Source organism: Gordionus sp. m RMFG-2023, chromosome 3 (assembly GCF_954871325.1).
Source record: "Gordionus sp. m RMFG-2023 chromosome 3, tfGorSpeb1-WG-v2, whole genome shotgun sequence".
Taxonomy (NCBI): domain Eukaryota; kingdom Metazoa; phylum Nematomorpha; class Gordioida; order Chordodea; family Parachordodidae; genus Gordionus; species Gordionus sp. m RMFG-2023.
The window spans coordinates 4,842,893-4,906,503 of NC_088777.1; the positions used below are offsets into that span (position 1 = coordinate 4,842,893).

Here is a 63,611-nt window from a genome sequence, read left to right on the forward strand (position 1 = left end):
TTTAAGCTACTTATTATAAAAAAAAATTTAGAAACAAATGAAACAATTTTTTTTCCTTATAATGTAAATGTATAATAAATAATATATAAAAATCAACATTTATAAATATAAAAATATAGTTAGTTTAGATTATAAAAAAATAAGCAATATAAATAAATATTTAATTTATTTTAATTTGTTGCATTTTAATAATAATATCATTTCAATATTATCATCCCCAAGTCTAGAGCGATGATCAGAAAGTATAAGCTTTGCTTTACTAAATAATCTCTCGACACTAGCACTTAAGGGCAAGGGGGTATTTAATTTTATATATAAATTTTTAATATATAAAAAATTATCAAAAATATTCATTTCAATATTTTTTGATTGAAAAAAAAGATCAATTGGATTTTCTATTAAATCATCTTTAATTTCAAAAAAATTATTTGAGGATGTCTTCGTGGTAGATACTCGGCAATCTATGTTTGTTTGAGTAAGATTATTCAGCTTCGCCATTAGCCTATCGCGTTGATGTTTGGCATCATCGGAATTTATATATGGCCAGTTTAGTTTAAACTTTGGATGAACCATTGTCGCTAAGACATTGTCATCATTGTATAAGTTTGGGAATCTAAAAGTTACAAAAATAGAATATTTTAAATATATCTTAATCATAAAATTTTATAAATTTAGAGCATCTTTCATCACTTTGAAGTTGTCGGCTATTTTATTCATGTGTATGGCGACATAAAACTGTTGTGCCAGGGGATAAAGTTTTAATCATCATAGTAAATGATGGATTATCAACCAAGGACAATGGTGACTGTGTCAATAATAAAATCAACAATTACTTTATCAGCCAATTTTTGTGAAATATTGGCATGTTTATTATCAGTTAATTTGGTTTGGGTAGTATTTGTCTTTTTGAATGAAGATTCTCCTATACCAATTTTTTTTTATATGTTTCTCTATTTCCTTATAGCAATTGGCATGAACTGTCTAATAAAATAAATAATATTATAATGTAAAAATAACAATTTACCTTTAGGTGTTTCTTCAGGTTATAGCTACTCGATTGATTTGATTATATATTTTTTTTACATTTTAAGCACAGGAATTTGAATCCAGATTTTGTTTTAATATTTATTTTAAAAATTTTTTCAAATCTAGGGAATGGGAAATCGTTATTAGAGCTATTAAGTACATTTTCTTCCATTGAATCTTCCATGTCTGAATTACTTTCAAGGATTTGGATATCCATGGGCGATGCCATTTTAGATTAGATTGAAAATTGAAAATATATTTAAATTTCAAAATTAAATTATAAATTATAAAAATTATAATTAATGATATATTTATTTTCATGTTTATACTTATATTCATAATATTTTTTTAAAGTAGCGAAGTAGCGCGCTACTTAGCTACTTTTAAAAAAAGTAGCGCGCTAAAAAATTAAATAATTTTAAAAAAAGTAGCGGCTATTAGCTAAAGCTACCAAAAAGATAGTGCGCTAAGTAGCGCGCTACTTTAACAATTCTGGTTATTTTTAACCAGTCTTTGTCCAAATCAGTGATTCTTTTAAAATTTTACACTTCCGTTATATATTTAACAAACAAACTATTGGCTTAGACGATATGATATGACAATGCTCTACTTTTTCCTTCACATATTCAATAAATAAAAAAATTATTTTTTAAAAAACTTTTTATAATTAAATTTATTTTGTAAGGATATTTATTCTAAATGTGAATTAGATATCAAAAAATATGGCCTAAAGGGATCTATTAAAATAAGATAATACGCTATACCATTTCCTATTTTAACTTAAGAAAAGGACTGTGGAGAATATAATCAGGGGCTTGTATACATATCTATAAATGATATCAACCCTCTCAAAACTTTTAACCACCTACCAAATAAAAATAATTAAAAAAAGAAAATACAATTCATCCCTTTCCAATTTTATTCAAATAATGATAATTATTTCATAACTAACTATCCCCCCTCTAATTTCAATGATGCTCCTCTAATGAGTTCGCAGTTCAAGTTACGATGGAAAAAAATTTGCTTGAATTAATTTTGTTATATTATAGCTCTAAAATTCCTTAAGGTTCATAATTATTTAAATATTGGCATTTTGTTAACTTTTTTAAATATACTATATTCTCATTTGATTTGATAACAATGTAATTGAGCTTAGGTGGCTTCATGTCATGAATAATAAAAATAAAACTAAAATTAAAATACATCATTTTTATTGGTTATATTTTTTTAAAAAATATTTTTATTTACCCGCGAAGAGTGGCATTAAAAATTAAAAAATCTCGCTGAATAATTATAAATCTAAATTTTTTTATGAAAACTAGATTTAAGAAATTTACGTAAGAAATGTATATGAGATGTCTTACCTTTTCACTTATTACAAAGAACTTATAGGAATTTTGAGTTATTTTTTCTAAAACATCCACCAATAATTTTAAAATCATTCTTCGCTAGGCTTTATTTAAATTGTATGCGGTTTTAGATGAAATAATTAAAATGCTAATGTAATTATAAACGATTTATTATTAATTATGGAGAATATGGTAAGAATAACTATTATCAGCTTGGATTTTACAGTTTATAAAATCGTTTTTAAATAAGTGTTCTGAACAGTGGCGTAGACAAAGGGGAAGAGCTAAACCTCCCTCACTGGGAAATATGATTAATGACAACTTTCTTGTAAATTGATAAAACTCCTTCCATAGTCTAAAGAAAATTCTAATTTAAAAAACAACATAAAAAAATCTTACAAATCTAGGAATAAACAATACCATCATTTTATTTTATAATCCATTTTCACAATTTTTTTTACAAATTATAATTATAAAACGGAACGCTTCTCAAAGAGGTTAAGCGCACTTAATATTACGTTATTAAACAATAGCTCAACCTATTCACTTTATGAAAATAATTAGCTATCCTAATTGTTTTAAATTTTACCATAACCAATCCTTCTCATTTTGATATAACATTTTCCAAAGTTGCCGCAAGTTATGTCATCTGTCGGAAAAGTTTCCAAGCTTAATTTTCTTTTGGCTAAAATATCGAGTATCTTTAAATCCTCATATTTTGAAATAGGAAAAAAGTTGATTTTATAAATAAATATAGTAATATTTTTTTAAGATATTTCATTTAATTTTTTTTATTATAATTGCTTTCTATAGATTCTTTGTTTAATCTTATAATGTTTCAAATTTTTGAAATTATAATACTTTTTGGTTCATACTTAAAGGTTTGCTATTGTCTATTTCGCTTATTAAAACTAGTTTTTGTTTATTGACTGGAAAAACTGATTGATGTAATACTAAGTAATAATCTGGCATTTCATATAGTAGAGCTTACCCAAAAATATTTGTTTGTTTTCGCATGTTGTTAATCTTGGCAATTTTATCTTATTTTGTCATTAAAAACTATCTACCAAATGAATTGAAGAATCAATGTAATAATTATTGATTTAAGTTCCAGATTTATTGCTTCCAGAAATTTGGTTGATTTTACGCTTTAATGGGTGATATAGATTTTATTTTTCTTATAGCACGGTTGCCTTTTTGTGTGTGAAAAAAATGACTGAAGAATTAATAAATATTAGCGCAAACCAGCTATTTCCCATTCTATCAATAATGCCTGAATTAAGCAATTTTTCTTATTTTGCTAATAAACTTTTTATTTATACTGTCTAAACGAATTAAATTATAATTAATAAGGAACATCGATAAAATTTTCGGAATAAATTATTTCAGTCGCTTAAATCATAGATTTGCCAAACTAATAGTTTTTTTCCCTTTACTAGCTATTATACTCGTTTAAGTACTCAATTGGTACTAATAAAGCAAGAAATATTGATATAATTTACAATTAGTTCGTAGAACTATACAGTCGCCAATTTTAACGGCGATGATATTAAGTATATAAATCCTGTCTATGCCACTGTTCTGATACACAAGTTGAAGCGATAAAGAAATTGCTCAGAATTATCAAATTATTATGGTAATTATAGATATAAATATCTTAAACATGATATTTAAAGAAGTTCGAATATTTTGAAAGAATTAAATAAAAATGTAAATATAAGCCTTCCTGATATTGGAATATCTTTATTTTCTTGATTTGGAACATTTTCTATTTATTTTCAAAAAATCCTAATTTATTTTAATTCCATTTTATTAGAAAAAATGAGTAAAAGTGCTTAGAAATTGAGAAGGAGCGTTTAGCGGTGTTTTCATAAAAACGCCTGATTTAAATTGAACTGGTATTAATTTATAAAATGATGAAAACTATTATACGTTTTTTTAATTTTTATATTGTTTAGTTAGACTTGTGAAATCAGCAAAAATAAAAAACTAAAATAACTGAAGATCTAATGATTTATTTCCATAATTTATTCTTCATAAATATTACAATGTAATCCAATAGAATATTTTGAATTTTTTTTTTGATAATCATAACTTTGCAGTTATTTCTATTTATTAAAATGCGAAAAGAAGAAAAAGGAGAGGTCAAAATATTCAAATAAATTAGTTACTATTATATCAGAAAGTTATATCGATGTGCATTATCTAAAAATTATAATTAGGAGGCATTAATTATCAGTAAAATCTTCTATAATTTTTAAAAATAATCTGAGAAAATCAATAAAAAATTCTTAGCTTTCTATATAATTTTTTATCTAGATTGGAAAAAAGGTATATCAGAAAATTTTCTTATGACATAAAGCACACGGGGGGGGGGGGGGGGGTTAACTTATTCTGGTAAAAACTTAACCCAAAATGTCCCCTCCATACTTACAACCATGAGTGAGTGAGACCAGAAAGAGTAATGTATTTTGTATCACATCAGATAAATGTTACATGCTTATTAAATAAACAATACGTAATAAAATATTCTAAAACATTCGCGTTTATGATTTAAGAAACTTCGGTTGGTAAATTGATATTGAATATATCAATTTCACTTAAAATGAATTCGTAATTTTCGAAGTCATGCGCTCGCGCACATACATTCGCGGTAGAAAATTCGCTATAAAGAGTTGGCGATTAAAGTTTTGCTATAAGTTTCGCTAAAATTTATTCGCTCTAAAGTATTCGCGGTTTAGGTTTCGCGGAAATAAATTCGCGATAATGAGTTCGCGATCAGTTTCGCTAAAATGTATTCGCTATAAAGTATTCGCGGTTAAAGTTTCGCAGAAATAAATTCGCTATAACGAGTTCGCGATCAAAGTTTCACTATAAAGTATTCGCGGTTAAGGTTTTGCGGAAATAAATTCGCTATAACGAGTTCGCGATCAAAGTTTCGCTATAATGTATTCGCTATAAAGTATTCGCGGTCAAGGGTTCGCTGAAATAAATTCGCGATAATAAGTTCGCGATATTGTCTTCGCTATAAAAGTTTCGCTGAATTGACCTGATACGAAAACATTCTCTATATACGACATTCTCTATAAATGACATCTCTATAATTGTTTTCTCTATAAAAAATTCTCTGTAAAATACATTCTCTATAAAATAATTCTCTATAAAATAATTCTCTATAAAATAATTCTCTATAAAATAATTCTCTGTTATCGACATTCTCTATAATTGTTTTATCTGTAAAAGTTTCACTATAATTGTTTTCTCTGTAATGGTAAGATAGACGCAATAATAATTATTTTACATATTATTTATTTCTGTTTATAATTAATTCTTTTCATTGGGGTACTCTGCTCAGGACTTTAGCCACGGAGGGAAGGGGAGAGGGGGAGCTGCCCCTTTTTTCAAAAAAAATATTTTTGGCCCCCAGAAAAAATCTTTGGCCCCCATAAATTTTATTTTTCCGGCCCCCCAAATTTAAAAATAAATTTTGTAATTGATTATTTTTATATTTTTAAAATAAATTTTAAATATTTATTTAAAAAAACATGTCTTGTTTCTAAATTTCTTCCTATCCTGTTTTATTTTTATCCAATAATAAATCATCATTCATTCATATTTTATCATTTTTATGTGTGTTTGTGTATAACATTATATAGGCTCTTATTTATAACGTTTAAATTGTACTTATTTCAATGATAATTATTTTATTTATTATGGTTCAATCACAATATTATTATCTGGTCTCTGATATAGATCTGGGTGCAAATCATAAAAAATGGGGATTTTCTGAAGCTAATCAAGTGATAACTCAAGGCTTAATATATATATATCAAATCTAAGGAAAGATTGATACCGATTCGTAAATATCTATTAAAATAAAAAAGGTTCTTATTAAATTTATATAAAATTTGGTAATATTGTGCAGTGTTGCTAAACACAAAATTATATTATATAAGCCCGATATAACCAGTTATTTAAAACAGCGGTGAATATTTTCGCATTATTAAGAAAATAGTGAGATAACAACAATTTTGGTAAGCCAACTAATTAACCGTGATCTTTACGATCTTAAATCAAGATTTCATGATATTTCTTAACATACAGGAGCAACCTTTTCGTGGGACTGGTTCAACAAAAATTACGGATGCAACAAATGTAGAAAACATAATTTATTCTTTCTGGACTATTTATAGCAATGTTTTCATACACCACCCAAAAAGATCCTGAATCAAATAAAATTACGAAATTTATATACAAAAATACGCGATACACATCACCCAGATTCAAAACGAAGTAATATCTATTATGGTAGATATGGTACTTGGATTATATTTCAGATAAATATAACAAAAGATAGATGCCTTTTTTTTTGTCTTAAAGCTGATGTGACAAAAGATGCATCAGGTTGTGAAAACCTGAGCATAATTAATTACATTTTTTTCTGGAGAAGTCCAGAAAAATTTCTCCAGAAATTTAATAGGGATTATTAATTTACAGTGTCTTTCTGTTGAAAGCATTACTAATTGCATTTTAAAGCAACTTAATGAGTTAAATATTAATTCAACGAATATGATAAACCAGGCATATGATGGTGGGTGCAAACGTTATGTCTGGCCGAAATGGAGGAGTGCAAACCTTACTTCAAAAAAGAATTAATAAAAAAGTTCCTTATACATTGCTACAACCACATGTTGCATCTTGTGGTTTAAAATTGGTATAATAATATTGTTATCATTTCTAATTTTTTTTAATTTACTCAATGCAATGCATAATTTTTTAGGCGGTTTAACGTATCCTTTAAATATGCAGACCATACTCTTAAGAGAAACGGGTCATTTAGAAACATCTCGCATCATTTATGTTAATTTTGAGGCTATTGGTGAAATATTAGTTTACTTTTCTAATAGAACTCTTAATTCAGAGGTTTCCACTTAAGATTCTGTCGAAGCCTCTGGTTATTTATCTCAATATATAAATTACGTTATATTAGCCATTATAATTTATGAGATATTAATAACAATAAAACCACTATATAAGTATCTACAATCAGTAGGTACTTATCAAGTGGATGCTAAAAATTGTATTGATTTTACTATAAATATATTTTAAAAATATAAGAAGCAATAATTCTATTGAATTGATTAGAATAAAGGCTGAAAAACTTTTAGCAAAATTTAATCACACTCCCCAGTCCCCACAAATCATCAAGGATACGTAAAACGCCTATAAATTTTCAACATTTTTTAGTCGAGACCAAATTATAATTTGATTGTGAGAAAGACTCCAATTGGAATTCTTTAAAAAGGAATTATTGATTACTTTGTTGATAATTTATTAGATAGATTTTCACAAGATGATTATAATCTTTTATCAAGTTTTAATGCATTGTTCCCCTATGATAGTGATTATTTTATATCGGACAAAATGGCCCGATTAAAATAATTATTAAACTTAAATATGGAAATTTTACATCATGAAATGAAAATAGCTAAAGGATTATTAGCTGCAGAAGTTAAAGAAACACATAATTTCGAAAATATCCTAAATATTATGTATAAAAAAAATATCATCATGCATTTAGATAATTGTATAAATGCTACTCAGCAGCCATTATCTTCTTGTGTGGCTTCTTTCCCTATAATAAAGAGAGTTGTATCGAGCATGAGGGTCGATGAAAGATCAAAGTAAGCAAAATTTAGTATTGATGGATGAAAAATAATTAACACAAAATTTATTCTTTAATTCATTTATGTTAAAATTTAAAAATAAAAATCGTCGTATTAAATTATAGTATTATTTTGTATGTTCATATTATAGTATTATTTTGTATTCATATAACATTAATAATTTTTTAATAAAAATAGCAAAAATTTTTTATGAATGCTTAATTATTTGTTTTATTTAAAAAAAATAGTGGCACCCCTAAGTAAGCAGCTGGCCTCCCTAACTGAAAATTCCTGGCTACGGCTCTGCTTCTTAGAGCAGGATTTGTAGGGGTCATTGTAAAAAATCATTTATCGTATTTTTAAATATGAGACTCGATGTCTCTGGTTGTAGCTATGTTTCTAATAATATAGCAGCAGTAGCACAAAAGTTAGTCAAATTGATTTTTGGCATCTTTAGAAAATATGATATTAAAATAAGATAGATTAGTTGCGGTGAAATTGAAAACAAGCATAATATAAATATTTTTATCATCATGAAGTGCCCTTTTTCCATTAGAAATAGAAAAGATCAAAGATCGATCTCGTACAAATTTTAGAGACTTTGTTGGGAAACAATTTTCATATAATTTATAATTGTTTAAATGTAAAAGTATTAAAAATTATAAATTTTTACGATTTTTTTACCCATTTTTTAAAAAGAAAATAGAAGTGAACCAGATTTTATATCAATTTCCAAAATTTTTTGTAAGAACAAGTTATATTTATTAATTATATTATAATATAAATTTTAGGTTTTAATAATGTACTCCATTATAGATTTAGAAGATGATATATCTACTTCTATTGATGTGTACGATGAGAATCTTTTACCATTTCATAATTTACGTAAGTATTTTACTTTATGTAAAACGGATGGAGTAACCATACAATGATCTATGCAAAATGCTCTTTATGCAAAAACAAAATATCTTCTTCAAAGATTTTCAGTTCAAACCTAAAGAGGCATTTAGAATTATATAATTTTTATTATTTGTGAACAGTGTCTACATGGCCGGGGGGGTAGGAGACAAATGCCTCCAAAAAATATTGGCATTTTGGGGGGTAGGTATTAATTTTGGGGGGTAGATATTGATTTTTGGGGGGTAGGCATTTGTTTTTGGGGGGTAGGTATTGATTTTTGGAGGGTAATTTTTGACTTGTATTATTATTTTTAAATCCAATAATCGATATGATTATCGTTGATTTTCTGAAAAATGTCAATTAAAGAAAAGATATCTGTCAATTTATAAATATTATACACTATATTTATTTTTTTAAATTTTTAGAAAATTCATTTACATAATGGGATTTAGATTTTCACAGTATCAATTTTAAATTATCAATATATATTTTTTTATAATAAGGACCTTTTGAATAAAGAATCCCTTTTATGATAAGATAATCCTACTCAATTAACAATATAAAGAAACATTTTTGGATTTTAAAAAGGTAATTTTTTAAGCATATAATTGCATTTTCCTTAATTTGATGATAGATAAATAAATATAATAAAGAATGAAGCTATTTTTATTTAATCTTAATATGTATACTTAATAAGTTATCTGGGTTTTGAACCATGGCAATTATTTTTGCTAATAATTTTTTAAATAATCATTTTCAATGGGGTAAATATTACCACATTTTTGTGAGGCAATCAGGTTGGACCCATAATTGATTTCTATTTATGATAAATGATTCTTTGAGGTAAGTGTAAATTATATACAAAATTATAAGTGAGAGGTGAAAACCATTGTGTGATAAAAAATTTGTTAAAAGAATTGATAAATTTTTTATTTCATTATTAGATAAATTTTATATAACATCAAATTTTCCATAATATATTTGGCCTTTTTTCTAAATATTTATAGAAATCTTGGGAGAATGAACAGATAATCTATTCCTCTCATTTGATTATTGATTTAAGAAAAGATTTCAATTAAATGAATTGACAAAGTGATTCCATATACTGAAATATTGTTTATTTTTGTTAACAATAAATTAAATTTTTGGATATGGCTTGGGAATAATCTTTGAAACCTATGATGTGGTTTGGGTTTGGATTTCCATTAAACATGAACTGGGCCTGAAAATTATTTTTACTTATGACCTAGGCTGGATGAAGAAATCAATGCCAGTGAAGGTCTCTAATTTCAATGATTAAAATATATCATTTCTCAGACTTTATTTGAAGATAAATGAATGGGCAAATCACAAATATGCCTGTTTTCAATTATTTGCAAAATTTATTAGGATTGTTAATTTAAAGAAACTATGATTTCAAAGCATCATACATTTCTAAAAATTGTTGGACACTAAGAAATAAAGAAATCAATTGTGAAGTGTATAATGGAGGAAATATTGATCCATGATTGTTTTGGCATAAATAACAAAAAATATTATATTTTTTGTGACCATGCATTAAGCTTACATATAATATAATAGGAATCTTTTAAGAAAACATTATCAAAAATATAAGTTAATAGCTGATAGTCCATTATGAATGACTGGTAATCAGAATTTTCTTCTTTATTCAATGATGGGTGCATAATAAATTTCCTTTATATGATGATGATTGAATCAGTAAATTTTTCATTATTTTTATAAAATATGTTAATAGAGTGTATATTTATGAATTTTAATTTAAAAACAATAAGGGTCTAGAATATATTTTTTTGATTATAAATTACAAATACAAATGAATAAGAATTTATTTTAAAAGATTTTAATATATTTTTTAGATTAAAAATATAATACAAATGAATAAAAATTTATTGTGCACATATATTAAAATATCTAAATATATATTTCTTTATTATATTTTGTAAAACCACTGGAAAATTTTAAAATTACACCCTCATTTAAACAAATATAAATTTAATTTCTGAATCACACCTCATAAGATAGGAGAATTTTAAGATTCAGCCATCCACCGTCAAATAAAGGATAAAATTATGATTCTCCATCATTCTTGATGGCCATCAGTGAGTAAAAAAATATTATCTAAATATTTATTTCATTTTTATTCTAGATGCCAAGTAACAAAACAATATATAAAGTCAAATGTGACTATATTAATTGTAAAACTTCTAAAATAAGAAGTGACAAAATAAATAACCATTATAAACATAAACATCCTCATGTCAAGTTATCTGATATCAAATTTACAAAGATAGCTATCAAAAAGGATAATAATTGGGTATCCTTAAATAAAGATATTCCATTCAATATCACAAATGGGGTTGAAACCAAGTTACAAAAAAAATCAATAACATCTTACTTCCAAAAAGTAATTTTTTATATATATTATTTTAATTCATGACAATAAATATAAGTAAAAATAACCTTAAATTTTGTGAATTAGTAGAAACCAATTCTTCATCTATAATTTGAGCATAATACTTTTAATTTTTATTAAAGATAAGATTTTTAATATATAGGTACATTTTTATTATGCCCTTTATCAATTTTGAAGGAAATAAATTATAAGAATATTTAAATATTTCAACTTTTGTTAAAAAAAAATTTATATATTATAATTAAGAATAAAATAAGTCATTTGCCTAAAATTTTCACTACTCTTTATTTAATAATTAGCACAAATCTTTTATTGAAGATTCCCAAATTATATTATCTCATACAATGCCCAGTTCCAGTGATCTGCTGATTTTGAATAATGAGGTACTTAATTTAAATAAGATTTGTTTTATAATTTTGAAGGGAATAAATGAGGATATTCAGATATTTTCATGAACAAATTTTAATTAATCTTTATTTAATAATTAGCTCAAATCTTTTACTGAAGATTCCCAAATTATATTATCTCATACAATGCCCAGTTCCAGTGATCTGGTGATTTTGAATGATGAGGTACTTAATTTAAATAAGATTTGTTTGATAATTCTGAAGTGAATAAATTATGAAATATTTTCCACTTTTCTATATCTTAATTAAGAATAAAATTTTTATTAAAATTAAGATTTTCATAAGTAAACAAATTTTAACCACTCTTTATTTAATAATTAGCATGAATCTTTTATTGAAGATTCCCAAATTATATTATCTTCTCATACAATGCCCAGTTCCAGTGATCTGCTGATTTTGAATAATGAGGTACTTAATTTAAATAAGATTTCTTTTATAATTTTGAAGGGAATAAATGAGGATATTCAGATATTTTCATGAATAAACAAATTTTAATTATTCTTTATTTAATAAGTAGCACAAATCTTTTACTGAAGATTCCCAAATTATATTATCTCATACAATGCCCAGTTCCAGTGATCTGGTGATTTTGAATGATGAGGTACTTAATTTAAATAAGATTTGTTTGATAATTCTGAAGTGAATAAATTATGAAATATTTTCCACTTTTCTATATCTTAATTAAGAATAAAATTTTTATTAAAATTAAGATTTTCATAAGTAAACAAATTTTAACCACTCTTTATTTAATAATTAGCATGAATCTTTTATTGAAGATTCCCAAATTATATTATCTTCTCATACAATGCCCAGTTCCAGTGATCTGCTGATTTTGAATAATGAGGTACTTAATTTAAATAAGATTTCTTTTATAATTTTGAAGGGAATAAATGAGGATATTCAGATATTTTCATGAATAAACAAATTTTAATTATTCTTTATTTAATAATTAGCACAAATCTTTTACTGAAGATTCCCAAATTATATTATCTTCTCATACAATGCCCAGTTCCAGTGATCTGCTGATTTTGAATGATGAGGTATTTAATTTAAATAAAACTATACACTCTTTAATAATAATTAGCAAACACACAAAGTTATTGAAAATTCCCCAATTATATCTTTTTTTCATCCAATTATCAATCCCAATGCAAGCCAAAATATTTCAAACATTAAAGGCCCAAATATTATTCAATTATATAAAAAAAAGGAGCCTAATGACCCTTTTCATTTCATATTCTTTAGAATGACAAATATCTTGATTAATTTCATAATTTCCATAGGCCCATGTCAGCCATGTTCAAATATATTTCAATATCCTGTTACTCACAAAAGGTTTTTAAAAAATTTAATTTTTATTAATTTTTACGCATCCATTATTTCTACTTTTAAATAGGAGCATGAATATATCCTATTATAAAAAGGTTAATATTGATGGTTCCCTCAAACCAAGAAATTGGTTATCCTATAGCACCACTTTAGACAAAGTCTTTTGTCTTTATTGTCTTATGTTTGGTGGCCCTAAATCCAATACTTTTTGGACTCAACTTGGAGTAAATAATTGGAAAAATTTTAAGCGTGACTTAGAGAGACATGAGTCATCTTCTATTCATAAGGATTGTGAATACACCAACATGACTTGGCTTGCAAATAAGCGTATTCAAGATCATTTTCTATCAAATAGGCTTGATATAATAATGGAAAATCGTAATATAGTTCATAATATTATTGATGCCATTATATACCTTATAAAATGTAACATAGCCTTTTGGGGCACTAATTCGAATGAAGGTAATTTTATGTGCCTCATAAAATTAATGGCAAAAACGGTTCCAACTTTACGGGCATACATTGATAACAACGAAAAATTGAGGAGAAAAAAATCAGATAAAATTTCAAGACCTTATATAAATTTATTGTCATATGGCCATGTGAAAAAAATTATTGAAGTCATTAAGATAAAAATAATAAAATGTATTATTCAAAAAATTAAAGAGAATTGTGCCTATAGCATCATATTAGATGGAACATATGATGTGTCTAAAAAAGAATGCATTGCTTTACTTGTAAGATATATAGAAGATGATCCGCATCCACATCCTGTAGAAAGGATCATCCATGTTTTTACAACATCAGAAACCACCGGGGAAAATATAAAGAAACATGTTTTTTCTAAGTTCAAAGATCTTGGTCTTCCTCTTGATTATATGGTTGGGCAAAGTATGGATGGTGCAGGGAATATGAGAGGAGTATACAAAGGAATGCAGGCTTTAATATTGAAAGAGGCTCCAAAAGCCATATATATTTGGTGCCATGCACATAGGCTCAATTTAGTAGTTGCTCATGTTTGTGGATGCAAAATAGAAATGAAAAAGGTAATGGGAATATTGGATGAGTTATATAATTTCATGAATGGGGTAAGACGTCAAGGAGTGTTTGTTAAATATCAAATGACAAAGTCTAAAAAATCTCTTAAAAGAATAAAAAATACAACAAGGTAAATATAATATTTTTAATGTAACTTATCTTTTTTTAGAAATTGGTCATCATCTTATAAAGCTGTAGAAATTTTTTTAGATGTTTATGAACATATTATAGCATCATTAAATGAATTAAAAGATTCTAATGACCCAAGCACCTCTTCTATTGCCGATGGATTATTAACAAGAATTAAGGATGAAGATTTCATATTAAGTCTATTTATTTTGAAAGAAATATTGAAATGCACACATGAGGCTTGTATTGAAATGCAGGCAGTTGGTAATGATTTGGCTATGGTAACTAAATTAATACAACACACAAAAAATAAATTACAAAGACTAAGAGGTTAAAATTAGTTACGATTTCTATAAATAATTTTAAAATGTAGCTAATGGGGATAATATTTTTTTAAAATTGCATTCCTTATCTAACAGTTATTTGAAAAAGAATAATGTTACAACGGAATTGCATAATATAAAATCAATATTCAAATTTGATCAAACAGCATTCAATAATTATGTTAAACAAAAAAAAAACAAGTTGAATAAAAAAAGATTTAAAATTATTATTTAGCATTATAGATATAAAAGGGAAATATTTTTCCCTGTGCTTGATACAATCATTAATGATTTAAATGAAAGATTTAATTATGATTGTTTAAATTTTTTATCTCAAATATCTCTTTTTACACCAGCTGGAATTATAGCCAATGATAGAATAGAAGGGTGGCAAATATCTCAAATTTGTCATACTTACCAATTAAATGCTCAAGATATTGCTCGTGAATATAATGATTTTCGATCTTTATATTTGGATTCACAAGCAATCATTTATTGCAAGGATCTTTTGAAAATAAAAAAGAATGATGGGTTATATATTGATGAAAGTAATTTATTGATATTTTATTTAAAATTATATATAATTAAAGGTATTGTAAACGATGAAACCGAGGAAGATATCAATAACGATAACATAATTAATACAAAAAAATGGATAAAATATTCATTTATACTACCATATCGTCTTTTAAATAAATTAAATTCTTATTCTAATTTATATTTATTATATAAATATTTATTGACTCTACCAACTACTTCTTGTTCAGCCGAAAGAGTGATGAGCAAAGTCAAAATAAATAAAACTAGAATGCGGAATAAAATTTCTGACCCCTTTTTAGAAAATTTACTTCTAATATCCAGCGAAATTGATGTTTTTGAAAGATTTAAAATAGACGACATTATAACGCGATTTGCATCTACGTCTAAAAGATTAACTAAATTATTAATAAAATAAGTTATATCTTTTTCACAGCTAATTATATACGCCTTTTTAATAATGTAAATTTAATTTAATAGTTTTTTATATCATTCTAGTCCGGTGCATAATATAATACTATATTCATTTTATTTAAATATTTTATAATAGTTATATTTACATAAATGTTTTTATAATTCCAGTGCAAAATATATTATATTCATTTTATTTTAATATTTTATATAAAACTTATATTTACATAGATGTTTTTATAATTCCAGTGCAACTATATTCATTTTTTTCTCATATTTTATATAAAAGTTATATTTACATAAAAAAATTTATATTTCCAGTGCAAAATATACTCTATTCATTTTATATTTTATATAATAGTTATATTTACATAAATGTTTTTATAATTCTTGTGCAAAATATACTATATTCTTTATTCTAATATTTTATATAAAAGTTATATTTACATAAAAATTTTTTTTATATAATAGTTATATCTATATGAATGTTTTTAATTAATATAAAGGCATTAGTATTTATAGAATCAAGCTATACCTCTTTAAAATTACTCATTTTGTTTTTTTTACTTAATATAAAGGTATTAGTAATTATAGAATCAAGCTATACCTCTTTAAAATTACTCATCTTATATTTTTTTACTAAATTTTTGATATTTTTTTATAGTAATGTAAATATGTTATCTCATTTAATACTATTATATTAATTTTTATGAAAATAAATTGATTATCAATCAAATTATGAAAAGATTGCACTACCTACTTAAATATAAGTTAATTGAAAACGGATAGTAACAATAGTTATCAGTTTGTAAATTTTTTTTTCCAAAGCAGGTCTGAATGTTTGTAAGGGTATAAATAGTGACTTAATATAAGATTTTCTTGATTAAGGCAAATATCGCGGCCGAAGGCCGCGAAATTTTTTTAGGGGGGTAGGGGTAGATTTGGGATGGGGGTTGCCTCCATCAAATTTTCTGCCATGTAGACGCTGTTTGTGAAGATCATAACCATATGTATATAATAAAAATTATAGATTTCCTTCACTATATGATGAGAGTAAAATATTGGCATCAATAATTCACCCAAAATTTAAGCTTAATTGGCCTTTTATTAATCTGCCACAAATTGTTGCTAAAATACAGGGTCAACCATATGCAGATCCTTCAAATGAATGCATGGATCGATACCTTTTATGGGAAAAACTCGTTACCAAAATGCCCTTTCCATTAATATTTTTTTTTATTCTAATGATGATTCAGTAAATATTTTTAATAATTATGTTAAATTAAAAAAAAACATTTGTGGTTGTTTAAATGATGATAATTTAGAAAAAATTTTATTATTAAAGGCTAATTTAATTATAAATAAATATATTCTAATTGTTATACTTATATTATATTATTCAATTACAATAAATTAATTAAAGCTTTTATCTGAACATTGTATATATAATCCATATATATATTATAATAATATGTTATTACAAGGTAAGTTATAATAGTAAAAAAAATTATAATATTAGTAAATCACAATTATATAAAGTTATATTTCTTGCTATTTTTTATTGATTGAGATTCAAGTACACTTCGTTAACATTATAATAGGCAGCAAATTGGCCAAAGTCTATCTTATGCATAGTGTTCAATTAGGGGGTTTCGGATATTGAAAAAATAAAGCTGAGATAATTGTATTTTACTATGTTTATGGCTAATCTTTGGCGTAGGTAGAATCCCTCGTCGGGATCCTCGGCCCTAGCAGACATCCGTTTTCTCAGCTCTTTAAGAAGGCAAGGGCATGAGAGCCGAACGACGTTAGAGTCATGGCGATTAATGGTAGGAATGTATAATTGGCGGGAAGAGATGGCGAATGGAGGCGAAGTTTCTCATAAATAATATATAAAGAGAGTAAACGAATGTTTTAAAAAAATTGGCACTATTTAGCATTACCTCTTTTTAAACCTAGCTACTTGGCTGTAAGTAATTAATCTTAAATGTGTAAGATTTTTGATGATAGGATTGGGCAGAACGATTATCAATAGCAAAATGAGTTTGCTTAAAAAATTTAATCAAATGGTCCCACTTCTAAAGATTTTTAATATTTTTCTAGTCACTATTTAGAATATAGGTGGTTAATATAAAGATGAATAATAACATTCATTTTAATAACTATATACAGAGATGGTAGACAAAAAGAGATGACTGTTTTATTGTATATTATATTAAATATTTATATTTTATACTTTTAGACCCTCTATCTCAAAAAATGAATAATATAAAACAGTTACCATGAAAATTTTTTTTGTACTAGTTTAAGTTATAAGCCTGTATGGTAAGCTATCATATTTTTGTGTGATATGGAAATGCGCAGCATATACAAGGAAGGTTTGGGGATGAACTACTCAATCCCCCATGAAAAAAAGACTGAGTAAAATCTTGTGATTTCATAATTCTTTTATTAATATCTAGATATGCTTTCATTTTTTAAAAATATTTTTTAAGGTCAGGATCTTAAATCCGAGAAAATTGACAAATTTAGGATCGCAGGATCGGCGATCTTTTGATTCGATCCTTTAACAACTCTGCAATGAATGCAATATTTATATTATTTGGCATGAATACGAGTTTACTGATAAAATGCCTACCACCTTCTAAATTACCTTTAACAAGATAGCAGAAAATTATCAAGAAATACTTTCATTTAGAAAATAATGTCTATGATTGTGTGTAATTTATATATAGTCGATGTTTAGCAATATTATTTTTTTAGAATACGTCTATAATATAGGTATTAATTTATACTTCAATACATTTGCTCTATTTCATTAAAAATTTTAATAGATAAACCGCAAAGAAATTTATCCTACCCCATTCATGAAAAATTGGAAGCAAACTGTTTATACCCCCTCCCCCTACTCATGTAGACGCTGATTAACACAAGAATAAGGATAAATAATTGTCTCATTGAAATTCACTCTATGTCCTTTTAAAAAAACTTAGACTTAAATCCGCTCATATATAGTAGAGCGGTGTACGCCTCATATAATGCAGTGGTAATATTGTTAAACGGTTGGATTAAGATTTTTGTCAAAATTATTGTAGGGAGATTTTGCACATAGATGGCAGAAGGCATTTCAATTTCGTTGCCTTAGAACTATTCAATGTCCACTAATGTATTGTATTAAGTGCTGCTTCTTAAATGTTTTATTAATGATTATATTTTTCCATATCCATCCAACTAATAGGATTGATAAATCATAAACATATGGTTATTTTAACACCAATTAAATTGGCTTAATGTTTAGGATTATTTTAATTTATACCTATTAAATATGCAGGGGCGTCGCTAGCCTTTATAATCTCATGGAGCTCAACTAAAAAAATTTTTATTTCGGCTGAGTTATTAATATATAATACATTTTGATGATTTAATATGGTTTTTCTTTTGAAAAACTAAAAATAAAAATAGTTTTTATTTATCCCTCTTTTGTTTAGACTTAAATGACATAGAAACTATAAATAGTATTTTTAAGTCCTTTTTTGTTTAGATTTAATTACATTAAAGTTAAAACATATGGTTTGTGTTTTCTTTCAACCATGAGTTTTTTTTTTACATTTGGATTTCTTAGTAAGATATACATTAATCAAGAATTCGATATTTAGGCCCCAGAAATTTCCTGAATCTGGAAGTATAATTAGGTTTTGAAAGGTATAGGGATGTTGGTTATATCCTAAATTATATAATAATACAACTCCTCTTTTCAAAGACTATTTTTCCCTTTGAATATTATATTTTAATTCATAATTGCACTTTTTATTTTCCCTTAAAAGAATATATAAAATTATGTTTACAAAAATCTTATATTTTTAGTTTTAATATTTTTAGAATTGATTAATTGCGTTTTATAAAATTCTATTTTCAATAACTTTTGTAGTTGAATATAGATTGTCAAATTATTCTATCTCCAACGTTTTATTTTTTTAATGATTTATTGTGCTATATCCTTAAAAATTATATTCTTATTGGTAATTTGTATTCTTTTATAGCCTGCTGTAATATCAATAAAAAGATTTTGCTATATGTCCAGAGGATATGGCTGGCTAATTTTAGAAGATTAACCTCGCCCTAAAAATAATTTTGTGATATTTATTCCACAAAATCGTAATTCCATCTAATCCTATAGTTAAATCCATTTATTTATTGATGAATCATGCTTTAATTAAAAGCATAACATAAAAAATTCTCATAAACGGGTCATTCGAAAAAAAACGATCGGCAACGTACATAGTCAGATCAAAAAAGTTAATATTTTTTATTATATCAAATAAAATTATATTAAATATAGGTCCTTTCTAAAACTGTGCTTTGCAGCCCCTTGAACCTATTATATATATTACCAATTTTTGTATAGATATAATACATTTCCGAGATTGAGGTGATAAATTAAAAAAATATTATCAATTTTACTTTTAAAAATATTTTTAGGGAAATATAGCAGGAAAAAATAAAATGAAATTTATATTATTTTTAAAATAACAATATACAAAATAATAGGTTTATCACAAATAGATATTATATTGTTTGAAGGAGCAATTTGGCAAGTTATACGATAAAAATCTTAGGAATAGATATAGAATCTAAATAATACAAATAGCGTACTAGGAATCGTTCGTGGGGCATGCAAAATAATCAGAAATTAAGCACGAATAGAGGAGAATATTTCTTTGTAATATGATAAGCTTGAAAAAATGGGACTTAGTATAGATATATAATTTTATTTTAAAAAATAGCATACTATGTATTTTCCTTTTGTCAGTCATACAAAATAATCAGAGGTGTACTAAGAATAGATAATCTTTTTTGGAAGACATATTGAAGATTCAAAAATGTAAGACACATATTAAATCTTATTTTAATAATAAAAATAGATCACTATTTATTGTTCTTTTGCCAGATCTTTCATGGATAGTAAAATCAGTTACATGTATAATTCTGTATAAATAGGATATAATCTCACTTTACACTACGATATTTGTAGTCCTATATCTATCAATTATGGGAAGAACAAACTCGATATATGCTAGCTACATATAACTGTTCATGCGAAAGGATAGGTTAACAACTTTGTATAAAGTTTGCCCCTAATATTTATTAATTGTCATGACAAAATATGGTTTAATGGGAAATTATCTATGCTTATACAAATGGTAGGCCACAATCAATTGGAATTAGATTTATTCTAGAAATAAAAAATCTAGTAACGATAAAGTTACTAGAAATTTTTTTGCCTCAATATAATTAGGATTTTAAGAAGTGATACAAAATTTAATCCAATTGCTCAAAACAAATTGAATTTCTCATTAAAGTTATAGTTCCCTGACTTTGAGCTATAGTTTCGGCTGCCGTGAAAAATATATTTTAGCCATTTTTATTAAAAATATTAAGTTCAAAAAGAAAATCAAAATTAGAAACAAAAAATGAAATCTGTGGGTATAAAAAAATATATTTCCATATTATAATGCAAATATGAATGTAACGCGAATAAAAAACGGCAGGGACCCCTTATAGTACTGGTAGAAAAAAATATATCCTATTCTTATACAAATAAAACAAAAAAACTATATACCCTCATGATAAGGTATTTTTCAATGTATGTTGTTCTTCAAGATCTGCATTTTAGATATTGTTTTCCAAAACGAACCTATCATAATTGAAAATTATTATATTTGATAGATGAAAAAGTATTTTAATTTTATGTTTTTAAAACTAAAATATTTTTTATTCAACTTGTTTTATTGTTTAATATTATTATCAAATTAAATATTTATTATATTTATCAAATACAACATTATTATTTTTCAAAATAATATCGGAATTTGATTGTAATTTAGAAAATATTTTTTCTCCATTAGCTATATTTTCATTAATTTTTTTTATATTTTGAAGGGGCTTTTCCTCCCCCCAGCCTCACTAGTAATGCGGGTTGCTTGCTTCTCAATACAAGCCTCTTGTGTTGAGTTTCAATATATATTTTTAAAGATTCAGGATAGGGTTTTAATTCTTGATGCGCATTAGTAATTCACCGATATTGGAATGAAGCTAGATTACATGAGCCCAGTCGGGATTTTGATGTAATGGGGGGAGGGGGGAGTGGTTAATCAAGTCTATAAACTGAGTTATGATGATAAAATAATATTGCTTTTCTTAGTTATTTTAAGAATGAGTTGATGGGTGTAATTACTATATTTTTCGTCACTTAAGCCAATTATTAGCAGGCTATAAAATCGGCTAAACCTAGCTTTAAGACATAAACTATCAATGTTGACTTGGAGTACTTCTTAAAAATGTACCAACTCTTTGAAAGAAATTAATATATATTTAAACGCCTTAATGATAACGGATTTTCTTCGGCATACGCCTGTAATTTAATGCTAATTAGCCGACATATAGCTATTACCCAACTATAGTGTCCCGTGACTGGATTCAAAGTAAGGTTAGTATTATAAATGGAGAGTTTTGAATGGGCGCACCTGGCATTGATTTTGTGAATCCAAAATAAGGCATCAATAAAAATATTAATTTCAATCAAGTGAGACCGATTTTGAGTTCAAGGTGTGCATCCATTATTATAATATGAAGCGATAATGCCCTAATCTAATCCCCTCAAATTCTCATCCCCTACCCCCTTTAAAAAGTTTGGATCCCCTTCCCCTTCTGGTCATTCAGACTCTGTACATCATACTAAAAACCAAAAGAATTCAAAATAAAATGGAGGAGGGAGAGATACAATTTTTTTTAGGGGTAATAGTTTTATTAAATAGACCTGGAATCGCGTTTAATTATTATTTTATATCTCATTAAACTCATTATACTCTGGTCAGAATTCAGCACAAACCCACATTTGGGTAAGGTAATATTTTCTTTTTTTATTTTCAAATTACATTTAATCTTTAACATCTAGAAATGAGTGAAATATCTGTCAAACTTAAGGAAGTATTATTCCGATTCCATTCCGCTGTAAAAAGTTCCAAAATTGTATATTAATGTTTTTTAAAACAAGTTTTCATAATGTTCTTTTAAATAGTTGCATGGACCTATACCTAAAATGATTGCAGCAAGCAAAACAAAACCTGTTGAGGATATAATTGAGGCATATAAATGTGGCCAGAGAGATTTCGGGGAGAACTATGTATTTACAATTTAAAATCAATAATTATATTATATAAAGATTAAAGAACTTTTGGAAAAAGCATTCAATCAAACAGTAAATATAATATTTATAATTCTTATTTTCTATATATTAGATATTGAATGACTGCAAAGAAATTAAATGGCATTTTATAGGCCATCTTCAGAAAAATAAAGTCAACAAATTAATTAGTAAATTATTGAATAAAATTTAACATAATAATAATTAGGTGTCCCAAATTTATATATGATACAAACAATTCATTCACAAGCTTTAGCAAGTCAAGTCAATAATGCTCTCTCAAAGCTTAGTACAAAAATGTCAGGGGATAATAAATTAAAGATTTTAATTCAAGTTAATACAAGTGGTGAACAAGGTATTGTATAACAAATTACCTTAAAATTTAAAAGAACATTTTTTATTATATTTATTTGGTAGAAAAGAATGGGCTAGATCCAGACAAAGTATCTCCATTAGTTAAGTTTATCATGGCGGAATGTTTAAATTTACAATTTAAAGGTCTAATGACAATTGGTATGCTAGATGCAAGCCAGCATGGACATACTATCGATAATCCAAATCCTGATTTTCTGGTATATATTTTTATTTTATAAAATATTTGCTATTCTTCCTCACCAGCACCATTATTAAAACTTTTTATTTGGAATGAGGGATAGTGGATCACATTTAAAAAAAAATATTATATAAGGTTCATCACATATAAAAGGGGATTCATGAATAAATAGTTTAGGATGCGAATAGGTAATTTTTTGAAATAATATATTGTAATAAAATATAAATAATTTTTACTGCCTTAACTGATGAAGTTTGAAAGGTTCAATATGTGGGATAAAATAGGATCATATTGTTGTAAAAGTAAATGAAAGAAATTGTTGCTAGAGGGCATTGGAGGTTCAATGGGTATGTTTTTAGCTCACAACCCTGCCCACACAATGTTTAAGAAAAAAAATATACCTGCCTGTCCATTAGTCTAAAATATTTTACCCAACCTGCCCATTATTTATAAATACTTTTTTAACTCATGTCCACTCATATAAAATTTAAATATGCTCATTCTTTCATTATTTTTAAACATCTAATTAAAAAAAACGATTCAGTTTTAGTGTGCTAACACCCCTACAAAAATGTTTTGTAAATCTAGGAAATTATGGCAAGAATAGAAAAAATATTCAATTTAAATTATGGATAGGGAATTTATTATCAAATAAAATATAAAATTAATATTTTTTGATATTATTTGTAATTATAATGCAAAAATTGATTCAACATTTTCTGGATTCAAACACGTTCTTATTTGTTATGAAAACCTTACAGAAATAATATATTAGCTTTCAGAAGAAGAGCAAGTTGCTGGAATTGTCAATATTTTCATAAATCCTTATAGATTTGGTAAATTTTTTGCCCTTTTTCCTTTGGTAGATTTTTTTTCTTGTCGTTTCCATTAAAGTAGGATAGCAATTTGAAGTATATCCTCTTCCTCAAGTGAGATCTTTAAATAAAAAGTGAAACAGATCACGTTTTATGCGTCATTCTTTTTATATAATTTAAATTCAAATTTTCTAAATTATATATATATCCTTAAATATATTCATTCTGATATATATTTTTATATTGCCACGTTTCAATATCTATAATTTTTATTTTTTCATAATTTTTAATGATCCAAATTTTTATAATTATTTTAAAAATATTAATAAATGATGTTGTTGATACATCTTAAGGATTTTTCGCTCGCTTTATGGTGAATCTGAAAATGAATATGAATTAAAAACGAATCTATCCTTCCGACCGATATCTCTAATAATTTTATAAACCAAATTTTTTATCGTTATTCTTACATTCAATACAAATTGGCACGCCGAATAAAATAAATATCCGCCCATTAACTGTTAGCGAAATCAGACGTTATTTAACTTTGATGTGGTATTTGGACTGAAAAGATAGTAAGTTACAGAGATTATCAGCGCTCTAAGCTTGAGACGTGTAATCGTGCAATTGTGTTTAAATAAAAATTAGAAAATTGTCTAGAGAATTTCCATAAGGTAACAATAGTAAAAAAATTGGAACCACTTTGATACAGCGTCCCATTTTGAATTTTTTTTTTTATATATTGCACTTTATAAACTGAATAAAATTTCATTAAATTGGTTAAATTCCTATCAACCTTTTGCGTATTTTATATAGGCGGATAGATTAGTTATATACTTTTATAGTTTTAAAAAGTTTCAAAATCAATATTATTATTTTTTCTTTCAATTGATTGGTTATAGTTAAATCGGTTTTTGATACAAAATATAAATCAACTTTTTTTTCAAGATTTTGCAGTAATGTTTCATAGTTATCCATAACATAGGCTAAACCGATTTTATAGAAGGGGTCCAAACCCGCCAGGTTCCATATTACCCCGGATTCAATGGGTTGGTTTTAACAGTGCCTGTTTGGTTTGGAGTCTCAATATGTCCAACCAAACAATTTTCCGAACCCCCGGATCCCAATCTTGATTTTTAAATACAAAAGCTATCTAATATTTATTTAAAAACGTTTACATTTTTCCTTTTAAAGTAGCTTATTTTAACTACCTTCTGATATAAAAGTCGCTTTGATACATTTACCGCATCGCTAACTCGATAAGGGCACGTATCACGTTACGATATTTCCGAATCGTGATTATAAGACATCTCCAAATATATTTATTACTATTTTAAAATATTGAATAAATTACTCATTCTATGTGAGTTACAATTTCTCTCTCATTCATAATTTAATTATATTTTTAACAAAATGCCTTATCAATTACCAGAGACTGGCAGTACCCGGTTCGGCCGTATTTTAATTTTTTTAAATGTACCCGGACCGGATCTGAAATTATAAAATCCGGGTCGGGTCGGGCCATGCAAATAGTACCTGTGCCTGTCTTTGACAATTATATATATTTTTTCCGAAAAAAAAAAATTATATTAGACTCTGATCAAATGTAGGGAAGATGTCAGTCGTGAATGCGGTCTAAAAATAGAAGATATGGAACTGAGTATGGGAATGTCTCAGGATTTTGAACACGCAGTATGTAGCAATTAACTTTATTTATAAGTGATACGTAAACGGGATGGAAAAAAAATGAAAGAAATCCTTTATATTTTAAGGTTAGGTCTACGTCATCTCTTCCCCCTCCCCTTCCCTCCTTTTCTGAATCTCTTTACCTCGGAGAGCGTTAGGAAATGACGCCTAAAATTTTTAAGAGAATACGATTAAACGGGGTTAGGATTGATATTCTTTAAAAAATTAATCTAAAAAAAAAGAAAAGAAGAGCGGGAGAATAGTTTTGTTAAACGGCGCGATTTTTTTGTTTAAAAAAAATGGTTAACCCTACATTACGGCCATGAATATTACGTAAGCTTGGAGATATTTTTTTTCTCCATAGATGGCAGGAAAGTTTGGACATCTGGTTAACGAAATCTCGAGGCTCGCGTAATCATTATTTTGGTCCAAAAATCTTAATATAAAAATCGGCTAAATGGAGTCGTTTTTAACAACACTAGGAAGAGGGGACAACTTTTACATTTCTAAGATTAGTTGACAAGTTCATGGCAAAATTGTCCGAAATTCATATTTTTGGGTAACACTCCTGTATAGAATAGAATACATTTTCGGGGCAAATCAGATTTTTTCAGAGATTTCGATTTTTAATGAATTCCATATATCTCAATACGACATATATTTTTTATTTAAATAAAATGTTTGTCGAAAAAATTTTATTTTTCAATATATAAACGGATTCTATTCATATTCATTACTATTTTTATAAACGAAATTTAAATTTAACAAAACCGGAAGCGTCGTATTACTTAAAATCGAAATTTTCTTTATTGAAATTGCGAAACGGCTTATTAAAAAAAATTTTAAACAATTTATTACTTATCGAAAAATTGTTTTTTTTTAAAAAAATATATTTCTCAATATTATAGGCCGGAAAGAATTTACTAACAAGATTTATTTTAAACTTTAATTTAAAATGAATTTAAAAAAATAAATAAATTAGCACCCATTTTATGAAAACTAACACTTTTTTATTTACCATTTCATTTTTTTTTTAAATTCAATTATTCGCGTTTTATTACCGGTGGGAGGGGGATGCGGCAGGGAGACCTCTCAGGTCTAGTCTTATCTTTGCTTAGGAGATATACATGGTTTAATTTACGATTTTCAGAGTTGTTAAAGTATCTAGATGTAAAAAATGTGGTATCTGTATCTGGATAACTTTTTAAATGTATCTTTATCTAAAACCATTTAAAAAGTATCTTTTAACAGCTCTGCTGATTTTAAAACACAAAATCCGATTTATCTTTCTTGGTATTTAGATCACGGGAATCGTCTCTGAGGATATATCAGCTATCCCCGCGTATCCCCAAAATAATTTTAAAACGTTATCTATTCCTTTATTCACCCTCCTATTTCCCTCCTCTCATCTCTCACTCATTCTAAGGCTCATAGATGATTTCACTCACTTAGGCTCTCCTATAAGAGGAACGAACACCTGTAGACACTTAAAGTGAATTCACTCAAGAGCGATAATATAGGCGCTTCGTGTTTAAGCTTTTTTTCTTTGAAATATTTTTTTTAAAAACATATTTAAAATTTCTATATGCCATGAGATTCTCGACTGAGGATATACCTTGGCCTCTTATGAACATTATTAAAACTTACCGGAATCGCTTTTTAACTTGAAGTTCTCAAACAGCCACTTTGCCATGTCCGGCCAGATTGACACCCACTTTTACCTTTGTGCCTATCTATATCGGCCTTTATTTCATCGAATCATTCCTCCCAAGAAATTCCACTATCTCTCCAATTGCTCATCCCAGAAGACGAACTAACTTTAGCCCTCGACACCTGAGACAAAAACTGTCCAACATCTCATCTCACCTCCCACACCCAAGAAGAGACTTGGATTCTCCAATTGTTACCCGCTCCGTTGATTATCTCCGAACCGTTACCGCGATGTCCACAACTCAATTATCGTATGGAAGCAAATACTCAGATCTAGTGTTGTTAAATGACTCGATATAGATGTATAAAACTTTGCGCTTATTGAACAAAATTTTCAAGCTTGCCTAATTTTTTGTTTCTGGGTAAAATATTTGTCAAATATCTTAACATCACCACCTACCCAGTTCCAATCATGGGTTGTTCCTCTCGTCAAAACAATTGAGATTCTCTATCGCGCTATTTAGGCTCTAACACTGTAACATCATCTAAAGGTGTCGATAGTAGTAAATTACACCTGGAAGCCAACCCCTCCACAAAGCTATCAACAACATACCACAAACATTCAAAAAGATTGACATACCATCCACCCTTCTGGCTCTCGTCAATAATAGTTTCGAAGGATTGGTATTATTTTGATACCTTTGGTCTAAAGGTTTATTGACTTGGTCACTCTGCCCTGGTCCCACGCTGAAACCTTAAAAATTTAAGATACAATTTTCATGTTTAGTTATCAAAACCTTTGGGAATTTTTTTTTTGAGAAATAGCTTTCCAATCTCTTATTAACACAAATAAACGATTAACACAAATGAACGGCTTGCTCTTCGTGTTTTAAAAAAAAATGTAGATTTTTTTCAATTTAAAATTTTCAAAATTTCACTGTACAGAAACGTTTAACTTAACAGTATATTTTTTTTTACCCCTTTTTTTTTGAATATATTGGTTTTATTTTTCTTTAAAACAATAAATATAAAAAAAATATAATTGATTAAATAATAATGAATTTCCACTTTTTTTTTAGTTTATATAAGATTATTTTTTTTTATAAATATTAAATTATTATTTATTTATTTTTTTACATAATAAATATTAAAAATATTTATATAATGACGTTCAAGATGACTGCGCGAAACAAAAAAAATATTAAAAATAAAATTTCAAACAAAAAAAATATTTCATGACTCATACAAAAAAATAATAAAACTATTTATAACACGCCCCCATTAAATGAAAACCCTTGAACATACAAAAAAAAATTAAAATTGTTGTTTAACAAAGATAAACAAGGGGGTTTTGTACATAAAATCAAAATGTAATTATTTATTATTCTCTACATATGTTAACATAAATAAAAAAAAAATATATGATGTAAAATATTTTAAAAGTTTTACTACATATATTAATATCGTATTTTAATTATTCCCGAAAATCTATTAAGGAAAATGATATTTAAAAAAAAATTGTTTTATTATTACAAAATTTGTAAAATTTATTCTGGTCCCATTACATCCTCCAACAATTCCTGAATCTCAGAGGCCGACAAATCAACCATCGGCCACTCTTCAGCGTAATAGGCCCTGGGACTCGCCTCCGGCGTTTCTTCTCGAAACGGCTCAATAATCCCCACCGGTCGCCCCATCGCAGTTATGGATTGATCTTGTTGCGGCATTGCCCCTATCGTCAAAGGCGGCAAAATGGTCCTAACTGGGCGTGCGTCGCTCCTTCCCGGGCTTCGGCTTCTGTGGCTCGTCGTTTCCCTATTATCATTTAAGTCTTGCCTACGATTTGGCCCACGGGGGCACCGCATTCGCAAATGACTAGGCGAACCACACAAGTAACAAGAACGTCTCCTCCTCGAGCGCATGCTGAGGTGCCGGGGCTCCGGTAATTCGGAGTGATCTAAATTGTTCGTTATTATTCCGGACACTCCCCTTTGGACCGGGGGCGATCTACTGTTTCGGCGTATTGGAGGCGAATGGTCTATTATGTTTCGGTAAATCGAAGGCGAGATTGGTCGCCCATCTTCATTAACATGTCCTCGGTAAATACTTATTCTAACGGTTAAATTCTCCCAATATATGCACCGATGCCTCCCCGACATTTAATGTGATGTAATTCCGGAATTGCGGAGGTATTACTAGCTCGGGTTAATTATCATTATCGTTTTTTTTTAAATTTGATTTAATCTCGGAACTGCGGAGGTATTATCATCTTGGGTTAATTATCATTATTAGTATTATTATTTTCTATGTGCTTTAACTCGAGAATTGCTAAGATATCTATCCCTCTCTCCTCGCCGCATCATGGCTAGATCTCAATCTTTCAGACTCTACTCTCTTCCGTATCTGTTCTACGTGTCTAACTCCTTCCTTTCCGTCCACGAATTTTACTCTCACCATTTTATGCCCCATGTTCTGTATAATTATTCCTGACTCCCATTTTCGGGTACCTCCAAAAATTCTCGCCCATACGGTCTGACCATTCACAAATTCACACTGATTATCCATTGAATTTTCCTCCTGCGCCGGTTTGGGTCTTTTGAAATCCAACTGAATACGAGTTCTACGGCCCAAAAACTTTTCTGCTGGGGACAATTCCTCTCCCTTTCGACTATTGTTATAATACGCAATCGCTATCCAAATCTCTCCACCCCCATATTTCGACTTCCTCAACCAACTCTTTACCACCGCCACCATCCTTTCCGCCTGCCCATTTGAGCTTGGGTGGTAAGGAGGCGCCAAAATGTGTCTCGCCCCAGTTTCAGTACAAAAAACTTTAAAATGTTTACTTATAAAAGCGGGTCCTCCATCCGACACGACTATTTCCGCTACCCCAAACTTTGCCCAAAGATCTTTTAACGTCTTAATTACTACTTGCGTTGTTAACCCCTTTACTTCTTGATACTCTACCCATTTTGAGTAAGCGTCCACTACGAGGAGATATATTTTATTTTCGAAGTCGAAAAAGTCTAAGTGTACTCTTTCCCATGGTTGAGTAGCCCTAGGCCAAATACTTTTCTTGTCCTTTCGAGGCATACTTGCCCATGAATTACACATTTCACAACTTCTCACCATATTCTCGATTTCTTTATTCATGCCAGGCCACCATACGTATTCCCGCCCCCATTGTTTCATTCGTTCCATACCCTGATGTCCAGCATGGATCATTGCCTTTACTGCCTCCCGCAATCTGGACGGCACCACTCCCCGACTTCCTCGTACCACACACTCGTCCACTATCGTTAGCTCTTTCTCCACTTGCTTGAACTTTTTGTCCCCATCTCGCCATTGCTTCCGACCCAATATGCACGCTTTGATTCTCGTCAACTCGCGATCTTTTAAAGTAGCATTTTTGAGTTGTTCCCATACAACTGGTCCTCCTTTAGATATTCCGACTATCGCTCTAATCAACCCGTGCTCATCCTCTTCATCCATATCTTTCGACCTACTCGTTTCGCAATCCTCTCCCGCTCCACATCTAGAAAGAATATCCGGTAAGTAATTTTCTCTTCCTCGTCGGTATTTCACTTGCACGTCGAAACTGCCTACCAGCAATAGCCATCGCTGCAACCTAGGCGACAACATGAGCTCCTTGTTGTCCTTCCTGAAAAGATGAACCAAGGGCTTGTGATCCGTATATATGACAAATCGACGTCCGATCAAGTATTCCCGACATTTAGTCAATCCAAATATAACCGCTAGCGCTTCTTGCTCGATCACTGAATATCTTGTCTCGGCCTCTCTAAAGATTCTTGAGAAAAATAAAATAGGTCTCTCCAATTCGTCTATACAATGTAATAGCGCTCCACCCACACCCCTATTCGAAGCATCAACGGCCAATATCACTGGCACATCGTTATCAAAACACACTAGTACTGGTTCCCTTCCAATCCTCAATTTCAACTCCTCAAAAGCCTCCTCCTGTTCAATCTTCCATTCAAATCTTTCTCCTTTCTTTAACAATTTATACAACGGCGCCGCTATCTGCGCGAAGCCTTCCACAAAACGGTGATAATAATTCACCATTCTCAAGAAAGCTTGTACTTCCACTTTATTATTAGGCTTCAACATGCTTGTTATATTTGCCATATTTTTGTCTAAAGGTCTGACCTCTTTCCCATTGATTTTATGCCCCAAATATACGATTTCTGATACTCCAAACACACTTTTTTCAACGCTTGCCCGCAATCCTTTATCCTTGATCCTTTTGAACACCTCCTCCAATCTTCGTTCGTGTTGCTCGGGAGTCTTTCCCATCACTAATACGTCATCCATGTAGTAAAATACTCCCTCTAGTCCTTGAAAAACTGCCGCCATCGTTCGTTGAAAAATTGGAGCCGACACGCTAAGTCCAAACGGCAATCTACAGAAGGCATACAATCCCTTCGGAGTCGTGATCGTTAATAGCTTTTGTACCTCGGGTTTCACCTTCAATTGTAAGTAAGCGTTCGAAAAGTCCACCTTTGAAAAATATATGCTACCCTTTAAATTAGCTAATATTTCTTCAATCCGAGGTAACGGATATTTTATCTCCACAACCCACGGGTTTAGCGTGACCCGAAAATCAGCGCATAAACGAAGCTTTCCATTGGCCTTCTTCACGGGTACTAACGGTGTTGCCCATTCGCTATATTCCACTGGACAAACAATGCCCTTCTGCACCCACTGCTCCAATTCCTTGTCTACTTCATTTCGCCATTCGAACGGTATCCGACGTAATGCACAAAACTTGGGCACATATCCCTCCTTTAATTTGATATCCACTTCATAATCTCGGAGACAACCCAACTTCTCATCAAAAACCTCCTTGTAATTTTTCATCAAGTTTCTCACTCCCTCTTGTACTTTGATCATACCAAATTCTATCTCTCTATCCCGCAATTCCCTCTCTTCCCGTCGTCTCGTTTCCTTTCCATCCATTTCCATTTGTTGGCTATGTGTTCCCTTAGTACTTCCTTGTTCCAAATCATCATCTTCTCTAGTCTCTTCTTCTGGCAACATTATTTTCCCATCTGCCAATTTCTCCAGCTCCGCTTCAAACTTTCCTTGATCATGAATTTCTTTCTGTTCTTCAGTATCATTTCTTTCTTCCTTTCTCCCAAAGTCGCGACAACTCCTAAAATTCTCCCCAATACCTCCCCTAAAATTCTCCCCAATACCTCCCCTATAGTTTCCCCCAAAACCTCCCCTATAATTCCCCCCAATACCTCCCCTATAATTTCCCCCGATACCTCCCCTATAGTTCCCCCCGATACCTCCCCTATAATTCTCCCCAATACCTCCCCTAAAATTCCCCCCAATATCTCCCCTATAGTTCCCCCCAAAACCTCCCCTATAGTTCCCCCCAATACCTCCCCTATAGTTCCCCCCAAAACCTCCCCTATAGTTCCCCCCAAAACCTCCCCTACAGTTCCCCCCAAAACCTCCCCTACAGTCTCTAACAACCCTATTATCCTCTCTTCTCCTTTCCCCTTCCAAAAAGGTTTCAATTCCTGGCAATCTCTCTCCATACCACAAATTCATATCTCTATTTTCTTCATATCTTGCAACAGGTAAAAATACACCACACCATGCGAATACCCCCAAAAACCACAATCTGGACCAATTCGGGTGATCCAATCCCATCCCACTACTGACTCTACTTTTCGATCTACTATCCATAAGTCCAAAATCTCCACTCTATTCTCTAATACCACCTTTAACTCCACCCTTCCCATCACTGCGACTTCTGATCCATCCAACTGACGGATCTTGATGTCCTCCCGTTTAATTATCCCTTCCGACCAAATACTCTGATATTTCTCATATCCCATCACGGATATGGCTGCCCCAGTATCAAATAACATGGATACCATATTTCCATTCAAATTTATCCAAACTCTAGGGCAAGGATCATGTATCCTTTCCTCTTGTATCATATATATGCCCTTTGATACCCAATCTTTCTCACTATAATCTAATCTTTCCATCTCCTTCGCCCAAAGCCCCCGACCTTTGCGGCATGCTCTTTGCCATCATATAGTCACAAATACTCGCAATCTCTCGCCCCATGTCCTTCCTTCCGGCAACGGAAACAGATTCTATTCTGCTCTTTATTCACAGCCAAAAATGGTATTCCTACCTCTTTATTTTTTTCACTTTCTATAATTCTAACATTTGGAGCACTTTGCCCCATGTCCCTCTGCGGAAAACCGCCTCTAGTTTTGAAATTACCCACATTGCATTCCTCCCTATTATGACCAAATCGACCACAACCTGCACATCGTAGCTTATCACGTCTTCCTGAACAAAACGTGGCTATATGTCCATATTTTCCACATTCAAAACATTTCGTTTCTTGGCAATCTCTGACCATATGTCCCTGTCTTCCGCAATTATAACAATTCATTCTCCCCCTTACTCTTGAATCAAAGTTGGGTCTCATTTCTCCTCTCCTTCCCTGTGAACTTTCTCTAGGTCCCCTATATGTCCCCAATCTCTGATTAGTATATGAATCTCTCCTTTCAGGCCTATAGGTTAATTTATCTAATTCGCTATCCGTCCACCCATTAATTAACTCCTGCACTGGGAACCATGTTACCTTTCCCATAACATCCTCTTCCCCATTATGTCCTTCTATAGTCAATGTCTGCCCCTTTATTTTCACACTTCGACTTCTTCTCAACTTTCTTCCCCATATTAAGCTACACATCCATATTACTAATATAACCAATGCCCCAAAAATATTATACTGTATTTCCCAGTATTTTACAAATTTTAAACTTTTCATTTCGACCTTATAAAAAATTTATAATTAATTTCAAAATAAAAATTTTTGTTATTTGTAATGTTAATAGATATGATATTATTAATAGTGTAAACAACCCAATAATACACATGTACATCTACAGTTAATAAGTCTAAAGATACGACAAAAATTTGGGCAAATTTTGTGTAACAGATTTACAACTCGTAAAATTCGGACAGCACTTCCGTACGATAAGACTCTTTTTTTTTATTTTGAGAGAGCAGAGAAAAGAAAAAATAAATAAATGGACAGCTGATGTCGATGATGAAGACGATGTACACTTCACTTCAAGACTCAAATACCACTATATGATATTTTTCACTCGAAGACTCAAATACCACTATATGATATTTTACCGTAGATGTAGATGAAGATGATGTACAATTCACTTCAAGACTCAAATACCACTATATGATATTTTACCGTAGATGTAGATGAAGACGATGTACAATTCACTTCCAAGACTCAAATACCACTATATGATATTTTCCACTCGAAGACTCAAATACCACTATATGATATTTTACCGTAGATGTAGATGAAGACGATGTACACTTCACTTCAAGACTCAAATACCACTATATGATATTTTCCACTCGAAGACTCAAATACCACTATATGATATTTTACCGTAGATGTAGATGAAGACGATGTACACTTCACTTCAAGACTCAAATACCACTATATGATATTTTCCACTCGAAGACTCAAATACCACTATATGATATTTTACCGTAGATGTAGATGTAGATGAAGACGATGTACACTTCACTTCAAGACTCAAATACTACTATATGATATTTTCCACTCGAAGACTCAAATACCACTATATGATATTTTACCGTAGATGTAGATGAAGACGATGTACAATTCACTTCAAGACTCAAATACCACTATATGATATTTTCCACTCGAAGACTCAAATACCACTATATGATATTTTACCGTAGATGTAGATGAAGACGATGTACACTTCACTTCAAGACTCAAATACCACTATATGATATTTTCCACTCGAAGACTCAAATACCACTATATGATATTACGACAACCGCACTAACCAGGTTGCTTTGTATAAACACGGCACCAATTTCAAAATTTCACTGTACAGAAACGTTTAACTTAACAGTATATATTTTTTTTACCCCCTTTTTTTTTTTGAATATATTGGTTTTATTTTTCTTTAAAACAATAAATATAAAAAAAATATAATTGATTAAATAATAATGAATTTCCACTTTTTTTTTAGTTTATATAAGATTATTTTTTTTTATAAATATTAAATTATTATTTATTTTTTTTTTACATAATAAATATTAAAAATATTTATATAATGACGTTCAAGATGACTGCGCGAAACAAAAAAAAAAAATATTAAAAATAAAATTTCAAACAAAAAAAATATTTCATGACTCATACAAAAAAATAATAAAACTATTTATAACAAAAATAATATAGGCTTTAAACTAAAGTTAATCGGAATCTTCCCGAATTCGCTAAATGTAAGGTATCCGAGAACTTCCTTTAACTGGAACTAGAATAGAAACCTCTTCGAAAATTAAAAGGATCGGAAAAATGCTGGTAAGCCATTCGAGATGAGACGATTTTTAAAAAACGGCTAGTGGACATCTATCTATTAGCGAAATTTCAAGGATTAGGACATATTTTTTCTGGCTAAAATATTTGAGGAGTAAGCCGTTTTTTTAAAAAATCGACTCAAATCGAACTGTTGGACAACACTACTAATAATAATTTATATAGGAGCCTAACAAAAAAAACGATTACTTTGAATAATCTGAAGATTTTCTTTCGCGCAGAGAATGCTATTTTCGAATTTTTGATCAAATTTTGCTCATAATTTCAATTTTTTTCTTCTTTTAATATAATTTGATAATTTTTATCTGTGTAAAAAGTATTTAATGATAAAATCATGAAAAATGATCTTTTTCTAACCTTTTAAAAAGGCTAAAAATTAAAAAAATATTTTTTTAAATATATGAACAAATGTTAAAATCAGATTTATATGACATCGCTACAGCGTCTACAACCGGGGAACCTGAACCGTATCATTTTTCTATAATTTTTAGATATAACCCGAAACCCTTAGTTTGATAGAAATTCTTACAACCTCCCCCCCCCCCCCTTATTGTATATTTAATAATTGCACTCGTTTCGCTGTATCATCGTATATCAAAATATAATAATTAATAAAAGTTATAAAATTAATATATTTTTTTTATATAAAAATTGAGGTATTTCGGCAAATAACAAAACTATTTAAGTCTCTTAATCTCGTTTTTCAAAAATAGATGATTTTATTTTCTTTCAATTCAACTAGAGCCCACCCCCATTCTTAAAGAATCATGATAAAAGATACTAAGATTCTGAAACAAGACAAAACGATGTTGAGGTTTATTTTTTATTGATTATATTTTTTGTTAAACAGATTGAAATGGGAGCAACCTATGTCAGAATCGGCACGATCATCTTTGGAGAAAGGAATTATTCACTCATGGTAAACGAATCATAATTAACAAAATAAAAATGTAAACGTCTCTCATATTTTTATTATTATTTTTTTAAACGTTGTGATAATACAATTATTAGTCAATTATACATATATATATAAATAATATTTATATTGATATATAGAAAGAAATTTTTTACAATGTTTATTCTTTAACCCTCAACCTATTTTTTTTAAACCCCCACCTCACCGCAAGAGATATGGAAACATCGCTCTTACCCCCCTCTCCCTTTCATGTAAGAGGTAAAGACCGACACTGAGTAATTGTAAATTTTCTTTATAACCAAAAAAAATTTTTTTAACGAATTTTGTACCTATTTTATTTTGTAATATTTAGTTAAATGCACGAATTTTAATTAATACATAATTAAATCAATTTAAATAGCCCAATGATTAATAAAATATTGTACATATTATCATTCTTCTGTCTCTAAAAAGTCCCAGAAAAGTAGAAAAAAAAGAGACTTTTTAAAAGCTAGTGGTGTTGAACGGCTCGATTTGGACCGATTCTTAAAAACGGTTAACTCAATATTTTACCCAGAAAAAATATCGCGGATGCCTGGAGATTTTGCTCTCATAGACGGCACAAAGGTCTAGATATCTATTATCGAAATCATATTGAGATAGCCGATTTAAAAAATCGGCTCAAAACGAACTGTTTAACAACACTATTCAAAACCCTCCTTGAAAACCTATTCCTAACTTCGACTTGGATTTCATTATAGCCTTTCAGCGCCGCAGATTTCTAAATTATTTATTAGTTTGTTTTTTTTAAAGTAATTTTGAGAATTAATATCATTATCCAAAATCCCAATTTTTTTGTTCGTTTGTAAACAATATAAATTCATTCCGCCATTTTTTAAATTTGTATTTTTAATGACCTTTGAAAAAAAATAAATTGTGTAATTTTTTATATATTTTTTTTTCAAAAATTATAATAATTTTGTCTTGACCAATAAATAGAAAATGAAATTGCCATATTTATGAATTCAAGTTCATAGGAGTAGCCAGGATTTTGATGATGAGAGAGGGGTAGGGCACTATTAGTTGGGTTTTTTTCCTAATAAATTTTATTGGAGGTTTATAGGTCCACTTATTGTAGACCTTAGGATATATTAAACCGTTATAAAAAATATTTTGGGTTTTCACTTTTTTAAAAATTTTGAATTATAGACATTAATTTAAAAATTTAATTAACTTTTACTAATTATTAGTTAAAGATATATATATAAGTACAGGCAAATTTTAGAAAGGAGAATTCCAGGGAGGCGGAAATCGGCAAAAATTTTATCCGGGTTCGGTTCAAGGTAAAAAAATATTAAGTTCAGGGAAATTCTTTTGAACCCGGGTTTGGTTTCGTCAGCTCGGATTTAGGAATTTTTTGAATTAATAAAATAAATTCTATATTTAAATTATAATTATAAAACGAGACATAAATTTATAAGTATAAAGAATAAAAATATTATATTGCTTAATAGGGACAAAATATATTTAAAAATACAAGGTATAGTCATGTATAAATTTAAAATTTTTTATTTAAACGTATTATAGCATAATATATTCCAAGGGTAGTTTGCTCGTCCTCTGTCCATGCAGTAAAATCTTTCAACGTTAACATCTATTGAATATATTTATATGAAAATATGATAAATATTTTGAGTTTCAGGAATAGCAAATAAGATTTTGTATAAAATGTATAAATCAGAGTACTGCACCTTAGCAGACTCACAAAATTGTAAAATATTTTCCTTCTTATCCAATCTTTTAAAATAGCTTCAATAATTATCGTTGTAACACTTCTCTTTGCAATCGTTGGCCCTTTTTTAAGTATTTTCTCTTGCCTTTCTTTAAGTTGCATTAATTTCTCTAGATCATCATGTTCAATAACTTCATCCGAACTATTATCATCAGATAAAATGGGCGTGGATATGGGTCAGCGTCTACATGAGCGGGAGGGGTAGGAAAAGTTTGCATCCTATTTTTTGAGGGGGGTAGGCTGCTTTAATGTGGGTAAGATAAATTTTTGGGGAGTTATCTATTAAATTTTGAGATGAAATAGGACAAAATTTATTGCAGTAAAAATTAATACTTTTATCATAGAATTATTATTATAATACAATTCATCGACCAAATCTATATAGCAAACAATCATACACATTGTTTTCCAAATAAAACTTTCGTTTAGATATTTCAGCAAGTTCATAATGCCATAATAATTAATTCATTGTATTTATTATCTAAAAAATAAATTTTTTATATTCACAAAATATCGATAGTTGGTAGTAGAGATAGATTAATTTAAGTTATCCTTTATAAATTCTCTGAAAAGAGTATCAATAAATTAAAAAGAATAATATAAAAACACCTACGCCGAAGGCGGTGGGAATTTTTTAGGGGGGTTGGCAAAGGTTTTTGGAGGGGGCTTGCATCCAGTGAAAATCCTGTCATGTAGACGTTGATATGGGTTCAATCTTACTCGAAATTAACAAGATACCTAGTCGCACAAATCGATTCATCATCATTAAGATATATCTGTAATATTTAAGAATTTATACCGTTTAAATCGAAAATTTATATAATCTCAATAACATTAATGGTTAAGTTTTTCTGCTTGATAAAATTTTTTAATATATTGATTAACGCCTAATTACTGGATATCATTCACTACCACAAGAAATGATGTTTTAGTCTAATGATAGTCGAATTATATTCCAAAAATCAAGAATACCATTGTATCAATTTTGAAATTTGAAATATAATATTCATTTGACAGCAAGCAAACCAGTTTGCATTACAGAGTGAAAACGATACATATATTAGACCTATCATTTGTTTTGCATAAATATTACTTTGATCTAATTAGTGAATATAACTGTAACCAAATATTTAAGAATAATCTCATAAAATTTGATCAAATAGATAAAATATTATAAAAGGAGCAATATATTATTCGATTTAATCTGAGATGGCTCAATTTTTTTTTTATAAATTATTTTAAAAATACAAGAATATAACTCAAAATATGTTAAAAATTTATAAATAAAATATGTCTAAAATTCTGAAATAATAACATTTTTATTTAATAATAGCCGGACCAATCAAATAATATTTTTTAGAACTTTTTAAATGCTTTAAAATAAAACTTAAAAAAATTTCTATAAAATGAAGTTTTAAAAAAAAAAAAAAATGAAAGTTTATATAAAATTAAAATAAATAAAAAAAATAGATAATATATCTCCATAAATAAGTGATGACCCACAATTGTTATGATCAAAAACTTTTCTTCTACTATATATATTACATATAATTTTAAATCCAAGATTATATAAAATATACTTGACTTAATTTTAATATTTTTTATATTTATTATAAATTTAATGAATATGATCAAATAGAAAATTATAATATATATAAAATATACTTGACTTAATTTAATATTTTTTATATTTATTATAAATTTAATGAATATAATCAAATAGAAAACTATAATATTTGGTTTAACACATGATTTATTTTATCGGCTTTTTATTATTTTTTATTTTCGTTATATATCCGACATTGCTAATTTTTACTTGAATTTTAACATTATTTTTATCGGTTTATCGCTTATATAACATATTTTTAATGATTTAAAATATAATAATCATGTGAAATTTGGCTTTTTATGGTTCTTAATAAACTATATTATATAAATAATTATGAATCCCCATGAAACAAAAATGAAATTATTAATTGACAAAATAAGCCCTAAGCATAAAAGTATATTTATATAATTATTTAGTAACATGTAATTTAAATAAGGTTACCAAGCACATAGACCATATATTACTTCGACTGATAATAATTATATACTTTGCCTTGATGGTCATTGTTATATTAAATTTGAAACATTAAACAAAAAGATTATTTACAAATGTGTTAAAGACCTTTGTTTAGGAGCTGGAATCATTGAAAATAATTCTTTTAAATGTATTAAACCCCATTCAAACTTTTGTATGAAAGCTACAGTAGCTAATAAATTTAATATTCTTTCAATTCAAGGTTTAAATTAATATATTTTTATTGTATATTAAAATAATAAATAAGGTATAAATGAATCATCACCAACACATGAAACTTATAATAAAATTTGCTCGCAGATAACAAGTATCTTATATTAAGTTATATTTGGAAATAAAATATATAACTAATTTTAGAAAATAATTTTTCTATGCCTACTTTGGTCATTACCCCTAATCAAATTAATAATGAATTAAGTTTTATATATTATATAATTAAATATAAATTATGATCTAGTTAACGAAGAACTTTCATCAAATACTACATTTCATAATCATTCATCATCATCAATATCACCAAGTAATTACTGATAACTTATTGTTATAGCCATTTTTTTTATTTCGATTTAAAATGTAAAACTGATTTTAGTAGTTTATATTTTTTTATATCATATTATATATTTAGTTCTCATTATTTTTTTACAAGGTGAGCAGGAACCTTTAGGGTCTCTTGAGCCGATGCTTCTTGATTTAAATAAATATGAAAAGCAATTGAAAACATATGAAGATTATGGCAAGAGAAACATATTATCCAATGAGAATATGATAATGTATGATGGTTAGTCAATATTTAATAATATATTTATATTAAGGGTATATTGACCTGGGTATAAATGTCTTCAAATTGGCACAAGATGTACAGTAAATTTTTAATATCTCTTGGAATCATAATAAAATTTTAAAATAAGTTGTTGAACAAAAATAATTAAGGAGAGGTCAATACTGGCAAGTGAAGTCAGACATGGCATAAAATTAAAAAACAAATCCATAACCATAGGCTGATTTCATTTGCCAATGCTAACCTCTACTTAAAATATTTTTATTTTACTTTTAATGTTATATATCAATATTCAAGAGATGTTTTTACATGAACAATTAGCTGCCAATCTTGTGCCACCTGACAAGTATTTAATGGCAAATTGACTACACATCAGATTTTTTTATCACCATATTAAAAAAAAAATATAAAATGTGATGGCTATAGATAATTATCAAAGAACTCTAGCTCCAATGAGTCCAGAACTAGAGTGATGGCTTTCAACACACTTGCAATATAGGTTTCTATAAGCTCAAATGAATTAATGAATATTTATATCAAATATAACAATTATGTACTATATTGTGACCCTTTAAATACTTATTAATTAAATTGTTTAAAAAAAAATCCTTCAGTGCAATTGTATTTCTGGCAAAATAAAATGAGTTATTACGAATAATCTTATAAATTGATTTGATTCACGTTTTCATAGATTCACAATAAATTATATGGAATGGTTGAAGCTGGAATTTAAAAAAAAAATGCTTATAAATGCTTTATATTAGCAATAACACCTAAATGATAAATATATATTGGGTAGGTTTATAGGTGTACAGTACAGATAGCCTCAACAAATTGTAATAGGTGTTTACAATATTGAACTCACATTAGAAGGAATTATTTTATAATATATTTTAATGATTAATTATATTATAAAATGCCTACTTTTTATATATTAAAAATTTAATTACTATTAATTTTTTAATGATTGTTGCCCTCTATATTTAGTTTTATTTTAATTCCCAAAATTATGAAATATGGAATAATAAATTAATTCTTATTTCTTTCATTTCTAATTCTTACTTAAATATTTAATATATATTGCTAATAAACATATTGGGCCAGTTTCAATGCTTCAATAATCCCAAAATGTAGCTAGCTCATCAATATAGCTCATTTTTTGTTTTACGTGAAAATACATTGAGAGACACTTGAAGATTTATTTTTAAAATATTTATATATTTTAAATAAAATTTTAAGGGTTTCAAATGATTTAGAATGTTTAAATTTGGACTTGAATATCTATCTAGTAGTTTAAGATTATAACCTATCTATATCGCACCTGTATCCAACTTGTATACTCATAACTCTGGACCCATTTTAGATAGAGCTTTAAAATTTTGATTGAAATTATATTAAATTTAAAAAATGCCAATCAAAATCGATCATCTTATAACCAGGTCATTTTAATGCAAGAATATCGGTGCAGCCTCCCTCGCGTTTATAATTAACTTTTTTTCCACAGGGTCTATTTAAATTATTGATTTTTTTTAAAATAAATCAAAATCAAAAAAATCGGATTTTTTTATATGAATGAAATTTTTGTACTGTCTTATTTGTATGTGATAATATCTATATTCTATTCTTATTAAGGACTAATACCTTCATTTTTTAAAATTTATTTTTAATAACATTTTTACCAATAAAATAATAAAATTTTTAATTTGAAAATCGCAAGGCTACAAGCCCTAATTACTGATAATTATAATAAATCCTTAAATAGAGTATTCACTTATATTTAATCTACTATAATGATTTTGGAGTTGATACGTATAAAAACTAATATCAGAAACGCATCGACACTCATGGTATTAGCTAATACAATCCAAAATAATAATTAGGGCTTTTAAAGAAAAAGGAAAAAATTTGCCTATATATAGACCCTAAATTCTGGTTAGGAAAAATAAGATATTCTAAACAGAATAGAAAGAAATCAAGAAAGAAAGGATTTAAAATTAAAATATTATTAGGCTCCAGCATACTGGTCTATTGATTGTCTAAATATTTTACTTCTTAGATATTCTAATCACCATAAAAACCGATATTAATAAAAAAAATATTTTTGTGTAATTTAACTTATTAAATTTTTCATGAAAAGAATACACTTACAAATATTATATTATAATAATGTAATACTATAAGCTTCGTTTAAAATTTTCAATGGATCATGGCTTAAAATTTAAAAAATTGAAATATATATATATTTTTTAGATATTACAAATATAAGATCAATTAAATCGATGATTATTATTTTTTTAAATATTACTATTTAATTTAATTTTTAAGCGTAGGAAAGGTCACTAAATCATTCACTTAAGTGAAAATATCAAATTAGATTAAATAATAAGGTTAAATATTTGTAATGTCAAGTTATTTATATTAGTGATGAATTTTGATAGTTATCATGAATCCCCACACCCCGTTTCTCCATCATTATGATTGTAACTAAATTTTTTGCGCATCAAATAATTTATTAATTAATATATATTTTATTTTTTTAAAAAATATAGAATTTATTGGTGCGGCTACTGCAGATACTACTACTAACCCCATCATAGAGGTTACCGTTAAAAAGGGAAAATTTGTTATATTCAGCCAGGGATATTTTTACAGCCAAACAAAAGTGGAAGGAACCCAAACCCATTATAATTGTAGGAATAGCGCGTGCCCGGGTAAAGGTTTATTAATTGACAATTCATTCCAATGCGTACAATCCCACGTTGACGATTGTTTGATCATGCTCAAGAAAGAATTTGGTACCCTACGTTGTCATATTTATTCGAGCTTCTCTCTAACTGATTTATGTTTATCTTTTACTTTCTCCCAATTTGATTAAGGGGGTTTACACCTACTACGTTTGTTAGATCCATATGCTTATCCCTAATTTCTAATACATAATATACATTATTGATTTTATCTTTCCACTTCCCAGCCATCGGTATTGCACTCACTTGTGATGGCTAAAAGGTTAAAACGTGCAATAATTCCATTTACTTTCATATCCCAGCACACGATTTGCGATTTTTGCAAAAAATCCTTATCTTTCATTTTAGTAATTTAGGATTTTTCAATGTGTTTAATAAAGAAGTGCTCTTTATTTAGTCTATAATTATTTAATGTAAACTGTACACACATTATATTAGGTTAATATTTATAATATATATTATATTAGACAAGAATAGCTAGATTAACATTTATATACATATACATAAATATATTTATATTATTTTTTATATAGAAGGAAGTAGCAGTGACGAACATGCTGGCAACAATTCAACGAATATTAATGAAAGTAGTGCCGATAAAGGGAACAATGCCGTCGAAAGCAATATCGATTTAGTCTGTAAAGAGGAATTCGTCGATGAAAATTATGATAACACTGGGGGAATTACTGAAAGCCATCCCGTTGTCAATAGAAAGGTCCATCAACACAAAATGCCAACGGATGATCTGCCAAAATGGCGCCCCACTAGATTAAGTATTCTTTTTTATGACCCATCTATTTATTATTGATCATGACTTTTGTTTCCTCTCAAAAAAATGCATTGAATTGAATTTTTAACAACTCCTTTCCTACACACACCACAGATTATACCCACATCATCACCTTTGTCTTTACTGCATTCATTTTCAGACTCTCTGTTTCCATGCTCATCTTCCATCTACTAATCTTATTCCTCAATTCTTCCTTACTGTTTGCTATTAGCACAAGGTCATCTACATATAATAGCTCCTATCGAAATCCTTCATGCATCTCTCTAGCCATCTTATCCATTACTAAGATAAATATTGATAGACTCAGCATGGATACCTAATGAAGTTCTACCTTCACTTCATGGCTTTCACTATCTCCATCACATACCGCAGTTTGTGCTCCCACATACATAGCCATCACTGCCATAACCAACCATTCTTCCCCTGATTTTCTCAAGGCCCATCTAGTAACCTCTTGCGGCACTCTTTCAAATGTCTTCTCCAAATCAACACACATAATACAGTTTCTTCTCCTTTACAAGATACTTCTATATTTATCTCACCATAAAAATTGCATCTGTCGTGCCTTTCCTCAGTGTAAAGCTAAACTGCATTTCATCAATTTTCGTTTGTTCCCTTATCCGCTTCTCTAACACCCTCTCAAATATTTTCATAGCTTGTTCCAAAAGTTTAATAGCTCTATGAGACCCGCAATCTAAAGAGCTATTCGTAAAATTTCGAATGCGAAGAAATATATTTTATTTAAAAAACATTTTAAAAAAATCAACGCCATACCATATTTCCTTGCAGCAAGTCCGAATATAAATATGTACACCATTTAAAATTTATTCAAGCAATGGCTTCATACTAGTACTCACGCTATAAAAATCATTTCCTATGATTAACCCTTCAATACTCCGGTGGGGTATATGAGACTACAGGCTTGCTAGAATTGATATCATAATAAAAACGGTTTATTATTATGATCTGGAATCTTCAGTAGCTTCATCAAATATATCTTAGAAATCTATATTCCAAATTTTATATATTTTGGCTGAATAGTTTTGACATATAAACATTTTGCGAGTGACTGATTGGGGATTGTGAAACCCCACCAGAGTAAACACCTATTTTTCAAATTATTTTTATCATTTATTATGATTTCCATATGTTCTGAAAGTAAATATAATAAAATTTATTTTAAAATGTAATATCATTTTTTATATATTTGAGTTGGGTATGGAAAAATGACATTATTATCATATACCTATATAGAAAAGGATGTCATAATGCTATCAACTTTCCACCATAATAAAAAATGTTGATACAAAATGATACAAGCAAGCCTGAAATTATAAAATTTTATAATATGACTAAAGGTAGGTTAGATATGGTGTATCGAATGACAACAAATGTTACAATTTTAAGCAGGTCTTACACACATTTCTAAACATAATATCAATTAATTCACATCATATAGCAAACGCAAAAATATCCACTACAAGAAGTAATTTCACGTGTAAAATATCAAAGTACAACAAAAATTATCAGAAAATATTAGGCAAAGTTCAAAATATAAATCTTTTCCACTCAAGAGGAAGGTGCGATATGTGTGCTAGCAGTTAAGATGAGAAAACGAAATATTTTTGTCAAATAAGGGAAAAAAATATTATGTTTGGAGAGCATATTAATACTTTATGTGTTAAGTCAAAATTAACATATTTCAATGTCCTAAATTTTTTTTTATGTTTGCATGTATTAGTGTAAATCATGTTTTATATTGAAGAATAAATAAAAATAATGAATTATAATGATGATATGATGGATAAATTATTTTTTCAATTTTGGCACAAATTATAATTATCCTCATTATTTTTAATCTAAGTATAATAAAATAAAAATAAATAAATATTTTAACGAGTTTAAGGTTTGTTCTATCTTATATCCAAATATTAAATACAAAAGGAGATGTATACATTTGAAATTGGGGTCTATTAAAACTCCATTAGAGTACTAACGTCATTTTTTTTTCACCGGAGTATCGAAGGGTTAATATCGAAGCGTAAAATGGCAAATGGTAATCCATTTACATTTTACAACAATGAATCTAATTATAACAGTAGTAATGCTCATTATCCCGGAACCCGGATACCAGTTCCTAGGAATATTGAATTGCTTTTGAACCTTGATGGTTTAATCATGCTTGCTTTCTAACATTGATAACTCAGGATGAAGTGCCCGCCTACCTCACCGAATTTTCTTATTATTTTCTAATTTTATAATTCTAGAATGGATAATATTTGTATCTAAATCTAAATAAATCACCTTTGATAATCATTTTCATTGTATTTTTAATGAAACCTTTCGTTGATTTTATATTCAGTGAGTAATGAATCATTGTTGCAATCTCCTCCCTTCAAGCGAACCCCAAATATCCTCCAAAGTATATTATATTATATTATAAACATATTTAGATTTAAATAAAATAAAATAAATATTACAATTTCCTATTCTTGCCAGAGCTGTGTCCGTTCCACAAAATTTTTTTTCTTCTCTGATCCGATATTTTACATTGATTTTTTTTATTTACCATCCTTATAATTGTAAACTAGGGTGGTTAAAAAGCCCGAAGTGTGTCCATTTTTTAAGAAAATGATATTACGCGAGGCTAGAGATTTGGCAGGCGACCAAACCGTTCTGCAATTTAACAAGATCTCACAGATTTGCATAATATTATTTTTGCCAAAATCTTGATCATCCATCCAAATCGGGCTTTTTATCGACATACTCGTAAAATATGGACTGGGGGTAAATTTCTATTAGCTTAAAATGATATTTAGGGAATTTGTGATGGGGGGGCAGATTCGCCTACCACCCGTTACGCTAACCCCAATGGTGCCCAAATTATTTAAATGGTAACGACCCGATATTCAGTGTCAGCGCAGCTCTCGTTCTTGCCCTAAAAATGATCTGTTTTTATCTAATAATATATCTTGGGTTGTGATGACAAGTATTTGTTCATGTACCATTTTCTCGAGCCGATTGTTTGAGAATATAGATAATTAACTATATTGATTACATTTTACCACGTAATCATTCTTCGATAATTGTTTATTTTTTATATTATTATTATTAAAAATGTGTACTTTTGTGTTTTATATTTTATAGAAAAATAGAGAAAAATTATTATTCTTTTTTTTGGTTGTAAAATCGTGAAAAATATATGTAATAAAGAAAAATAAAAGAGTGTTAAAAATATTTCGTATTTGACTCTAAGAAAATTCAAAGATTAAAAAGAATAAAAAATAAGGTTAGAAAAGTGGTGCCGTGTAAAAACGACACTGATAATTAATTTGGCACAACCAATTTCTACCACGGGAAAATTCATAATAATACAAAAAAGGTAAAATATTTTTATTTGAATGTAATATATAACAATTTTTTTAATAATAATAGCTTTAACGTATTTTTTTTCGTTTAAAATTATAAAGATTTATATAATAAAATTTTAAATAAATTTATTATAATTACACAAAAATTTAGATAATGAGGTAAATTAAAAAAAAAAAATTATGTTTAATAAAAAAAGTGATAAAAGCTTATAATTATATTGAAGTCAGGAATTTGTCGCAATGTATTTATTTAATATTAGTTTTAAGTCTAATATTAGGTATTTATATTTGGTATAAAAGAATAAATTTTAATAGAGAGGCGAATAAAATAAGATTGTTAAAACAAAGGGATATAGAAAAAAAATTATAAAATGGAAAAGTTATATAATGAAATATGTTTGATGAAAAATGATGATAAGTATGGAATATTAAAAACAGATATCTTTGGAGATTCTAAAAAAAGAAAATTTGGAATTAATGTTGATAAAACAGAGATTATTAGAGATTATGAAAAAGAAAGAAATGAAATTGACACGGAAAATAAAAATATAGGAAATGAAAATAGTGAAATTGAGATAAGGATATAGTAATAAAAGAAATAGAGATTGAAAATATAAAAAAAAGGAAAATTGAGAAAGAAAATTTGGAAAGGGAAAATAAAGAAAAAGAGAAAAAAAGAATTACTTAAAAGAGTTGAAGAGATGAAATGGGAAATTAAAAAATTGAATGAAGCAAATCAAAGGTATAATAGTGGAACGGGTCAAAATAGAACGTGTTATAATTGTGGAAAATATGGACATATAAGCAGAGAATGTAATGAAGAAATGAATAAAAAAAATGTTACCAGTAATTTGCAAAAGATGTGGAAACCGAGGACATAATTCTGAGGAATGTTACGTTCCGGCATATAAATTATTAAATGAAAAACAAACATTACGGAGCATTGATTAAGCTATCCTCCATATCTTCCGAATTTCCATCAGCTCCCACCGTCACTTCATCCGTAATCCCCAAATTTGAATTACGAAGTCCCCTATATTCACTTGTCAATTCATCTCTTGATTGTACTATACATACCATTAATTGAGACCATTGCCATTTCCCTTACCACATGTATTCTCTTCAGTTGTCCGTCTTGAGTCCATCTACTTATTCCATTACCAAAAGATGCTTGTTGAATTCTTTCACTAGGACATTCCCTGGTTTAATGTCCTCTTTCCGGGCCGAATGTATCCAGTATGCTAATGAGATGGAATGTGGAATTACCAATAAATGTGACATGTTTCAATTGGCGGGGGAAGAGGACAAAATGCCAGGGAATGTCCTGGTGGAAGAATTCAACAAGCATCTTTTGGTAATGGAATAAGTAGACGGACTCAAGACGGACAACTGAAGAGAATACCTGTGGTAAGGGAAATTGCAATGGTCTCAATTAATGGTATGTCAAGAGGTGCAAACAATATAGTACAATCAAGAGATGAATTGACAGTGAATATATAGGACTTCGTAATTCAAATTTGGGGATTTACGGATGTTTGTTTTTTCATTTAATTATTTATAGTTAGCATTTATAGTTTTAAAAAAAAATTTGTAAAATAAATGTATATATTTTAGTTGATATCGCATTTTACATTTACCCCATGTTTTACCATGTTCGATAATTGTTTATTTTTTAAAATATTGTTGAGTGTTAAAAATATTTCGTATTTGATTCTAAGAAGATTAAAAAGAATAAAAAATAAGGTTAAAAAAATCATTAATATAATTTTTTTTATAATAAATACGGTAAGAATTGTGGGGTCGGATTTACGCATTACGCGTAGTGTCGCTGAAGACCTCGTTTTTATTAGTTTTTAAAAAAAAACGGTTGATTCCCTAGAGATTTTCATATAGATGGTAGAAAAGTTTTACCACCCCCCTTCCCCTTTTTACTCCGAGGCTTAGGTATTATTATTCCTGGCTAAAATCGTGATTTAGCCATTTTCCATATAAATCGATATTTACAAAAACACCACCTGTAAAATATAACTAGTTACAGTTATTTTTAGCAAAAATATAACTAGTTACTTTAACAACACTTTTATATATAAACATTCTTTCTATATTGTAATTGATTATCATTACTATTTATATTACATTTTTGAAAAATAAAATACTTTGGAAATTGATCTATCAAATTGTTAATTCAATCAATCAGATACCCTGCCTCAGGTCAAATTGGTAAAACTTAATCTAAACCCCGCTTCGAATACCTCTCATCCGACCTACGTCTTCGGTAAGCACACATATGCGAGGCGCGATTTCAAGGATGGGGCGATTTATTACGAATGCCAAAACGTAAAAATTTGCCAGGGGAAGGGCATTCTGGTTGGGGACTACTTTACACCCACGACGGGCCACACGAATGAATGCTCACATATTTCGGATATATCATCGCGATATTGCAAACCAATCGAGACTCCTCCGGAAGTTTATACAGGTTACAGTTAATATACACTATAATAAAATAATTTTGGGTCGCATAATGCCAACACTAACCTTAATCGGCTCCGATGTGGAACGTTAGCTTGCTTAACCAACATTATGAATGATAAATGCATGGCTTTCTCATTAAAATATATTGAGCAGCTTAAGGATTTGTAAACGAGGCCTGCCATTCTAGATATTTATTCAAAATTTAAAACGATTCATGTTTGGGGGCTATTTTTTTTTATTTACGATTATATTTAGAAGAAATTTCATTTCCAATATAAATCATATTAATTAAAACGTTTAGACACCCGTCCTTTTAGAATAGCCGATTATCGCGTTCAAAAATGGTCCAACGGCAAGATTTATTACATATGCAGGACTCAGCATTGCAGAGGGAGGGGCAAGCTCACTGACGGGAATACTTTTACTGTCACTCAACCTCACGCGCCATTTTGCAATAGAAGTAAATACGCGCGAAAATATATAAAAGGGGAAAAAAAGATTGGAAGGAGAAATATGTATATTTTTTTTAAACAAAAATAGAATCGATCGGATATAAAAAAAGCCCACCACTAAATCCTATTTCGGGCGGGCCCCTAGGTGCGTGGGGTACTCTAGTCGAAATATTGACAGGAATATAGATAGAAATATTATCAAAAGTTTCCCTATCACCCTTTCGAAAATTTCTCCCCCCCCCCACTATCCCTTAGAAAAAAGAAGGAGCACTGATTAGTTTTTTGCGATTGAAATTCTACTAACAAATTACCCAATTATTATACACTTAATTATATTATATTTGTTTTTCGAAGCTATGAAATCGCCATCTTGCAACTCTAACGAAATCGATAGCTGGAACCAAGTAGTCCACGAGGATTACACGTATAGAAGGTTTATCTTAAATTATATTTTTTATTCCTTATACACTACATGGTATACGGAGTAAAAAAAAACATTTAAGATCATTGGATAATAAATAGTGAGTATACTTACTCTAAAACTAAACAAAATGGTGGAAAGATTTGCGATAAATAAGTTAACTAATAACTTAATAAGCCGGAACTAGTAAGCAAGAACGAAGGATCAGATTGAGAAATAATGGCAAAAACATTTTTATTTAAATCCAGGTACAGCCAAAAGAAGGGTATCGATTATTACAAATGTTTGCAAGGGTTTTGCAAAGGCCGGGGCGTTTTGATAGGACCTACCCAATTCAACGTCACTCAAGTGCACGATCAATTATGCACGGTTGGTCACGTGACAGGTCAATTTCCCAAAGGTTTATTTTTGTTAATTTAAACTAAGCAAAACCTTTTAATTTCATTCTCCCCAACCCATTGGATCCAAAAAATCATACACTTACTTAAATGTATCACCAGAGACCCTTTTGCACGGCATGGCCCGGGTTATTTGGTTTTGATATCCGGCTTGGCCAGGACCTAGTATATTTAAAAAAAATTAAAATATGGGCCGGCTAATGTACTCGGGCCGGGCCTGCAGGTCTCTGATATAAATAGCTTATTTGTTTACGATATTTTTTTCTCGCGAATAACGGTAATGGTCCAGACCGTGGTTCGAATTTAAAAAAAACCAGATTAGATCACGATCTCGCAGAGAGCGACTGGACCTTTAACCTTAACTATAGGCGATTTATACCATTTCTTTAACTGTTGGGATTTTACGAGTATATTAAATAAACTCGTCATCCTTAGTATTTTCTTGAAATAAGAAATAGGTGTAAAGATTACAAAAAATTTTTTTTTATCCGTGTTTTGTATTTATTGCCTTCATAACTATTTTAAATCAATTATATGATGGGGGGGGATACCACGATTATAGAGATTGATAAATCGAACGTAGCATCTCCTCTAACCTACGTGATGTCTAACAAGGGACTCCCCATGGCGTTTTACGAAGGGTGCTTCTACCTCAAGGACAAAGATAGCAATGGGAAAACATATTATAGGTATATATTATATTATATATAATTCACATTTTTTAAAAAAAATTATATCCTTTATTTGAAGGTTTTGTTATAGTATGACTAACCACCCATTTCCAAATTAAATTGTTGATATTAAGTTCTATTTCTCATATTTGTAGTATTATTATTATCATCATCAGTGTTACAGATCCAACTTATTAACCGATAATCTCACTAACGGTATCTGTCGATACATATATTAACGAATACCAAGTATTGGTTAATATCAGTGCTTCTCTGGTTATAAACGTGAACTACATTTGAATATTTAATGTTTCTATCGGTTCGAAGCCTAATATTCGAATTATTTGGGTTTATTAAAAAGTTTAATATCATTGTCCACATTTATATAACTGGGAATAAGGTATTGATTTTTCTATTTTTAATATAACGGTATTTCCCCATTCTAAGATACATCATTACATATTTTAGGTGCCGTAGTCATGGTTGTAATGGGAGGGGTAAGTCGGACTCGGGCCTATTCGTGGTCACCAAGCCCCACGGTCAAACCTGCGTTAAGACGTCCAATTCGGACCTCCAAAGCTATAACGGTATGAAATAATTTCCCTCTTTTTTTTTACACGCCAGCATCAAACGAGAAGAGAAACTTCCGCATTAAAAAAGGATTATTTTAAAAAAAATTAATCCCATTTTCGCGGACATAGTTTGTAGTAATAACAAAGTGATAAAAATGAAGATATTTAGCCAAAAGATTACGGGAAGGTTTGGCGAAATCTTGAGGCACAAGGTAATGTATATCTGGTTTAAAATAAAGCATGGCTATTAATAATTTTTATTTTCCTCGTGAGTCTTTAAACTTATTATTTTTTTATATTAGTGCAAACCATTGAGAATGAGGAATGTAACGAAAAAAAATCCATAAAATATTCGGAAATTTTCGATACATTTTACTTAACGACCATTTTTTTTTATACATAAACCTGGTATACAGAAGAAGTGATAAACTCTACCCTCCTCAAAACGTATCGGTTCTCCGACAAAACCCCGACCCTGGCCTTCTACAACGGCCGTTTTTACATGAGGAAAAACAAATCGACCAAAGGTACCGTGTATTACCATTGCCGGAATAACGCGTGCCAGGCCAGGGCTAAGTTGAAGGGACCCGCTTTTCGCATAACCAAGGTCCACGATGAGAGTTGTCCAATCGTGCTCGATTTTGGGCAAGATTCCGGACTTTCGCTAGACGCGAAAGATGGATACTTCCCCGACTTTAGGAGTGAAATGGAAGAGACGGCGTTAGTGGAAGGAGCTGGCATCGAAAAGTCTCCAAGCTCTATAGGTATTTTAATTTTTTTTAAGTTTAAACATGAATATCGTTTTTGGTTTTTTTGAATATTCCAATTTAATTTGTTGTTTGGTTGGTTTAAGCCATGGTAGTTTTATGCTCATTCCTTATAGTGGAAATATCTTAAAATTATTTTATATTTTGAAAGGGTAGATAATTTTCTAGGAAGATTTGGTATTTAAGATTAAATCTTATGGGTATATTTACGTTAAGATGAACTTTAAATAGGCTAGAAGGATGTTTGTACATCAGCATTTTTATAAATAATAAGGTAGTGATCTGCATCGGGCCTAATTTTTTAACCCCGGCCCGACCAACCCCATTTTTTTAAAAAATATTTTGTTCTGCACAGTCCGATCTTGAACGAATTTTTTTACGAATCTCAGGTACATGCTCGTGGCCTATAAATGGTTGGTTTGTGCCAGAATTTACATATGCTAATAGTTGTCAATCACGTTATAATCGCAATGCGATTGGTTGAAATTATTACATATAATTTTTAATTTTAAAATATTTTTCCTTAAGAATTACGTATTATATTCACTCGTAATTTTTTGAAACTTTTAAAATAAATTTTTATAATTAGATTAAATAAATTAATAAAATATAATTTTGAATTTTAGTTGTGTTTTATTAAATTAATAAAATATATTTCTAATTTTTTTTTTCATCTTCTAAATTACAAAATAGATGGCCAAGACGAAATTCTGACTCAGCTTCAATCGATAATATCTGATCCGACCCGATCACATGTTTCCGATCAGATGACCGATAAGAATGCCGAGATGCCGGTTAACGATAATAACATGAACAATCTTATGACCCTCGTGGGGAACATAAGTAATGAAAACAACAAAAAAAAAATTGTTGACTGATTAGATATATATACATATTTTTTTTTGTGATTATATATTGCGCGAATTTTTTAAAAGAAATAGATAAAACCTTAAAAATTAGCAGAGATGTTAAAGGATCTTATCTAGATACGAAAATGTGGTATCTGTATCTAGATAGATTTTTGATTAAAATATGTGTATCTAGATATTATTTTAAACGATGTATCTGTATCTAGATCCATTTAAAAAGTATCTTTTAACAACTCTGAAAATTGGAAAGGATTCAATAATCTAAGTAAATCTACAATATCCGGTTTCATAATATTTATATAATTTAGTGTTGTTAATAGTGTGCACAAATTGGGCGTTTACGTTTTGCGTTAATTTTTTAAATAAAAAAAAACGTAACGCGTCCCTTGTTTAAACTGAGGATGCCTTTTTTATTAATATCTTCCATCCAAAATTTTAAAAAAAGTTTCTAAAAACTAAGATTTGTCTTTGAAAATAATTTATTATCGTCTGCGTTCTTATTTCTTTAATTTTCTAAATATTCCTTTTTTTAGGATTATAAGTAAAGTTATGTCTTTAAAAATTTATTATCGTTCTGCGTTCTTATTTCTTTAATTTCTAAATATTCCTTTTTAGGATTATAAGTAAAGTTCTTTGCAAATTTATTATCGTCTCCGTTCTTATTTCTTTAATTTTCTAAATATTCCTTTTTTAGGATTATAAGTAAAGTTATGTCTTTAAAAATTTATTATCGTTCTGCGTTCTTGTTTCTAATATTCCTTTTTAGGATTATAAGTAAAGTTCTTTGAAAATTTATTATCGTCTCCGTTCTTTAAATATTCCTTTTTTAGGATTATAAGTAAAGTTATTTATATTACATTTTTATATAATAATACGAAACGAAGGAATAACAGTAATGAAAAAGCAAACCTATTTGCGTTTTTTTTAAAAAATGGTTGCTAATGCCAAAAGTTGAATTTTACCGATTTGCACGAGGCCATTCTAAATGCATTATTTGCGTTTTCAACTCAGATCTGGAAACGCTAAATTTGTGCGCACTATAATATAATTATTTTTTGAATGTTTTGAGACCCTTAAAAATTCACATTTCAAAAAACAAATATTTGCGGGTTTATTTAAAAAAAAAAAATATGTATCTATTTTTTTTAAAATTAATTGATTATTTTTTTTTAATATTTTTAAGGGACTAATAAATCACTGACCTCGCCGATTTTCGTTATCGATCAAAATACTATGAAACTTTTAACCAGTAAAAAAAAATCATCTATTACCAATTAGTGTTGTTTTTAAAGTAAATGTAACCTATAGTAACTCATTAAAATGTAAACTTTAATAGTTTTAATATTTTTTTCAAATATGAGGGTAACTACTGAAGCTAGTTTACCTTTTAAGGGTGTAGCTAACAAATACATCTTAAATTTGGAGTTCCATCGTGGGTTGCGAACATCTACCTCACCCGCCAAAGCAGGAGTCATTGACATTCGCTACTTTCATCTAATTACCACATTTATATCCTAGTATCTATCATGTGACCCATCACAAGTGAACTTACCATATACCTTGGCCTTCTGCGGTCGATAGATCATCCAAAATCCCTTTCTCTAGTCGATCACTCCCACCCATCTGCATGTTAGAGGAATTAGAATAACCTTTCTCCGTTTACAAATCTAAAATCGAAAAATAAACCTTATGATCATTATTCTTTTTTAGCATTTTCTCATGGAATAGCCACAAATTTCTCTAAGCCTTATTTTCAAGAAACCTCTATCAGCTGCTTGGCACTTATTATCTTTGTACACCTTGCTAAACACCCGACAACTTCAAAGACTGCCACTACATTGCAAGCATGCAAATGCATAAGTAGATTCTTAAAACATAAAAATAGGACGGCACCATAGCCTAGCCTTAAAATCCATTTGATCTCTTCAACCATTGAACCCATCGGACTTTAATTTAAGATTGACAAACGCCCAGATTAATTTATCAAGTTCCTTTGCAAATAATACGTAACCTGGATTTCCGCCATCCCCTTACAATATTCAACGTAAATGATGATGCACTCGTTGACACTGAGCTAAGTAAATTACTCTCCAGCGCTGCCTATTATCTTCATATTCTTAACCATAATTGCTTCAGCACTAACAAGCTCTCACCCCCTGGCTTTTTTTTTCTCAAGAGTTTGGACAACAGATCATATACGAGAGGGCCCAATGATCCTAACAAGGGATACTACCTTCGAGAGGGTTACACATATACTTCGTCAAAACATATTATAAGCATTTCCATTCGGATAAGAATACTCTGGATTTCTTTTTGATCTAAATTACCTTTATGTGATGGCCTGTTCTGCCCTGAAAGGTTTTTTATGTAGAGTTCGTTATTCAGAGAAAGACATACTTAAAGCATCTTATTAACTTATTTTAATAGTTACACCTTACACTTATTTATATAAACAACACTAATCATTAAGTTTTTATATTTCTTTTATAAAACACCTGATATTTTATAACTTTTAATATTTGTCCTTTCATAGATTTAAATATTTTATAAATAACATAATCGAATTATTTTGTATTATAATATCTTTATTTTATTTATTTTTTATCTTTCTCCTTTATCGCTTTCTTTACGAATTATAATTAATGTATATTATTGTCCTTTTATTCCTCTCTTTTTCTTACAATTATTTTTTAATTTTTGCTACAATGAATTTTTCTTATTCTCGCAAACAAAGGTAATAAAACCAATACCACCGATTCCGCGAATCCTAACGTACATCCTCCGAATCTTCCACCCGCCATTCACGCGCCTATCTTGGATTCTTACCAATTGCCGCTCCCGGTTAAAGCGATTAACGAAACCCAGATTTTTGATCCTGACGATAATATTGATGAAACACATCACCCTAACCCCATTATGTGTAAGGAATTGAATATTTATGGAATGATCTTTGATCATATTTTTGATTAGAGGTCTACAATGGGGGGGGGGTTAACCCGAGAACGTCGCGCCTATTGTATAATTTTTTGCATCCATCCATGCCCACCCGCCATTTACTTAAAATTTGGCACTCCAATATTCAAAAATTAATTGGTTGGTTGGTTTAGCTCTTTATTTTAATAAATGTTGTTCCTTTCTATTCATTTTGCTTGTTAAATCTTTTAAATTTTCCCCCAAACTATACTTTTCATAGAGTTTTCTTTCTTCCTTCCTTTCTTTCTTTCTTTCTTTCTTTCTTTCTTTCTTTCTTTCTTTCTTTCTTTCTTTCTTTCTTTCTTTCTTTCTTTCTTTCTTTCTTTCTTTCTTTCTTTCTTTCTTTCTTTCTTTCTCTCTTTCTTTCTTTCTTTCTTTCTTTATAAGATTAAAAATAAAATTCTTTCAGCCCAACAAAATTTTTTATTAACTTTTTTCATATCATGTTAGAATTTCTTTAGTTAATAAGGTTTAGAGATATAGTTCGTCTCCATTTAATACCGTCTTTAAGGGTAGAGGGGACTCAAAATTTTTACTTAATAATAAACTTAAGGCGGCACTCCTACCTACTTATCCGGTAAAAGGGCCAAGAGCGTTCCTTATTTTGATGGATACCTTTATAAGCGGTACAATAAAACGTGCCCCGTCATTTACTGTTCTTGCAGGCACCCAACATGCCCCGGCCAGGGTTTCATGGACGAAAATAATCTTTTCAAGCTAACCAAACTTCACAATCACAATAGGCTTGACCCCGAAGAAGCTACTCAGTTTTTGAGCGAACAGTTATCCAAGCGGCAACACAATCTGACTAACAGTATTATTACTCTTTGTCAGTTACATTACCTGAGGATAAAGAGAGGCGAAAGATAAAATTAATTATATTTTAAGATTATTGAATAGAAAAGGAGGTTGTTTTTTTTAAATATATTTTTAAATGAATCTCTCAAATACGATAAATGCTTTCGAATTAAGATAAGAAATTTATTTTGTTCTGAAATCCTAATAATTATAATACTATTTTTAGGAGGTACTTTATCAAAATTGCAGTTGTTAAAAGATACTTTTTAAATAGATCTAGATACAGATACATCGACTAAAAATTTTTCTAGATACAGAGCTTCTAAAAAGTTATCTAGATACAGATACTTTAATTAAAAATCTATCTAGATACAGATACCACATTTTTATATCTAGATACTTTAACAACTCTGCAAAATTGAATACATTTTTTTGAAAAGTTTAATAGATTTTAAATACCATCCTTTTTTGCATAATACTATTATTCATATTCTAATTGATTTCGAGTTTTTTTTAATGCTTATAAAAAATGGATTATGCAAAAAAATAAATTATAAGATATGGGTGTTTTAAAATAACACCCTTTCAGGATTCTAGCAAATTGTCATGTTAGCGTATCAAAGCTTACAGAAAATAATAAACGAAATGAAACTCAATGATTTCATAACCTTATCCAAACACACACACATATATATAATACATTTATAATATTAATATTTAAAAATAATTAATTAAATTATCTTGTATACAACAATTGAAATGTTTACTTCTTATGAAAATATTTTTTAAAAGTAAAGTAAAGATAAAATAGAATGGAAAAAAAATCCAGTAAGAAAATTTAATAATTACTTTATTTTTTTTACTTACTTACGAAAATAAACGAATAATTTAGAATTTTATCGAATAACGAATAATTTGTTTTAGGCCTAATTTCGCCACTACACGCGTCAAAAAGGAAAATGTAGTAATCAACCGCTGATACTCGATAATTAATAGATTAATATTATTCGTATTACAATACACCTATCCTTTCCCTTTTTTAAAAAAAAATAATACTAGTATACATAAATGATCTGGATCGAGCCTAATTTTTCAAGCCTGGCCCGATCCAGTTCGTACCGGAATTTTTAGGAAATAGACTCGGCCCGGTTTAAAACATGTTCGGGCCGGGTACATGCTGGGCCGATATTTACAGATCTTTAGTATACGTGATAGGACTTCAAGCAAATTTTTTTTTCCTTAAAAATAATACGCTATATTTATCTTTTTATCGACCCAGAGCTCAACCCTTTATTTACGTCCGATACCTGCGTGACGGAACCTCAGCCAAAACTGTGTAAGACATACTAAGATATTTATCATACCCATTACTATTTTTTTTTTAAAATGTACTAATTTATATATATGCTACTGCCAGGGTGTCGAACCAATTTCCCATTCCGGTTATTTTTTTTAACGAGTTTATATCGATTTCATTCCGTTTTTATACGTTTTGGATTTTTAAAACGGACTTGAGTTTTTTTTTAGTTAAAACAATACCCTAACCGGGCAGTATAATCCGGGCCGGGCCTGAAAATATGAAAGCCGGGCTGAGCCGAAAAATATTATTGAATAATAATCCGGGCTGCGGGGCCATGAAAATGGTTCCTCTGAAGGGTCTCTGAAAAAAATTATAAAAGCCGAACAAAAATTAAAGAAAATGAATCTTTATTTTATTTATGAAACGTGATGTTAGAAATAATAACAAAATAAGTAATAAAATACTTTAAAACCTGGGAAAAAAAGGTTTATATATGTATATCAGCTATACCCAGTATGTCAAACAGAGAAACCGAATAAGCCCATTACTATGCTTCTAACCATAATATTTTGAATAGATAATAAACCAAATCGTTTTATATGTGTTTATGCTATTCTTCGTTAAATTTTAATATAGGGTGATTCCCTGTCAATTCTACCAACGATTTGAATCGACCTTTTATGAAACCCGATATGTTATACAATTGATAGGAATCAAAATTTTTAAGCTCTAGCTCAAATGGAAAAGAGTTTTGGGTTACTCAATGTAGAATACAGATGTGATCTCGATTTTTAAAAATCTCAAATATTACTCGATAAATATTTGGTTCAAATACTAAATTTTTTTAAAAATCATTTCGTCACCCATGAAATTCATAAAGAAATATTTCGGTGTCAATGTATTTTCTGGTAACGCAGAAATGAGCTACTTTGAGCCAGACCCATTTTGGGACGATGAAGTTCACTAGCGTTTATTATGAATATATTTAAGTAAGAATTATAAAGAAAGATAATTATTATTTCATTATTATGGAATCACCAAAACTAAATATAAAGTGCCCTAGCGTTAAGAAATAATTGTATTAAAAATTTTTTTATATATAAAAATAGTTATTTTATATTATGAATTATTATATATATATTCAAATATATTATAATTATTACGTAAAATAGCCCACTTTTATCGCAATTCAATATTGTTAATAACTATTACAATTTCCCGCGGCTATCTATTATGTGAATTTTACACCCATAAACCTATATTATATGTGTATACATGATATAATCAACAACTATTATTTATCATTTTAAACGCTAATTGTTAATAATTAGGGGTGTACCGATACCACATTTTAGAGGCCTGTCCGATATTTAATTGATATCGGCGGATTACCGATCCGATATCATATCTGATTTTATATTTTATAAACATACTAGTCGTTTTAATTTTTAATGCATACATCCGAAAATGAAAAATCTCTTTATTTGAGCCAATTTTTAAAAAAGCGACTAACTTAGTATTTTATCCTGGAAAATATTACGCAGACTTGAAGATTTTACTCATAGATGGCACAAAGTTTTGCACTATTTGCGAAATTTCGAGATTTAGCAATATTTTTCTGGCTAAAATTTAAGTTAGCCTCAAATGGAGCTATTTTGCATCACTACATTCAATTACTCATCTCGGTGAACTTTTTAATAGTGTAACATCTATAATTTAACTATACCATATAACATAAGTCATTTAAATATATTATAATGATCAGTTATAGTTTATATTCTTGAATCTAAAAAGTATAAAAAATATTTTAGCATAATGCATTTACAACATAATAAATAATGGAAAATAAATCATAAACCCAAGTAGGGTTGGGCTTTAAATGTTTACCTTTATATAGAATCGATGATTATACATAAAAAAACTATTAATTGTTAAATATAGTTCCCTCTATATTTTGTTTTTCCATTCCAAGAATTATGAAAAAGTTTCATATGCCCAGAATGGGAACATCTCAAAATAACTCATTCTGTTTTACCGGAAATTCATTCGACACTGAAGTATTTTTAATAATTTTTATATACGAATTTTAAGAGATACGAAATGATAGATAATTTATAGAATTGGACTAAATATTTAACGAATAATCTGGAATGATAAAATCCGATATCGCAACTTTATTGAACTTTAAGATCCCATAACTATGGATCTATTTGGCCTAAGCGTAAAAACGTTATTGTTTAAAATGAACTCTGTACAATAATCTTGCTAATTTTCAATCGTTTTGAAGTATGGTGGTCAAAAATAAAGTTTTTTTTGTAATCACTTGGATAATTATTATCTTTACAATCGTTGTGAAAACTTAACATTCATTTTAAACGTAATTAATGTCATTATTATTATATTATCATATCATCTATCATATCATCTATCATATCATCTATCATATCATCTATCATATCATCTATCATATCATCTATCATATCATCTATCATATCATCTATCATATCATCTATCATATCATCTATCATATCATCTATCATATCATCTATCATATCATCTATCATATCATCTATCATATCATCTATCATATCATCTATCATATCATCTATCATATCATCTATCATATCATCTATCATATTGAGCTAGCACCTTGGTCATAGACCTTCCCAAAGTGAGCGAACGTGAATTATATGAAGGCCCACTCTTCATACTATTAATCTGATTTTTTTCTCAAGTATACTACAAACCTTGAACCCATAATTTAACAAAGTAAGTGGAACTTACTTTTACCGATATTTGTATTAGAGAGTTTTAGTAATGGGTGTATAGAAGAAATAGATAAGAAGGTAAGAGAAAGAACACTATTCTTTCTAAATGCAAAGATTATTATTATAAATTAATTTTGTAGTAAGCATTAAAGCATTACTAATATCTAATTTGTAAAATTATTTGTTAGGTTTTTTGAGTGTTATAATAATTTTGTGTTCAATTATTTTAGTGTCGAAATTCTATTTTAGGTAATGTATAATTATTTGGTAGAAGACATTTATGGCGTAAATAAGTTATTACTTATATTTTAATTTCACTTTGTAATCCACAAAATTATTCTAAGTTTCTTTATTTTCTCATATTTAGTGCTACTCATAATTTACTAAACCGTAATTACCTATAGCGATCTCTTTATTTACCTTAGAAGTCTTCAAGTGTTAATGAATGATACTCTTATACAACGAACAAACTAAAAAAAACATTATCATAACTACTCAAACATTTGTTGTAACTAGAGGTCTAATAAACACTAAATCAGAGAACTTATCAACTATTATTAAACTAAACTATCAATAGAGTGCAGGGGAACTTTTCATCGCAGTCAAAAGAGAATTAGTGATATTTTTTCTATAAATAATTTTTATACCTCAAGCAGCCATTTGTCATAGGCTCATAGATTAGCCTCAGAATTGTCTTGTGAGTTTTCCTGTCCGTAGAAGCTCTCTTTATGAATTCCCAAGAAGGACCCACTCCATTAAGGATCTTGTTATTCTGTACGAGTTATTTTTATATGTTA

General features: G+C 28.8%; 3 protein-coding genes across 8 annotated transcripts; all 3 read left to right on the top strand.

Moving 5' to 3' along the window:
- Positions 1 to 9,292: 9,292 nt before the first annotated feature.
- LOC135925654 (zinc finger MYM-type protein 1-like) lies at positions 9,293 to 16,185 on the top strand. Of its 4 annotated transcripts, XM_065461064.1 has the most exons (16): positions 9,293 to 9,402; positions 9,445 to 9,529; positions 10,981 to 11,065; positions 11,109 to 11,366; positions 11,675 to 11,758; positions 11,864 to 11,947; positions 12,104 to 12,190; positions 12,300 to 12,383; positions 12,540 to 12,626; positions 12,736 to 12,822; positions 12,867 to 13,117; positions 13,179 to 14,279; positions 14,319 to 14,608; positions 14,652 to 14,802; positions 14,845 to 15,149; positions 15,192 to 16,185. In XM_065461064.1, the coding sequence occupies exons 4-16, from the start codon at positions 11,109 to 11,111 to the stop codon at positions 15,554 to 15,556; spliced, it is 3,234 nt and encodes a 1,077-aa protein (XP_065317136.1). In that variant the 5' UTR covers positions 9,293 to 9,402; positions 9,445 to 9,529; positions 10,981 to 11,065; the 3' UTR covers positions 15,557 to 16,185. The 4 variants fall into 4 exon arrangements, with proteins under 4 accessions (XP_065317136.1, XP_065317135.1, XP_065317134.1 ...); XM_065461063.1 differs by lacking the exon at positions 10,981 to 11,065; XM_065461062.1 differs by lacking the exons at positions 9,293 to 9,402; positions 9,445 to 9,529 and having other exon boundaries at positions 10,904 to 11,061.
- Positions 16,186 to 22,459: 6,274 nt separating this feature from the next.
- LOC135927534 (pyridoxal phosphate homeostasis protein-like) lies at positions 22,460 to 37,775 on the top strand. 3 transcript variants are annotated; one of them, XM_065463573.1, is made up of 8 exons: positions 22,460 to 22,578; positions 22,628 to 22,732; positions 22,772 to 22,807; positions 22,848 to 22,923; positions 22,962 to 23,108; positions 23,171 to 23,325; positions 25,715 to 25,813; positions 36,748 to 37,775. In XM_065463573.1, exons 1-8 carry the CDS (start codon positions 22,507 to 22,509, stop codon positions 36,829 to 36,831), a joined length of 774 nt encoding a protein of 257 aa, XP_065319645.1. In that variant the 5' UTR covers positions 22,460 to 22,506; the 3' UTR covers positions 36,832 to 37,775. The 3 variants fall into 3 exon arrangements, with proteins under 3 accessions (XP_065319645.1, XP_065319647.1, XP_065319646.1); XM_065463575.1 differs by lacking the exon at positions 36,748 to 37,775 and adding an exon at positions 27,403 to 27,427; XM_065463574.1 differs by lacking the exon at positions 22,772 to 22,807.
- Positions 37,776 to 40,468: 2,693 nt separating this feature from the next.
- LOC135926644 (uncharacterized) lies at positions 40,469 to 60,096 on the top strand. Its single transcript, XM_065462573.1, has 21 exons — positions 40,469 to 40,587; positions 40,630 to 40,869; positions 40,915 to 40,974; positions 41,025 to 41,084; positions 41,125 to 41,187; positions 41,314 to 41,445; positions 43,995 to 44,240; positions 44,723 to 44,962; positions 47,342 to 47,401; positions 50,548 to 50,829; positions 51,127 to 51,285; positions 51,632 to 51,710; positions 51,947 to 52,098; positions 52,659 to 52,785; positions 53,236 to 53,354; positions 53,756 to 54,103; positions 54,800 to 54,949; positions 56,159 to 56,224; positions 57,710 to 57,895; positions 58,502 to 58,762; positions 60,026 to 60,096. Exons 1-21 carry the CDS (start codon positions 40,527 to 40,529, stop codon positions 60,094 to 60,096), a joined length of 3,162 nt encoding a protein of 1,053 aa, XP_065318645.1. The 5' UTR covers positions 40,469 to 40,526.
- The last annotated feature ends 3,515 nt before the right edge of the window (positions 60,097 to 63,611 follow it).

What these genes read in the sequence shown, in the direction of transcription:
- LOC135925654 (XM_065461064.1), top strand. Translation starts at nt 11,109, where the DNA reads ATGCCAAGTAACAAAACAATATATAAAGTCAAATGTGACTATATTAAT. An exon ending in TAACATCTTACTTCCAAAAA is followed by an intron (nt 11,367 to 11,674) that starts GTAATTTTTTAT and finishes TTTAATAATTAG; the next exon opens with CACAAATCTTTTATTGAAGA. An exon ending in TGCTGATTTTGAATAATGAG is followed by an intron (nt 12,627 to 12,735) that starts GTACTTAATTTA and finishes TTTAATAATTAG; the next exon opens with CACAAATCTTTTACTGAAGA.
- LOC135927534 (XM_065463573.1), top strand. Translation starts at nt 22,507, where the DNA reads ATGAGTGAAATATCTGTCAAACTTAAGGAAGTATTATTCCGATTCCAT. An exon ending in AAAAAGCATTCAATCAAACA is followed by an intron (nt 22,808 to 22,847) that starts GTAAATATAATA and finishes TCTATATATTAG; the next exon opens with ATATTGAATGACTGCAAAGA. An exon ending in CTCAGGATTTTGAACACGCA is followed by an intron (nt 25,814 to 36,747) that starts GTATGTAGCAAT and finishes TTTGTTAAACAG; the next exon opens with ATTGAAATGGGAGCAACCTA.
- LOC135926644 (XM_065462573.1), top strand. Translation starts at nt 40,527, where the DNA reads ATGAATCCCCATGAAACAAAAATGAAATTATTAATTGACAAAATAAGC. An exon ending in GAGGATTACACGTATAGAAG is followed by an intron (nt 51,711 to 51,946) that starts GTTTATCTTAAA and finishes ATTTAAATCCAG; the next exon opens with GTACAGCCAAAAGAAGGGTA. An exon ending in TCACCCTAACCCCATTATGT is followed by an intron (nt 57,896 to 58,501) that starts GTAAGGAATTGA and finishes AATAAACTTAAG; the next exon opens with GCGGCACTCCTACCTACTTA.